Raw genomic sequence first — 72,089 nt, forward strand, 5'->3', positions numbered from 1 at the left:
TTCACAGCCTGTAGACCTTTGTTGTCGTCCACCAACGCCAACATCAATTGTATCAGGCAAGTATCTGTCACAATCATCAACAACATATCAAAACGAGTACCCAGCAATGGCATTCACTACCCCTATTATTTAGAACATCCATTTAAATCTTCAAATAAGTTGGACCCCAATAATGAGTAAATTAAAACTGTCGAGAGTAATTTTATGCAGAGTGCTACTGTTTTGAATGGTTAAGTTCTCTTGCCATTATATGCACTTGCAGATTCTCACTTTAATAATCAAAACATAAGAGCGGGAATTAAAGTGCTTTTGACGACGTGCGACCCAGAGCTTCTAAGATATCGCTTCCACTAAAATAACGAAAGGACAGGAGCGGCTGATGTAGGTCCCACCTCTACCCTTCTAGATCCCACAAAAGTGAAATCCACCCCAATCTTTCTCCCTCCGGAAAATTCTGGTATGATAGTGAGAAAGCTAGAGTTCTACGGAGATAAAAGTCTCCATTAAATCACTCAACAATTAAATGAAAGTTGAACCCTGATGTCTTCAGGCCAAAAAAGATTAGAACCCTGACATCCTTAACTTATTGGCATAAAGAAATGGGCATCACATTTTTGCAATTAAATGCGGAAATGCCAACTCCTTGCCAACACCGTGCCATAGATTGGTACGGCTTTTGACAAAATGGATTTTTGTAGTCATATATTAGGAGCATTTGCATAATTTACAGAGAAGAAACCAAATTGATGATTTCCACTTTATCATAGCCATATTAGTATGGCTATTTGTTCTTCAACTAGCACCCTCAGAAAAGCTGATATTATGCAGCACCTTCAGACCAATTAATGTTCCGGTAAAAATATACTGGTCATACCTTATTACCTAGTTGAAAGTAAGAAAGTATACTTCAAAGAGAACAAATCCCTCACTTAAAAATGTCCTGTTCACTCTTCTCTTTCTCCTACTCTTTACTCTTATTATTCTTCCCATAGTAAAGTTCAATGTTTCTAAACACCAGACTCATTATTGAATTAGGATAAGGACCAGTACACGGATGCAATGGTCCAACGGCAAGGAAACTGGGGACGGACCATTCTTTTAAATATATATCATACTTTGCATATACATTAGCAGATACAAAATATTAAATAATTGGATACCAGATATTAAAACATTTTGCATATAATAATAAATCTACACGAAATGGGTTGGGTAGAGTCCACTAAAAATCATTAAACTCCATTACAGAATGCCAAAACAGTAATCAGATGAAGAAGATCAAAACTGATTTTTTACTCATTTTGTTAGTTGTTTTACTCTCGCTAATCTTTTGACAAGTCAGTTTTTAGCGTGATAAAACCATGACTGATTCACTGGTTCTCTGTCTGATTTTTTAACCATGGTAAAGTTATGCGCATGTCACAAAATAATCACATGCAAAACATAAAGATTCAAATATCAGAAATACTCACACTTCTTCTTCAGGTTCATTCTTGAGTGCATTTTTGGCTATACACTGGAAAGCAGCCTCTACATTAAATCCTTCTTTAGCAGAGGTCTCAAAATATGGTATGTTTCCCTTGGAAGCACACCATGCCTTTGCTTTCTTCTCAGAAACCTGCAACAGATATGGAAGATATTGCAGTCAAGTAAAATCAACAACCACCAAGACTCTCCAAAAACCGAGGAGAAAAAGTGCTACAAATCTTCTAAGAACTCCATCAGGAGGTCTATCCAATCCGGATAACTTAGTTATATGGCTATTTTCATGAATCAAAAGAAGCAAACATGCCATGAAGGAAGGGAGAAGCAACTTACAACTCGGCTATTACCACCATCAACATCTATTTTGTTTCCCAAGACAACAAATGGGAAGTTTTCTGGGTCAGATGGACTAGCCTGCGAAATCAATTGCTCGTCAGAACCATTCATTGTTAATTTAATTATGCTAAATTTCTCACTATCCTGAAGCCCGAAGATTAGCAGCCACCTGAATAAGAAATTCTTCACGCCAGTGGTTGAGATTATCAAAAGATTTCATGACATTTACATCATAAACAAGGACACAGCAGTCTGCACCGCGGGTAGAAAGCAACACCAAGACTCTGAAACCTCTCTTGACCAGCAGTATCCCAAATCTGCACGTACAGAGACATTCTCAATCTTGGAATTTTATATGCAGATGACAAACAGTGAGAAAACTTCATACAATAGTCTCTTTTCTACATACTCCAAAATATGATTAAAAATACATCATAGGTCAGAATACGACAAGTCATTAATACATTACACAGTCCAAGTTACATACATCCAAGAATCCTAGATCAAACAAAATAGTCAATATTTGAAACATTGATTTCATCATACCAGAATTGTGACCATTGACAAGCCAAACGATTTCATCCTCAAGCTTGTATTACAACAAGGATAGAAAAGGTCATGCAAATAAATTCTTATCTGCAGAGCTGCCAATCACTAGTAAATCACTAATGTGGGTGCTCCACAAACAATTGCAAGATAAAAGAACGTGAACAAAGGAGGAAAAAGTCGAAACATTGAGAGCACAAACATATAGTTGTTTAACTTTGAATGAGAAAACAATTTTCCTTGAGAAACACGCAGTGAATCAAAAAGAGTAATTTTAACTTTTAAGAACTAACTCAACATACGACCACAAGCTGAGTCAAATAGATAAACTTAAAGGGCATAGTAACATTTTTTCCAAATGACACATTCACCCTGCAAGACTGTGCAAGCTCCCAGCAAGAAAAATTCTACTGAGTCAAGAAAGTTTCTCATATTGTTATTCAAAAAGGTATTTGCATTTCCATGTTCCTCACCTGCAATGTGAACAGCCTATCTTCAAATTGAACTTCCTTGGTGAGAAAATCAGCACCAATGGTGGCCTTATATTGATTGCTGAACTTACGATTCACATACCTAGATACAAAAACAAATAATGATCGTACCAATACAAGTACAATTCAAATAAAAGGAATACTAATCAAATACTTCCAACAGTTAGGAAAAAGGGTTTCGGGCATACTGGTTCATCAGTGATGTTTTACCAACCCTGCCAAAGTCAAGGAAATCCCAATTAGCAAAGAAAGCGAGGTGATTACCTCAACAAACAATCGAATCCCACTAAGGTCGTCAGTTATAAAACATCGGTATGCAGCACCTTACCGCCAATGATATATAATAAACCGTTTTTCTGATATTATATATCCACTAAATCCTAGAAGATATTTCCTCAAACAAAATTTTATAAGCCAAACACAAACTGGTTTCCAATGAGAAGTTCTTATAATTTCAGGATCTTCAAGTATTTACTCATTGTTTTATCACAATTCAAATGGAATCGCAAACGATAAGAAGGTGCAGTCTAGCAAATTCGATTAAGTTTTGCTCACAAATGAGCAACAAGCACAAACTTGCCAAAACAAACCATATCAGAGGATTCAATAACATTATGCACCCCAGGAAAACAAAATAATTGTAATAATCATTTTTCTTTATCGCTCATGCAACCACCCATTTGTCGACCAAATTCAAAATGACATTTAAATTGAAAGATACAACAGAGGCTTACCCGCTGTCTCCGAGGATTATGACCTTCAATAACATTCGCCGGCGAGACGCCATGGATCAAAACGATGAGTGGAAATTTTACCTGAAGAAGAATAAATTACTCCGAAAAATTGGAAGACAGAAATTGGGATTTGTGCCTCAGAAGAAATCTTTTGATGGACAGGGGGAGCAGATGAATTTAAATGGAAATCATTGTACCAAACAATCTATGCATTGCCAGCCACGCCACGACCTAGCAGGACTGTTCGTTCCCCAAAATGCCCACCGTTTGAGTATAATCACGCTTTTGACGACCTTTTTGTTTCCACCAAGGGGGAAAAAACGTAATTTCCTTTTAGCTAGTTTTTATTTATAATCAAAATGTTCTCGGGTATAATTTTTAATTTTAATTTCTACATATGGTTAAAATGTTTTTCTAATTAAGTTTGAGAGTATGTATGCTTTTTTTAGACAATTATATATACTTTTTTATATTCAATTGTTACATTTTTGTCATTCATTCATTGATTTCCCAATAGCATTCATTTTATAAAAAAATATGCTTTGAAATTAAATAATAAATTAATAGTAAATTAATCTTGTTAAATTATTTTATTGTTATATATTGGATTCTTCTAGTGGATAGGATAGAAAAATATCTTTAAATTAAGAATTTGGTTCGTTTTGCTAACCCAATTATAATTTTATTTTTTTAAGTTTACTACTTTAATTCAAAAAGTGACACTAGCTTAGGCTCTGGCTAATCGGATTAAGCCAGACCAGTTCCCATAAGGGTAAAGTTTTTATAAGCGTAATTTTTTAACATTCACAAGGCCTATACTTCACAGTTCACACCTTATTTATTTGAAATAGGTGTTGAACTATCTAAACAAATTTTAATTAGTAATTAGTATATCTGATTTTTAATATATTACCTCCGGTCCTTAATATAAGATCTTGTTTGATTTTTGTTTTGGTCCTAAATATAAGATCACAATTCACTTTGTCTCTTATATTTATGCATTTTTTTCTTAAAATAATCCTTCTAACAATGGTAGTTCTAGCCAATACACTTGATTAGCAAGGATATTTTAGGAAAGACAACACATATTTATTATAAATAATTAACTTAACTTCTTTCCTTAATTTTCTTAAATTAGTTAACTAGTTCTTATAATGAGGACTGGAGATAGCAAGAGCTAGTTGACTAATTTGAATAGATTAAAGAAATTACTTAAGTTAGTTATTTGTAATAAATAACTGTCGTCTTTTCTAAAATATCTTTATTGATTAAGTGTATTAGCTACAATTATTATTATTATTATAAGGGCTACTATGAAAAAAATAGATGAATATGAGAGGCAAAATAAACTGAATTCTTATATCTAGGATCAAAATTAAAGTCAAACGGCTCTTATAAGTATCAAGTAGTATAATTGAAATTGTAGTTTGACTTAATCATATTTAATCTACTCAAAGTGCTTTTGTCGAGGATAAATTTATTTGAAGTAATAATGTCGGCAAGCATACCTGTATATGCCTAGAATCAGAATCACCGTATCTCATTCAAAATTAACATTTTAAATAGTTGTGAGGTGACAATATATTCCTTGACCGTTCAAGGTCAAAAAAAAAAAAAAATCCTTGATCGTTTTATTCATAATATAATTATTGATTAACAAGACAAAGCATTAATCTATTTCGTATTGGCGGAAAAAAAAGGGACATCAATCTATTTCTCATTTTATATTTGAAAATTATATTACAAAGGGCAAGACTTTTTTTTTTGGGTATATCCAGAGTCTCTCCAATTCATTTTGGATTTGAAACTAATTTTTATTCAGAAAGGATAAGACTATTTTTATGGAGTAATATTTTCTTTGGTGAGTTTTCAGGATTCATAGTTTCATAGAAAACCAAAACAATTAAAAAATCACACTTGTACAATGGACCAGCGAAAATCTTCCAAACAAATTATATATATATATCAGTTATATATTACTAATTATTGTCTTTAATATAAAATTTGCTTAACTAATTTAGATAGATTAAAAAATTAATTAAATCAGTTATTTGTAAAAAAGATATTATTGATATCCCTAGATACAAACTCTCTTAACATGTGCAAACAGTGCAATCAATAGGAATGATAAGTATGAGGCACATGAGGCACAAAATGATATATTATTTCCAATTCTTAATATAAGAGCTAGATAATAAATTTGGGAATATTAAGAAAATTAGTTAAGTTGGTTATTTGTTACAAATATGTGTTGATCTCCCTAAACTATCATCTTCAATCATGTGCATTAGATGGGAGATAAAGTAAATTGAGATCTAATATTTAGAACTAAACTTAACTTTCAATTAGTTTTTATATTAATAATTGAAGGTAGTACTTAAAACCAAATTCAATGATAAATTAACTCTTAAATTACTGGGTGGAGGTAGCACTCAAATATAATGTTTATGTCAGAACCTCATGTTTGAAAAGGAAACCTGTACATTAGATCTATTCATTCAAGTTTCATGCGTATTTGAATATTCTGGTGGCAGAACTAGTGGAGGTGGAGTGAAGTTGCTGATACTCACTGGTCTACACGCACATATAATATTAGAAAAAAATTATAATAAGGTCTCATCTAAAAAAATTAAATATTTTTTTTTTGAAATTATCAAATTATTCTAAAATCTCAAGGGATCTTATTACAAAAGATTTATTTGTTTAATTATCAAATTATCTTTTTTTTTTACGTATGTATTGACAATTGAAAGAGCAATCATTAATAATTTAAGGTATAATAATTAACAATTATTGTGATAAGTATTAACAACATATTTTCTTAGCACATCATAAAAATATAATGCGTGAGTTGTCAATAGCTAGCGATAGTTGTTAATTGTTATGCCTTAAGTTGTAAATGACTACACTTTTAGTTTTCAAGACATACTTTTTTTAAAAAAAAAAAAAAAGATAAAGACAATTTGCTAATTAAATAAATGAAATTCTTACAATGAGGTCCCTTGGACTTCACATTAATTTAATGATTTTAAGAGATTTTTTTATATTTAATTTTCTTAAGTGAGACCTTATTGTAATTTTTTCTCCGGCCATCTTCCTCATGCACCTTCTTCAGGTCTTCGCTGTGTTCTCCGTCAGATCATTGTTATCCAGTCAAATAACTCCTTCTAAAGCTTGAACCATCTGCTTCGTCACATTAATTACATTCAACTTTGTTCTTTTCTTTTCAGAATTAAAAAAAAAAAATTCTCGGATGGTCAGCTTCTATGTTGGAATCACTGAATCCCAAAAGTTATAAGGCATTCTAATTAATTTCTATATGAATTTAACTATACTAGCTTGAAAGCATATATATATGTGTGTGTGTGTGTGTGTGTGTGTGTGTGTGTATCACTAACTTGGCTCATTCGAGGACCACTCGTGGCTTAATGGCGGACGCAATTTGCAGCACAAGAAACCATTCCAAACATTCCTTCAACCTCGTAATCATTATGTAACTTTAAATCAGCAATACTTTCAAAGCTTCTGTTTTCTGGAGCTTTGGAAACTAAGGGCGTTGCCTGTGATTTATAGCGTTTATATCTTTCAGTGTACTACACCACAGTTATATCAGATTTATCTGTTAAATTTTGAGACACAGCTGATAGCTCGGCAAGTAAGGTTTGCCAACTTCGATCTGTCTATGCATAATTGGTATCTTCAACCAGTTATCATTTGAAATCTATCTCAACTTGTTATAATCATTAGTTAGCGGTAAACATCCTCCTCTGGATATGGTTCTGCTTATGAACAAAAAATTCTATTACAGGAAAGCATAGAAGCCGAAGAAAAAAAAAAATTCCAATTTTGAAGAGTGAAAAATTCGGGGAAAACAAGGTTTTTGTTCCCTAAAGTTTTGGTTAATTTGGATCAAGGTCCTGTGGTTTTATATTATTAATGAATTAAAACTCGAAAATTATGGTAACTTTGGCCAAGATTCATAAAAATCTTCGTAGGTGGCATCTTCCTTGGCTTGACGAAGAGAAATGCCTTGTGAAATCACCTTCTCACTCTTTATTAATGATGAGCCATGTTTTTGTATAGTAGAGCCACGAATGACTTGCCATTTGCACTTAAGCGAAGGTGTTGGGACTCATTTGAAAAGTGTATGTGATTGGTCGACATGAATTAGCCCCAACCATACTGTAAGTTGGCCCAACTGTATTCTCAAAGCCTCAAACTTCATGGGTTCGTATTTCATAATGACCTGCTACGTACTATGAAATTTAATCAAAGTTGATAATAATTTAAATGATGTTTTTTCAGTTAATCGCTGAGGCGTCAGATAAAGCTTTTGTAGCGGTGTGAAAAAACTACATACCCTTGATCCAAATTGACCAAAAACTATGCTTGTCCCAAGAGTTTTTAATGAACATTAATGCAGCACAGGTTACTTGGGTATCAATGAGGTCAGTTTCTGTAAGAGGGAAAATTAAAGAAAGATGGAATTATATCAAAGAGAAATACTACCTCCAGTTCTTAATATAAGAGCTAGTTTGATATTTAATTTAGTTTCAAATATAAGACCTCAATTTACTTTGTCTCTTATATTTATATATTTTTTCCCTAAAATAGTCTTTATAGTAGTTGTACATACTAAAAGTTTTATCAAATGATAGTTCTAGCTAATACATATAATTGTTAAGGATATTTCAGAAAAGACAACACATATTTATTACAAATAATTAACTTAACTTATTTCATTAATCTACTTAAATTAGTCAGCTAGTTCTTATATTAAAGTTAAGAAATAGCACCATAAAGTATAAAGTACAGATCCACTCCACCATACCGCCGTTTGGAAAAGTTTCAGTAGTACCAACAGGTTTTCGTCCAGTAATCAACTCCAAGAGCACAACACCAAAGGAGAAGACGTTTACTTTCTCTGTGGGTATACCACTAGCTGCATATGCTGGAGCTAACTATGTGTTCAATGAAATTTCACAAATTCGTTGTAGATTGAAATAAACAGTGAATATGTTAAATGGAAGTATCAATGTACTTAACGGTGAGATTCAAAACAAAATATTATAAAAGACTAAGATTTACCTTATAATAACTTCACGTTATTCGAGTCATGACCTTGACTCTAATGAAAATCTGGCGAGTCCAATATCTGCACCCTGATTAATAGATAGGACCACGTGTTGAGTTGTCATAGTATTACATACTACCCGTTCTTAATATAAAAGTTAAATAATTAATTTGAAGTTTTAAGTTTGAGCAACAGCAGATTTTTCAACTTACTCATTCATTCTAGTTGTGGAAGTGATGTCTAAGGGTATGTTTGGATTGGTGGTGGGTAAAACTGACTTCTTGTATAACTGACTTTTATAACTGAAGTTAGAGTAAAAGTTAGTTAGTGTAATGCTATTTATGTTTGGATAGGTGCTTATAAAAAGTTAGTTGGAAAAATTAAAAGTTGTTTGGATTATTAATGAAAAAGTAAGTTTGGATGTAAAATGACTTAAAAGGATATGAATTATATTAAATAATACATATTTATATTATATGTATATAATGTAATAATTTTAAGAGAAATACTAAAATTAATTGTGAGAATGACTTAAAAGGAGTCCAAGTATTATTGAAAAATTTGTAAAATATAACTTGTCATATTTTAATTAAAAAGCTAATTTTAATAATTTTTTATTTTGATGAGTCAAGCATAAAAATCAAAATGAAAATAAAATTATAACTTTTAATTAGTGAATTGTTTTAAATTTTTTGGGATAGAATATTAATTATAAAAATAATAGTGACTAAAAATGAAATAAAAACAGTAACAGGAACTTTATTATTCGTGAAGAGAGGGGGAGAGAGAAATGATATGTGTGAAGGAGAAGATGGGCATGTGAAAATTCTTAACACCGGATAGTGACGCTAACGTGAGAAAAGTAGCAAAAAGTAGCGTTGGCTTTATCAGGTGATAAGTTGGTTTTGAGCTTTTCTAGTAATGTTAACCCAAACGAGCAAAAAATCACAAATGAGCTTCAAACCTTCGTTTCACAAATTCCTAGACACGTTTGGGTCTTTAAACGGTGATCTAAACATGCTCTAAACAGTTTCATTGAAAAGTTTGAAATCTTTCACAAAATCTCATTCTTTTTACAAAATCGAACTCTGTATTTAGAAAATATTTTTAATGTTTTAAAAAAGAAAAAAAATTCTCAAGATGAAACATGACTTTCAGTGGTTTGTAATTATTTTAAATGACCCTGATAGCATATTTAAGGTATCACGGAATATATAGCCTGCACCACTTATTTACTCCTCTGGTTCTATTTATGGGGCAAAGAGAGAAGACATTTTTTGTTTTTATTTATAGGGCCGGCACTGAGATAAATTTTTTATATGGATGTATAATTTTACTTTTCATTTATTATTGTGTTGACTTTCTTTGCATGAGGTATAATTTATATTAAATAGGGATAAAGTTAAAAATTTATTAAATTTTAAATGAGAGTTAATAAATTTTAAAGTTTTTCATAGTCTATATGAAACATGCTAGAAATGTCTTATAAATAGGACTAGAGGAGTAATTGTTTGTCATTAATCATAAAGCATGAGGTTAAAAGAGTTTGAGTCTCCAACATCTCTTAACGTTGTGGATTTAATTAGGCTTTTTTTGGGTATTAGCTGACCAAATCAAACTATTATCATTTCCATTAGTTGTGAAAAAGAAACACCAAAATAAATAATTATTTTCATACAAAAATGCTGGATGTTAACATTTTATTTATTTATTTATTAGAAGGGCGGACCCATCTTATCTTTATAATTTGTCTAACCTAATCATCCAACTTAATGTATGTTTGGATCAACGTCAGTAAAATTACAATTTTACGCATTGAAATTAGAGTATGAATCAATTACTATAATGTAATACGAGTATATATATATATTTTAAAAAAATTAATTTTGCAACTTGAAATTGGTAAAATTGTACTGGAGTCTCATGAAAAACAAAATACTATAAAAAATTTCCTTGAAACTTGGTGAATGCATAAGAGCCTCAAAGAAACCTAATTGCAGTAATAAAAAAGTGAATAGAACCTCTTACCCCTGCTATTAAGACGCGAAAATCGCCAAGAAGTTTGAAACCCTATTCCATTTGAAACCCATCGACTGCTTCTCTCTCTAACTGGAACCAATAAATTAGTGAGTTTACATTTGAAATCCATTCACAACTTACCTAAAATCTCCTACCATTGCCAGAGTCATCGAAGTCTTCCTCGTCGCGTGGAGTTCAGAGTGGTTGCAGTGAAGAATATAATCGAAGTCGTTGAAAGCATCGTTGAAGTGGTTGTAACGAAGCTCCTCATCTCTGTTCATGGTGTTCAAAGTGAAGTGGGCTTGTAATCTTTGTCACGGTGAGTAGTTGGGCACTCCATTTTCGTGTTAATCTTCTTTTGGTCCTCGTTTCTGTCTCTATCCATGCTTGTCCTGGCTCTGTTCATCCGAATTTCATTGATTTGTTGGTTGTGGTTTTTGGACGTGGGTTTGGTCTCTTTCCTTTTGCAAACCTGGGCAATTTCAGTACTCTCAAGTTCGTAAGTTCCTTTTTTTTTAACGGAAGCAAATATTCCTTTTAAAAAGGCATGCATCTAAGTATCACTGACTTGAACACGCTGTTGTGCTAACCCTTGAAAATTCATGGTTTCCTATATATGAATATTATGATAAAGAGTGTCAAATACTAGCTGCTGCATGAGAACGATTGCGACCAGCTTCAGAGAATATATGTCTCATAAAACCTTAAAATAGAGAAGCACTAGAACTGATTGATTTTATCATAGGCATCAACTAGCGAAGATAAGTTTAAAAAGATTCTTTCATATTTAAGAATGAATGATATAAGTTATCGGTTGGTTTAAATGAATGATGACTAAAATAAAAATTTATGAAATGACAAAATTTAGGTCCGTTTGTTTATATGTCCAATTGTCTAATCAAATCATAGCATATGACTTGTTTTCTAATAACAAAATTCACATGGAGAAATTTTCAAAATTCTGTTGAAAGAGTATTATTAACAGTAAAAATAACACAAAGCAATTGGACCAAGGGGATATAAGTAGATGGACATAAGTTTTGTCCGAAATATATGTGTATATAATTTGATATCTTTAAAAATATTGTTCAAAAATTAAAAAGCACATTATAAAATTGTGTTCATGTTGTAAAGCTCATTAAACAATTCTGGGCAATAAAAAGCAAATAAAAAAATATAATAAAAAGAAAGTAACGAGGAAAAAAAAAAAACGTGGGGCAAGGAGCAACAACGACAAAACAAATCTAAAAATATAGAAATATTAGGTTTTTTTTGGGTTAAAAAGAAAAACAAACTTCGCCAGCCTTTACCCATGCTCATCCTCTCCTTTTCTAATATCGACCCATCTGCCCAAAAGGCAAAAAATAATGGATTCCTCATCCTTTTTTTAATGCGTCGGCCTTACAATCTGTGCATTATATATATATATATATATATATATATATATATTTATATTAGATCTTAAAATTAAATCTCTCCAACATTAATTAGGTCTCTAACCATATATGATTATGTGTGAGCCGAAAAAATTAATCCTTACCCAGAGAACCCATGATTCAATGACTGAGGATGAATTATTCTTGTTACTTGATTATGATTTATGTTCTATATATTGTCCTTGCAGGAGTTGTCCGAGCGTCATGTTCGTTATAGCTTTACCATCCATTAACATTTTGCAATTAGTGTCCAATGATTTCTTTATGACTGTCCAAAAATGATCCAAGAAAGAGACAAACGAGTATGTGTTATATATATTAGATTATATATGAATTTATAAGTAAAGCAAATCAATTAGTTGGGAGAAAAACGATAAAGAGAAACACCTTAAACTAATTTAGCAACTTCCTTAATCTTTTCAAATTAGTCAACTGGATCTTATATTGAAGATCATAGGCAATATAATACTAACTAGCTGATTATAAATATGAGAGAATATTATATAATTGTGTAAGCGGAGCCTGACCATCTTTGGATTGGAAAGCGAAATGCTTAGAAGACAGGAAAGCAGAAAAGGTTTACTCGCTGGTTGGTTTGGTATGGTTTGCCAACCATGTGTGTTTGTGTGCGTGTGTGTATATATAGATGAAAATAACTGTTAAAAGAAGAAAAAACTGCATAAACCTAAAACTAAATTCACAATCGAAGCTCAATCCTTCCCTCACACACCAGCCTCTTCTTCCTGCATCTTCCCCACACATATTGTTTAAAAAATTGACGAAAAAAAAGTTAAATTGAATTTGAACCATTCAAAATCAAGTTTAATGGTCTAGGATAATGTAAGTATTCTATATTTATCTTTTTGATGAGTATTCTAGAATGTGCAATGTTTTTAGAAACCCTTTTGGTTAAAATGCAAACTAATATTAGACTAGTTGTCTTAAAAGCTACAAAAATCCGCTCTAAGCTTTTCTAATCATGACTAAAGGTCTAAAATCATCAAAGTAGTCAAACAAAATTTTCATCTAATTTGCGAAGGATAAGAAAATATTTATATCCCTAGAATCGGTATCACAGAATCTTATACATTTCCTTGATCAAGTTATATTTTAAAAAAATTACATGCATTAAAAGGTATAATTATTTCGAAAAGTAATTTTGGTTTGTAAAAATAATTATATATACACTTGACATTCATTTGATCCTACACGAAATAAGAATTTTTTAAAACAAAAATAATTACAGAAGGGAAAGGAAAAACGAAAAAGTGCTTAGAATCCGCAGTATTATGGGGAAGCTCATACAATACATCAGTACAAAATATTCAGAGGGCCTTTCATCATCAGAAACAGTGGTTCAAGTCATAGTAAACTGATCACGAATTAAATAAAATAATTTAGTTAAAACATATAAAATATTCAAATACGCTCTTAAAAAATAATACTCCTTAATATAGGACCTAATTGTTGAATTGGTCCTAAATATAAGACCCATTTTTTATATTTATCAATTTTCTCTAAATTACCCCTATGAATACTCTCTCAATTATAATCAAGTAAAAGAGGAAAAGGGAGTATTAAGAAAGATGATTATGATATTTTAAGAAAAACATATCACATTTCTTTTAATTAACTAACTTACCTAATTTTTTTAATCTAATCAAATTAGTTAAATGGGTATTATATTAAGGACCGGAGGAGTATTTAAATAAAAAATATTAATTCACAAATAAATAGAATATTCATGTATAAACCAAACATAATTCTACAAACAAAGTTATTAAATCACAAATTGGACTGAATTCTATATCTTTTAAAAATTCAAAATGACATCATTTTAGGTTTAATAAAGGAAATAAAATAAAATAAAATCCAACTAGGTTGACCAGTTCAAAAACTCCTAACTTGACCAATCAATGGGTTCATTATTCCAACTGAGTTGGATTTTAATAAATAATTAAAAGTCCCAGGCTAGAATCCCAAGATTTTGCATTTTCTTAATTCCAGGGTTCACAGCCATACAGCCAACAAAGTTAGGTTTCCCGGACTTAAGCAATTGACAAATATACCCTCTAAGGAAAAAGTTTACGTAGTTTAAATCACCAATCCGTCTTCACATTCCAAGTTCTCTCAAGCATTTGAGGAGCTTGAACAATCATAAACTCCGTTTGGTGCCCTTTTCCAGAACTCCTTCAAGTACTCGGCGTCGTCTTGTGGGCTCACCTCGGGCTCATTATCCAGAGGAATCTTTCCTTCTAAAGCATCAAGCACCTGCAGCTTCATGTCATTAAATTTAACCTTATATGTGCGCGCGCAGCATTTTGTTTTAGAAAACCAATTCGCAAAATGGTCAAGGAATTGCCAAATTCCAAGAAGTCATTAGAAATCCTAGCGCAATATCATCACAACAATGAGCTCGTAAAGATCTCAAATTCAGAGAGATATTCAAAATTTCCAAGCACAGGGAAAGGAAATGAAGATATTTGGACTGATTAGGATGTATTAAGAATGATAAAGTCTTGAATTTAGACGAAGATATCAAAGATAGATGGGATGACTACTTTTACAAGCTTTTCAGCTATGAATGGGAAATGATTGGTAAGATGGAAAAATTAACAATCCAAGAAGGTGCAAAAATTTGTATTTTTATCAGAGGATTCAGGATGGAGAGTTAAAAAAGAAGCTATATTAAGAACATGGATAATGATAAAGCTATTTATCCATATGGTTTTATTTTTGGAGCTTGGAAGTATTTTAGGAGAAAAAGTTTTCCCTCTCTTCTCACCAAGCAATTTAACTAGATTTTAAGGTTCGATATAGTTCTAGTGGGATGCAAGAATAAGTAGCACATGCATATAGAATTGTGCACAACTTACGGCTAAAAAACAGATAAAACTTATGAGCCATCATATGAAACTACCGGAAAAAAGTAGCGCAGATAAGAAAGAAGGCTTGTATTTCAAAAAAAAAAAAAAAAGAACAATTAAAGTTTATGCTAAGACAGCGCAAGAATGATTATTTAACTTTTATGGGAATTGATACAAATATGTTAGTGGAGAAAGAGACTTATATATGAAAATCATTGACTTGAAAATAACTTATAATCAAATCAGATACTAAGAGAATTGTTCTGGAAAGCCCTGGGAAGAAAAAGGGGGTTTGTGTTGATATATTCGAGTGAAGGAAAAAAAAAAAAGGAAACAAGGAGAGACTAGCGTGACACCTCCTAGACGCAAGACAAAATATTTCAATATAAAGATGATTCAACTTTAGAGATTATCTGAGTCCTCACTTGCTTGATGTGATTTTTGACATTATGATCAAGCACGAACAAGAGAAAATCCTGTAGTGTATACTCTTTATAGATAATACTACCTCCGGTCCTAATTATAAGAGCTAGTTGACTAATTTAAGGAGATTAAAGAAACAAGTCAAGTCAGCTATTTGTCATAAATAGGTATTACCTTTCCTAAAATATCCTTGCTAATCAAATTTATTGGTCAGAACTATCATTATTAGAGGGATTACCTTGGGGAAAAAATACATAAATATGAGAGACAAAGTGGATCATGGTCTTATAATTAGGACCAAAATAAAAGTCAAACAAGGTCTTATATTAAGAACCGGAGGTAGTATAGTTTTGACTGACAAGTCAAAAGAGGAGGTCAAATCTAAACTTGAGCTATGGAGTCAGACTTTGAAATCAAATGGTTTTTGTTCAAGTAGAGGCAAGTTAGAAATAATTTAGAAGTTGAGATAGGTATACGTTGCAGAATAACAATGAAATTGATGGAAGCATTGTGCATAAGATCCTAGTTGGATGGTTGAAAAGGAGAAACATATGGAGGTTGTTGTCTTTAGTTTTATCAGCAATTAGGGTGATTGTAATCAGTTACCCCTCAGTTTTTATCATGAAATAGCGTGGTTATAATGAGTTATCGTACCAGACCATATATAGCTCTTGCGTACTTAGTATATGGGCAAGAAAAGTACTACCTCCAGTTCTTAATATAAGAGGTAGGAGACTAATTTTAGTAGATTAAGAAAGTTTGTTAAGTTAGTTACTTATAATGAATAGGTGGTGCTTTTCCTAATACTTTTACTAATCATATGTATTAGTTAGAACTACTATTTGATAAAATCTTTAACATATGCAATTACTATTTCCGGTTATAATTAGGACCAGAGGTAGTACTACAAAACTACTTTAAAAAAAAAAGATAAATATGAGAGACAAAATGGATTAACATATTTTATTTAGAACTATATTGAAAGTCAAATTTGTTCTTATGTTAAGGATTGAAAGTAGTATTATCACTACAAAAAAATTGACTTTCAGCGGCGACAAAAGTCGCCGCTGAAAGTACAAAAGTCGCCGCCGAAAGTTTTTTGCGGCGACAAGTCGCCGCTGAAAAGTCGTTGCCGTAGCAGCCGTGGCTGAAAACTTTTAGTGGCGACTAAAAAGGTCGCCGCTAAAAGATATTTTCAGCGGCGACTTTTAGAAGATTCAGCGGTGACAAATGTCGTCGCAGAAAACACTTTCGGCGGCGACAAATGTCGCCGCCGAAAGTGTTTTCTGCGGCGACATTTGTCGCCGCTGAAAGTAATGCCTAAGAAGAATTGCCTTTACCAATGCCACGTCATCACTGCCGGTGCCACATCATCGTCTCCGGCCGCCACGTCAGCACCGTCGACCTCCACGTCATCGTCGTCGGCGGCCACGTCATCACTGCTGACTGCCACATCATCACTAGCCACCTCCACGTCATTGCCACATCACTCCTCATCGCCACGTCATCGTCTAAATATTTCCACCTTAAATGTGTCTTCTTCCAGGATCGAACTCGTGACCGCCTCCTTTCGTGTCCAACCTTCTTGCCGCTGAGCCAAATTGAATTTGTTTATTAATATTGTAAAATAAATATATATTATTATATTATACTTTCAGCGGCGACAAAAAAGTCGCCGCTAAAGGTCCACTTTCGGCGGCGACACTTTTGTCGCCGCTGAAAGTCTTGGTTTTAATGGCGAACTTTCAGTGGCGACTAAAAAAGTCACCGCTAAAGGTCCACTTTCGACGGCGACAAAAAAGGTCGCCGCTGAAAGTCTTGGTTTCAATAGCGAACTTTCGGCGGTAACTAAAAAAGTCGCCGCTGAAAGTCCACTTTCGGCGGCGACAAAAAAAGTCGCCGCTAAAGGTCCACTTTCAGCGGCGACACTTTTGTCGCCGCTGAAAGTCTTGGTTTTAATGGTGAACTTTCAGCGGCGACAAAAAAAGTCGCCGCTGAAAGTCCACTTTCGGCGGCGACAAAAAAAAGTCGCCGCTGAAGGTCCACTTTCAGCGGCGACATTTTCGTCACCACTGAAGGTCTTAGTTTCAGCGGCGACTTTTTTTGTCGCCGCTGAAAGTCGTCGCCTAAAGTCTGTTTTTTTGTAGTGTATTCAGTAAATGTATTTATCCCCCTTTTCTCTCTAGGATTCAAATCCTGGTTGTAGAGTTCCTCTCCTTGTCTAACACTTTCGCTTCTCTTTATTCCCCTTTCCTCTATTTCTACTACTATTGCCTAGATTCTCTCCTACTTCTAGGATTAGATTCTGATTCTAGAGGATTCCCATGTCCCTTCTATAGCCCTATTCTTTCTTCTACTTATTCTATCCTTTTCCACCTAGTTTCTAACATAGATGTACGCAAACAAAGCTACTAGAGGTGTTAGTGAGGAGAGTTGGGCAGAAAAGTCTTAGCCCTATAGAAGAAGCCAAGGTAATTCAAGAAAGACCGTTAGAAAATTACCAAACAAGATATCCGAGTTAATAATACTTAAGAGTTAACTAGTGATACAGTGTGATGGCATTGTGCACCTGCGACCCATATGGTGGATATCATTCAATAGACTAAGATTTGTTGATGTTGTGTTTAACTATTATTAAATTAAAATGCACTTAAAACTTTTCATCCATGTCGAAATTCCCAACCGTTTTTTCAGTTTTAATACAGCATGACCAATTTCGACAAACAATTTTTTCTTTTGCAGAAATAGGTAAATCTACTGTTATAGAGGCTTGGGGCTTCACACCTATTAGAATTACGAGTGGCCTAAATAATTTGACTTCTTTTCAGGGGGGGAAAAAAGCAAAGAACTCGTTTGGGGAAAAAAAAAAACATACAAAAACACACACACACATACACATTTTAACAAATGGTTAGCTAACCTCTCTCATTGTAGGACGAAGATTGGCTGAATCGCGCACGCAATTTGCAGCACAAGAAACCATTCGGAACATCTCTTCGGAGTTGTAATTATCCTGCAACCTTCGATCAGCAAGAGCCTCAAAGTTCAGATCTTCCGATTTTAAAGCTGCGAAGAGTTTAGGCCTTGCCTGTAATTTGTAACATGTATCAGTGCAGAAATTTCTAGTATTCATTATTAATTATCTAAGATTTTGTTCAGCATTATTTCTGTTAAAATTTGAAATAGCTGATAGACGTAAGGTTTGCCCATTTCGGTGAATGCATGCTTGATATATCTTGAACTAGCTGTCTTTCGTGACTAATATGAAAACCATTAGATCAACAGTCGATTTTTTTCCTTTTCGACCAAAAATCCCCGTTGAAGGAAAAATAGAAATGAAAAAATCCAGAACAATACTGATTTTCTTGCCACCAAAAACACAGACTATATACTACAGAAAACATTGATGAATACTGTACACACCCACTCAACCATGCCCTCAGAGAAAGACCCACAAGCTTTTTGTCCTGTAATCAACTCCAAAAGCACAACACCAAAGGCGAAGACATCCGACTTCTCACCCATTTTCCCGCCACGGAAACACTCTGGAGCTAAATATCTGTATTTCAACGTTGGCAGAACTTCTTAGAGATTGAGATAAGCAGTTAACGGAAACCCCCCACCCCCCCAAAAGGTTCAAAAGAGAAGATTATAAAAGATCATACGACTAAGACTTACCCAAAGGTTCCCATGCAGTTTCCCACAGAGACGTGGGTAGCAGTGTCTGGCAAAAGTTTTGCAAGTCCAAAATCTGCTATCTGATTAACAGATACAAGCACACATAATTAGTTTGTTATGGATAACATATGTTGATATTCAAAGTGCCATGTGGGAAAGCAAGATGAGCGAAGCCCAGCAACTTTGCAATTCGTTATATGGTAATTGAATGGATTCTTTGGCGCAGAAAAACAATTTGGAATTCCTCGCAATGCTATTTTAATTTACCAAATTTGGAAACAGGAATTTGAGTTCAAACCTTTTTCAATAACATTATTTTGATGCAAAGCCATCCATTAGATATTAGGATATTCTATCATTGATATACAGAAAAATTACAATGAGGTCCTAAAAATAAAATTACCAAAGTCCCTATAACAAGTTAGAAGTTATCACTTTCTACTATGAAACTTATCATTAAAAGCTGTTTTGTTGTTATTAAGACTTTTTAGTAATTATGTTCCTTTCTTGGAACTTTGTTGCAATTCTCCCTTGATATGAATACTCCCTCCAATCATATGAGCTTCAAATAACTAATTTGCATATAACAAAATTAGTTAAAAGCAATAAATAGGCAACAAATATACTTTTGTTTTCAAATATTGCTTTATAATTAATGAGAAAAAGGATGAAAAAGAATATATAGAAAAATCTAATGAGAGATTATGACAAAGGAAAGAGAATAAATAATTAAGGATAAAGTTGAAAAAAACATATTAAATGTCGAGACAAATCTAAATTACTCCTCCGGTCCTAATTATAAGACCCAATTGACTTATTTGAGGAGATTAAGGAAGTAAGTTAAGTTGGTTATTTATAATAAATAAGTGTTGTTATTCCTAAAATATCCTTGCTAATTAAGTATATTGGCTAAAACTATCATTATTAAAAGGATTATCTTGGAAAAAAATGCATAAATATAAGAGAGAAAATAGATTGGGTCTTATAATTATGACCAAATAAAAAGTTAAATTGGGTCTTATAATAAAGACCGGAGGAGTACAATTTGTAAAATGAATCACACCCTTTCCCAAATTTGAAACTTACAAATAGTACTCCTCTGGTCTTATTTATAGGGTAAAAAGAGAAGGTATTTTTTAGTCCTATTTATATGGCACTGAGAGAAATTTTGTCTGGATGTACAATTTTATTTCTAATTTATTATTGTGTTGACTTTGTTTATATGGGGTATAATGTATATTAAATAGGGATAAAGTTGAGAAATCATTAAATTTTAAATGACAGTTAATGAAGTTTAAGGTTTTCTTTGGTATGTGTGAAACATGTTGGAACTGTCTTATAAATAGGATTAGATGAGTACTAGTTGGAGTAGTATAGAATCGGATATTATTTCTAGGGATATTACCATGTCATTAAGAGCCATTAATACTGAGGCTCATTCCTCCTGTATATATGCCCATTGTCCAATCATGAATAGATGTAAAAAATTCATATTATTTCCTTCTGTTTCCATATATGATATTAGAGCAATTGCAATTCTATACTTCTATTTCATACAATATCCAGAGGTGTTTGCAAGGAAAGTGAAGTTTGTTTTGATTGACGTCGAACGACACCTGAGGCCCAATCCCATTAGAGCTCACTAATGTGTTCTTCATTAAAGTTATTATTATTATTATTATTAGAATATTCAGGAAAATAAAATCAGATCAAATATAATCTGATTTTATCTAGTTTTTGATTGATTGTACCTAGATTTGATTTTTCTATTAATGCCCTTCCCATCCGTATGAACTAAAAGCCTTTCATTAAAGTTAAGAATCAATTACTCAGCTGATCATAAATTTGAACCTCAGTGAACTATAGGACAAGCAACAGAGATCACACCTAATTTGGCAATGGTTCTGGTAGTGAGAAGAACATAAATAACGGATTTGAGGGGAAAAATCATGTTGTCCAAAGAAGTATATAAGGACAATCAAATCCTATCACTATACCAAAGAATCAGCACAAAGTTGAGGAGACACATACCTCACTCTAATCATCTACCCTACCTCAGATCCATTACATGATGACCTATGTTGGCCTACCGCATTGAGGAAAGATGAAAGATCTTGCAATACTAAGCATTTTATTGTTAATTTTGTGTCTTATGAAAGATTATTCCCTGCTTTGAGAGCTTTTATGCCTAGAGTTTCAAATGATGATATTCCTAAAATTGTGCATGAATCCTCAGAAATTTCGTAACACAGAGAGGCCATTAATGAAGAAATGGTAGCACTGGCTAAGAATGGTGCTCGTGAGTTAATTAAGCTCCCTAAAAGAAAGTCAACAGTGGGATGTACATTGCTATTGACAAAGAAATACAATTCAGATGGTTCAGTCAGTAAGTATAAAGCAAGATTGGTTGCTAAGGGCTTTACCCAACAATGTGGAATCAACTATGAAGAAACCTTTGCTCTAGTAGCAAAGTTTAATACAATTAAGTTACTATTCTCATTAGCGGCCAATCTTAATTGGCCTTTGCATCAACTTGATTTGAAGAACGCATTTTTCCATAGTGATTAAGAAGAGATCTATATGGATGATTCCCGAAAGCCAGTGATGGCGAAAATAAGAATAGAGTTGGCAAATTGCCAAAAAAAAAAAAAACCAATTGTATGGTCTCAAATTATCTCCACGCACTTGGTCAGAAAAGTTTATTAGTCAAAAAGAAGGGTTATAATGTGTGCTGATAATATCATTATTACACAAGATGACGGTGACCAGTTAGAGAACTTGAAAAACTTATTAGCTACAAAATTTGGAATCAAGGATCTTTGATCCTTACAATACTTCTTGGGGATGGAAGCTGCTAGATCTGAACAGGGTATAGTTGTACCAAAGAAGAAGTATACACTTGATCTGTCGAAAGAAACAAGTGTGTTAGGTTGTTGTCTAGTAGTGATGCTCATGGAAATGAATCTTAAACTGGGTGTAAGAAAGACTGCGCACTTGTTAATAATAAGAGATATCAATGATTAGTGGGTAAGCTAATTTACTTAGCTAAGACCGGACATTTCCAATGCAGTGCGAGTAGTGAGTCAATTCTCTAGTAATCCCAACAATGATCATATGAATGCAGTGTATAGGATTCTGCAATATTTAAAAGCTACGCCACGAAGAGGCCTATTCTTTGGGAAAAGAAGTTAGAGAGGAATAGAAATCTATTCAGCTATTGATTGGGCAGGTTCTGTTGAAGATAGACAATCCACCTTTGGTTATTGCTCATTTGTATGGAGTAATTCAGTGATTTGGAGGAGCAAAAAACAATATGATATTTCACGAAGTAGCACTGAAGCAGAATTAGAGCATTGGGTCAAGGAATATGTGAAGGCATATGGCTAGATAAACTCTTCAGGGAGCTAAAAATCACTAGAGAGGGTCCAGTGAAAGTCTTTACCACAATACTGCTAGTATTAAGATTTTGAAAAATCTTGTACATCATATGAGGATACAGCATGTTAAGATAGATCGCCATTTATTAATGAAAATACAGAGGACAAGAAAGTTGAGGTCACGTATACAACATCAAATAAACAAGTTGCTAATGTACTGATCAAAACCTTATCTATAACAAAGTTTTATAGCCTCAAGCAAGTTGGGAATGATGAATATCTGTTCTCCAGCTTAAGGGGAGAGTTGAATGACGCCATAAGCCCATGCCCATTAGGGCTCATCAATCTATTGTTAATTAAAGTTTATTATTATTGTTGTTGTTGTTGTTGTTCTTAGAATATTTAGGATAATAAAATAAAATCAAATATAATCTGATTGTATCTAGTTTTCGATTGATTGTATCTAGATGTGATATTTCTGCTCTTTCCCTACCGGTATGTATGAACTTAAAGCTTCCAATAGAATTTGAAGCCAAGAACCAGAGAATTAATTGCTCAACCGATTTCTTCAATTGAAAATCTAAAGGCATCAGAACTTGCATTTATGGATTTACATATTTAATTAGTAATTGTAAAGTTACAAGAGAGACCTACCTTTGTCTGAAAATCATCAGTTAGAAGAATGTTAGCTGATTTGATGTCACAGTGTATGATTTTGGGTTCACCTAAAATGAAACATCAATACTGGAGTGAAAAAGAAAGATTACAAAAGTAATAAAATCAACTAATTAAGATTTATATAATGTGGAAATTAGTTATATCAGGTAAACTCACAGCCTTCATGAAGATATGTCAATCCTTTTGCAGAGCCAATAGCAATCTTCATTCTTGTTTCCCAGTCTATAGTTTTTGTGCCTGTTCCTGAGTGATATGTATCCATATTATTTTTATGACTTATACGTAAGATCAGGGAAGAAGATATCAAATCCTCTTGAACGGATAAACTTAAAAAAGATTTATCCTACGCAACTACCGTATCTACTCTCTTTTTTAATAGACACTAATGCATTAATTCACGTGGAAGCAAATCATATCAGAAACCAATAAATGTAGTAACTTAAAAGAACAAATTTAAGAGATTAAACAGCTGAAGATTAATACCTCACTGGCCAAAAAAGTGTTTTTCACAACTACTTTGTGAGAATGTATGCATAATAGAATGTCTCGTTTTTAAAAATGGGTCCAAGTCTTACTATGCAGCTGGTAGGCTAGGGAATTATTTGGGATGAACTCGTAAACAAGCATCATGGCCGCCATAGGGCCTTCATCTTGACCGCAATAGTATCCAACCAAGGAAACAATATGCTTGTGATGGGCTTGGCTAATGACATTCACTTCAGTGAGAAACTGCTGTATTCCTTGTCTGGCACAAGCTTCTAGCTTCTTAATCGCAACAATTTTATTATTAGAAGGGAGCACTCCTTTATAGACGGTGCCAAACCCACCTTTGCCAAGATAATTTGAATCATCAAATCCTTTCGTTGCTGAGTGTAATTCATCATAGGTAAATATTCTTGGTATGTGTTTGAGTTCCAAGACTTTGGAAGAAGATGGTAAAGCTGCGATGGGTTAAAGAGAAGCGTAACAAATCAAGATCAAGTTACACTGAATCATATGGCATGAGTATAAAGTTCTCCCAATAATAAATTTTTTGAAAGGATTGCATTTGTATTGCATCATCATCGGTAGCAAAAGATAATTTTGAATTTAACCATACCAACTTGTGCTTTAGAAGGCACAACGGAGGCCAATGGCTAAGCTTGGCTACTTGAGATAACTTTGAACTCAACCTCACCTAGTTGTTATTGAGATGGCTCATTAGGGGCTAATGACTAGGCTAGGCTTTGTGAGCGCGACTTTTTGACAGGCAAATGATATCCATCATTAGCAACTTCATTGGATTTTGCAACACGCAGTGACAACCATATAGGGAGGCTAACAGATTTACCATGCTTCATTAAAAGTTACTTTTCAGGAATTTCATTTTCGATAGCAATAAACAATGAAGTCTTTTGCATAAGGGATACAAAATTAATAAATCGAGATCAAGTTGGGTGAAAAGTTATCCTCGGTATTGCATCTGAATTGCATCATGATCAATAGAAAACTTTGAATTTAATGTTACCTTGTGGTGCTTGAGGAGCCACGGTGCAGGTTGACCGGGTGTTTGGGCTTCTCGAGCATTTATTTTCACCTAACAATTGATTTCTATCAATGACATTTTGGATGGATTTTGCAAGGTACAGTAACAGAAATATTCAAAGAAGCCAGGAGATTTATCATACTTTATTAAAAGTTGCTTTTTCACTGAAAAAAATAAGACACTTATCAAAAATTTTATTTTTGATGGCAATAAACCATGATATCTTTTACATATAGCAAACAAATTCCAACAAATCTAGACTGAATCAGTCCAAAAGTTATTCTGAATTGTAACATGATCAATAGATAATTTTGAATTTAACTTGACCTTGTTATGCTAGCGAATGCACAATGTGGGCTAATGGCTTGCCACGGCCTCTCACAAGGCACAGCGATAGCCCTATAGAGAGAGGCTATCAAATTTATCACAGCTCATTAAAAGTTACTTTTCAAGAATTTTATTTTCAAAACAAATAAACAACAAATTCCTTTGCACATAGCAAACAAATACGGGTGAATGGCAATTAGGTCCCAGGGAAGGGATTCAATTACTCCAAGTCCTTAATGACAAGTGAAAAGTATAAACTAGTTATCATTTCCTATACTGGAACTTGTCATTGCATGCTCCTCAGTTGTTAACAAACTTTAGGATAATTAAATCCCTTCCTTGAGACTTAAATACAATTTCCCCACAAATATTGATAAGTCTAAATCAAGTTTGGGGAAAAGTTGTTCTCAGTAATGCACTAGAATTGCGTCATGATCAACAGATGATTTTGAATTCAGCCTTACCTAGTGGTGCTTGAGGAGGCACGGTGTAGGCTGATGGCTTGCCTTGACCTCTTGAGTGTTCATTTTTGCCAGACAATTGATTTCCATCAATGATATTTTGGATTGATGCTACAAGGCAATGTAACAACCATATTGAAAGAAGCTAAGAGATTTATCGTACATCATTAAGAGTTACTCTTCAAAAATTTCACATTAGGTGGCAATAAACCATGAAATCTTTTGGACCAACAAATCTAGATTCAGTCAGTCCAAAGTTTATCATTGGGAATTCATTTGAATGAGTCAAAACCAAAAATTTTTTGAATTTAACCTGACCTACTTGCACTTCAGAAGGCAAAATGCAAGCCAATGTCTTAACACAGCTTCTCAGAAAGCACAATGACAACCATCCATAGAGGAGCTCATGGATTTATCACACCTTATTAAAAGTTACTTTTCAAGAATTTCATTTTGGATAGCAATAAACAGTGAATTCTTTTGTACATAGAAAGCAAATACTGATAAATCAAGATTGAGAAAAGTAAAACAGTGTCCTCTCTATTGCATATGAATTGTGCCATGATCAATAAACAATTTTGAATTCAATCTTACCTAGTGGTGCCTGAGGAGGCACGATGCGACCTAATGGCTTGTTTCGACATTTTGAGTGTTCATTTTTGCCGGGCAATTGATTTTCATCATTGGCATCTTGGATTGATTCTGCAAGGCAATGCAACAATCATATTGAAAGAAGCTAAGAGATTTATCGTTTATCATTTAAAGTTACTCTTCAGAAATTTCACTTTGGGTGGCAATAAACCACGAGTTCTTTTGTACTAACAAATCTAGATTTGGTCAGTCCAAAGGTTATCATCGGGAATGCATTTGAATGTGCCACAATCAATAGAATTTTGAATTTAACTTGACCTACTTGCGCTTTAAAAGGCAAAATGCAAGTCAATGTCTTAACACAGCTTCTTAGAAGGCACAATGACAACCATCCATAGAGGGGCTCACAGATTTATCACACCTCATTAAAAGTTACTTTTCAAGAATTTCATTTTGGATAGCAAACAGAGAATTCTTTTGCACATAGCAAGCAAATACTGATAAATCTAGATCGAGGAAAGTGAAACGGTGTCCTCCCTATTGCATATGAATTGTGCCATGATCAATAAATAATTTTGAATTCAATCTTACCTAGTGGTGCCTGAGGAGGCACGATGCGGGTTGATGGCTTGTCTCGGTGTCTTGAGTGTTTATTTTTGCCAGGCAATTGATTTTCATCATTGGCATCTTGGATTGATTCTACAAGGCAATGCAACAATCATATTGAAAGAAGCTAAGAGATTTATTGTGTCATTAAAAGTTACTTTTCAGAAATTTCACTTTGGATGGCAATAAACCACGAATTCTTTTGTACTAACAAATCTAGATTTGGTCAGTCCAAGGGTTATCATTGGGAATGCATTTGAATGTGCCACAATCAACAGAATTTTGAATTTAACCTTATCTACTTGTGCTTCAGAAGGCAAAATGCAAGCCAATGTCTTACCACAGCTTCTCAAAAAGCACAATGACAACCATCCATAGAGGGGCTCACGGATTTATCACACATCATTAAAAGTTACTTTTCAAGAATTTCATTTTGGATAGCAATAAACAGTGAATTCTTTTGCACATAGCAAGCAAATACTGATAAATCTAGATCGAGGAAAGTGAAACGGTGTCCTCCCTATTGCATATGAATTGTGCCATGATCAATAAATAATTTTGAATTCAATCTTACCTAGTGGTGCCTGAGGAGGCACGGTGCGGGTTGATGGCTTGTCTCGGTGTCTTGAGTGTTTATTTTTGCCAGGCAATTGATTTTCATCATTGGCATCTTGGATTGATTCTACAAGGCAATGCAACAATCATATTGAAAGAAGCTAAGAGATTTACCATCCATCATTTAAAGTTACTTTTCGGAAATTTCACTTTGGATGGCAATAAACCACGAATTCTTTTGTACTAACAAATCTAGATTTGGTCAGTCCAAGGGTTATCATTGGGAATGCAGTTGAATGTGCCACAATCAACAGAATTTTGAATTTAACCTTATCTACTTGTGCTTCAGAAGGCAAAATGCAAGCCAATGTCTTACCACAGCTTCTCAAAAAGCACAATGACAACCATCCATAGAGGGGCTCACGGATTTATCACACATCATTAAAAGTTACTTTTCAAGAATTTCATTTTGGATAGCAATAAACAGTGAATTCTTTTGCAAATAGCAAGCAAATATAGATAAATCTAGATCAAGGAAAGTGAAACGGTATCCTCTCTATTGCATATGAATTGTGCCATGATCAATAAATAATTTTGAATTCAATCTTACCTAGTGGTGCCTGAGGAGGCACGATGCGACCTGATGGCTTGTCTCGGCATCTTGATTGTTCATTTTTGCAAAGCAATTGATTTCCACTATTGGCATCTTGGATTGATTCTGCAAGGTAATGTGACAATCATATTGAAAGAAGCTAAGAGATTTATTGTATGTCATTAAAAATTACTTTTCAAAAATTTCACTTTGGGTGGCAATAAACCATAAATTCCTTTGGACTAATAAATCTAGACTCAGTCAATTCAAAGGTTATCATTGGGAATGCATTTGAATGTGCTACAAGCAACAAAATTTTGAATTTAACTTGACCTACTTGTGCTAGAGAAGGCACAATGCAAGCTAACGTATTAACACAGCTTCTCAGAAAGAACAATGACAACCATCTATAGAGGCGCTCATGGATTTATCACACCTTATTGAATGTTACTTTTCAAGAATTTCATTTTGGATAGCAATAAACAGTGAATTCTTTTGCAAATAGCAAGCAAATACAGATAAATCTAGATCGAGGAAAGTGAAACGGTATCCTCTCTATTGCATATGAATTGTGCCATGATCAATAAATAATTTTGAATTCAATCTTACCTAGTGGTGCCTGAGGAGGCACGATGCGACCTGATGGCTTGTATGGAAATCCTGGGTGTTCATTTTCGCTAGGCAATTGATTTCCACCATTGGCATTTTGGATTAATTCTAGAAGGCAAGTAACAACCATGTTGAAAGAAGCTAAGAGATTTATCGTGTATTATTAAAAGTTACTTTTCAGAAATTTCATTTTGGGTGGCAGTAAACCATGAATTCTTTTGGACCAACAAATCTAGATTTAGACAGTACAAAAGTTATCATTGGGAATGGATTTGAATGCATCACAATCAACAAAATTTTGAATTGAAACTGACCTACTTGCGCTTGAGAAGGCACAATGCAAGCTAACATCTTAATACAGCTTCTCAGAAGGCACAATGACAACCATCCATAGAGGGGCTTATAGATTTATCACGTCTCATTAAAAGTTACCTTTCAAGAATATCATTTTGGATAGCAATAAACAGTGATATCTTTTGGACATAGCAAGCAAATACTGATAAATCCAAATCAAGGCAGGTGAAATGGTGTCCTTTGTATTGCATTTGAATTTTGTCATGATCAATAAATAATTTTGATTTCAATCTTACCTAGTGGTGCCTGAGGAGGCACAATGGGGGCTGATGGCTCATCTCGGCCTCTTGGGCGTTCATTTTCGCCAAGCAATTGATTTCCATCATTGGCATTTTCGATCGATTCTACAAGGCAATACAACAACCATATTGAAAGAAGCTAAAAGATTTATCATCTATCATTAAAAGTTACTTTTCAGAAATTTCACTTTGGGTGGCAATAAACCATGAATTCTCTTGGATCAACAAATCTAGATTTAGTCAGTCCAAAGGTTATTGTTGGAAATACACTTGAATATGCCACAATCAACAAAATTTTGAATTGAACCTGACCTACTGGTGCTTGAGAATGCACAATGCAAGCTAATGTCTTCACACAGCTTCTCAAAAGGCTCAATGACAACCATCCATAGAGGGGCTAACCAATTTATCACATGCTTCATTGAAAGTTAATTTTCATGTTGTTCATTTTTTACCCGCTTGGTTTTTTATTTCTTGGAAGGTAAAAATCATATTCTTAATGAGTATAGTTTTTTATTTCAAAACGTAAATGCTTTTGTTTTTCTAATTTTTTCAGGAATTTTTTTTGGGTGTTTGGAATTAGTGTTAAAAGAAGCAGCAAATTTGCCTTGACTATTAAAAATTAACGTTGACAGTTAACAACTTTTAACGGCCATGGGTGGCACAGCTTTTTCTTTTTTTCTTTTTTTCAAAACACTGCTAGGGTAATATTGATCTAAAAAAACTTCCAAATAATCCACAATTCCTACACACACAAAATTTCGAGGCAAACCTGGTCATTAACCCAGTTTTTCTTTTTGTTTTTTTTTAATTAAGATTTAGCAATTTCTTTACGTAGATGTATGAAATCTTTAAGAAAGGTCCATCAGTGTTGTTATAGATTAAATAGATCAATTGCGGTGTAGTGTAAACAACAAAAACATGTTTTGCAATGCACAGATATCCAGTTGGAGATAATCATGTACGACGCACTGTTAAACATTGGGTATCTCTGTTCAAAACAGGGTCAGTCATACATATAGATCGGAACAAGGATTTTGCTCAGCCCCTTCCACCGATTTCAATGAGCTAGTGGGCCGAGCCGAACAGACACTACCTGTATGTCCATCAGCCATCGCTCGGACGAACCAGGGACAGAGGAAGGTTATAACCCCCTGCCTTCAATTAAGGGGGAAAAAATACTTACGCATGCAGATATATTATTCCGCACAATCAGTCGAACCCAACCCTATGCAATAATCATGAATTATATGGCATTGTAATTGAAGGAGATACTCATAGCGGTGCTGGCCTGGTTCTTAGAATCAAAGAAGTTATCGAAGAAGGAGACGAACGGGCATGGATAATTTTTATGCAACATACTAATCTCAAAATATAAAATGAGATTAAATTAAATGCGGAACTCCAAAATCTCTCCGAAATGCGCTCCCACATTACAACTCCGCAAGCGCCGGGCCCCAGTTTCATACCCCCCATTTCCACACTATCAGTCCACCCTTTACCTTCCACGCGGTACTTGCCTTTATCAAGGTAGAACTTGCAACCCCCCTCTTCTGAAATAATGATGTACTCCCTGTGTCTTTAATAATATAAAATGTATTTAATTAATTTGATTAGATTAAAAAAGTTAGATAAGTTAGTTAATTAAAAAATATAATTTTTTTAAAAAAAATTATAATTATTTTCCTTAATATTCTCTTCCTTCTCTATTTAATTATGGTTGAGAAAAATTTATAAGAATAATTTAAGAAAAATTAATAAATATAAAAAATAAGTATTATATTTAAGATTAAAATCAACTTAATAATTAGGTCATATATTAAGAATAAAAAGAATATTATATAGAGCATTACACTTGAAGGAGATACTGAGAGTGGTGCTGGCCTTTAAGAGTCTGTTTGGTTTGAGGGGACGGGAGAGGAGGGAGGGTTTTATCCTTATCTTGTTTGGTTTGATTAAAAAGAAGGAAGGAGAAGATACTTAATGATTCCTTGTTTGGTTCAAGGAAGGGAGGGGAAGGATAGTAATAATCAATTTACTATTTTATCATTACATATTAGTTTATATTTTTTATTGATATATTATATAAATTAATTTACATCTTAATTTTGAAATATATAATTTAATAAAAATTCAGTCTTACATGTTAATATGTGCATTAAAAAATTGATACAGTAATTTTGTATTCTAATTAATATAATAATATATTTAAAACAATCAAATTAACAAATTTTATATGCTCTAAGAAAAATAAAATTTTATTCTCTTTAGGCTATCCTTTTTTCAGCTTTAAAATATATTTAATAAATAATATATTTATAAAAAATTAATTTTATAATATTATAATTTTTTATTTTTAAATAATTTTTTATAATATATATTTTAATTATAATAATTTATTTTTTTTTTTTTACTTAAGATAATATATTTTTTATTTGAAATAAATATTATAATAATATATTTTATGAGTAGAAGTGAAATATTAAAAAATCATAAAATCATAATGTCCAAATATTTAACTCCCCTCCAAAAACTCCCAATTTAAAGAGAAGCTAAAATGAGAGGAGGGAAGGAAGGGGATATTTTGACTACTCTCCCCTTTAAAAATTTTAACCAAATGAGGAGAGGGGCTCCCCTCCTCTTCTCTCCCCTCCCCTCCGGTCAAAAACACCTTAAAATGATCCAAGAAGGAAAGGAGAGGGTAAGGGTCATTTTTATGTAAAATACTGATTGTAAAAGTAAAAAATTAAGTAACACAAAGAAGAGGCAAGAGTAGAGATATTTTCTGTTGTCCAAAAAAGAGTAGAGATATTTTCTTGTCTTTCTCTCTCTTGTGAAATAGATCCTGCAACAAAAATCTCATGCTAAATCCTTAAGAAAGAAAAGCAGAAAAGGATTTACCTCTGAGTGATTGTTGTTCTGGAGAGGGGTAAAACCCAGATGATCTGGTCCTTCTCTTCCTACACCAAAAGAAAATCCCACAAAGCCCCACCAGGATCACCAAAAGAAACCCACTTGCTACAATTACTCCGTACTTAGAAGAACTGGACGGAGTCGGCAGCGGCTCCGTCTGGTAAGGAGGCACTTCTTGACTGTGAAGGAGAATGAGGTGATCCGAAGCGGCGAGTGCGAGAATGAGAGTAAGGAGCCCCAGTTCCCAAGAATACATGTTGGAATGGAGACTATCCAGGCACAAGCAATACTCTGAAGCAGGAGGCCGAGAGCGAAGAATTGCTGAACTGGTGCTCTAGCAACCAACAAAGGAGACATCGATCTCCCTACAACCATTTTAAAAGTTGTTACTTTTGGCCTCGCTCCGTTCAACCTCCACTTTTCCGCAGACAGGCTCCACTTAGTCATCACAATCACAAATTTTCTTTGCATGCTCCTTTGGAATGACTTGCCTGGCTATTCATTTCCATATTTTAAAAGTTAAAGTATAAATTTCATCCTTTAATTTTATATAAAATTTTACTTTAATCTCTTAATTCAAAAAATATATTTCTAGTTTTTTAATATTAAAATTGTTAATTTTAAATGACTTTTTTTTTTGTAACAATATGATTATTTTGAATGGTCATGTTTTATCAACGTCGAAAAACTCAACACCATCATTTGATATTCAAAATTATAACATTATAGGACTAAAAATTTATTTTTTTTAAATTAAAGAATCAAATAAAAAATCGTATAAAGATAAATGACTAAAAGTGCATTTTAGCATATTTTAAAATAAAACTCTTTGCGCATTTATTTCATATAAGGTAAATTATAATTAAAATGTTATTTATAAACTATTATAAAAATTAGAGCTGTGCAAAAAACCTGGTAGTCTAAAAAACCTAGTCTAGTTTGATAAAAGCCCGGTCTAGTCCAACCCAAAAAATGGAATCCAAATAAAAATTCAGATCAAACTAGACTGGACTAGTCATCAGGTCAGACTGGGTTTCAAGCTGACTCTGCAGATCCAATAGTCTGGTCTAGCCCCTGATATAATTATATTAAAAAAATATTTTTATTTTATTCAAATCTAATGTGTTTTTCCGTTTTCCCATGCGTCCTCTTCTTTCCTTTGTCATCTACTTTTTCTCTTTTCCCGCCCGTCCCTCTTCTATCCCCTGTCATTTTCATTTCCCCCACTTTTTTTTTATTCCCGTGCCTCCCTCTTCTTATTAAAAACTAATTTAAAAAATAGATAAATATAAAAAATTTAAAAAAACAAAATTAAATGTTAAATTAGATCAAGAGGAGGTAATAATTGTATAGCTTGTTATATTTCCAGCTATATATACCAGTTTTTCTTTAATGAGAAATTAGTCAAATTTTATCATTCGAGTGGCTGGAAGTGGTTTGGACAGATTCCGGCATTAACTCGTAAGTCAAGACCATCCTGAAAAAACCAAACGGTAAAACAGTCTCACTCACTAATGCCAGGGAAAAAGTTAGTCTCTGTCCCTCAGGTGCAAAGACAAAAAGAAAAGGAAGAATATTGAAGAGAAAAAGAAGTCAGGCCAAAAGGGGGGGAAAAAAACAAGAAGAGAAAAGAAGAGGGAGAAGTTATCATAAAAGAAAATAAAATCTAACAATAGGATCGAAACTATATTATTAGAGAAAATAAGAGGAAAAAATCCAATATTTTTCAACAGCTTTCCTTGGGACAATTTCTTGGACATGGCTTGTGGAACTTAATGTATACTATCTCGAGGAAATCACCAGCGTATATTGGAAATCCTAGTTCAAATGTAAATGAGATAGTGCTACGCTCTTTTTCTATGTTAGCTTTTGCTAATTCAAGATCTCTTGTCAAGCATTCTTCTCAGCATCTTAGATAGGTGGAGCGTCATCAAGCATAAATTCAAAAAGGCCCAAGAAACATGTTTTTGTCTTTATCTTATTTGCTGGCAAGGCTCTCCACTAATGGAATTTCATTGGAATGCGTTTCAAAGCCTGGACATCCTTTCTTATCTAGCCATCTGAGAGTTTTTTTGCTTTGGGTATCAACTTCAGCCATTTGCAGTTCAAGATCACATCCTACCCTGACCATTATTTGTGACCACACTATTCATCAACATTGCGGCTGCAAAATCATCTTATTTCCTCACTGACTTGCCAGGAAATTCTTGCATTACTTCATGATTTTTATGTTAATCGTATTTTTCTTCTTTCTTTTGAAGACTTCTCTGGGTTCTTAGATTCTCACTTTTTTTCCTAGCTGCTTTTGTAGTCAGTACAACCTCCTTTATTTTTATTTTTATTTCATTTTGCCTTCTTTTAAAAAAGGGAGAAATGCATTAAAATTAGAACATGACCATGACAAGACATATTCTCGTTGGGTAAAGAAAAAGAAGAAGAAAGGGAGGAGCCTGGTCTTCGCTTTTTGGTTTTGCAAGAGTTGTCGTCCAAAACACCGCCCTCTGGAAGCCATCTCCCTGTTGGATTTTTGAGCAACACCCAATGCAGCACCATCAAAAATTTTAAACAAATGACTGCACTTCTTGTCTATTTTAAACCAAAAGGACAATTAATATATTTTACGTATTTAATTATTGTCTTATTAGTTTGACCACTATCTAATTATTTCAACCATAATCTATTGGTCTCTTTAGTTCGAGGTTCGGCCAACTTTTGAAACATTACTCATTACTGTGAGCCCTCCATCTCAGGCTTCTTTACTAATTGCTCCAGCCCTTTTAATAAGCTTCAAAATAATTAAATTACGCAAAGAAAAAGGTAGGTTAAAAATGATTAAAAATAATAAATATGTGAGAAAAAATGCAACTTATTTTCTCAAAACATCCTTATTTATAGAGGGTGTGAGTAAGAGAAAATGAGTAAAATAATATGAGAAAAAATACAGATGAAAGAAATATATAATTAATTAGAGATAAAACAAACACCCCCCCCAATGCTTAATGGAGAAACCAAACTTAGTATAGCAAGAAATCCCGCCTAGCAATAATTCATCTCAGTTTCTATTCAGAGTCTAGACATAATAACACCAAATGATAACGTCAGTGAGTAATTTCCAATAATAAATACGATGAATGTTGGCAATTCCTCGTTTTATTAACAATAATAAATACGATGAAAAGTAGCAGGCAGACTAGTGGTATCATGAACACGTGCAGCCAACATTCCTCATAATATTAACATTAATAAATACAAGAACAATCAATGCCCCTAATCTAATTGTATAATGCATCATTACAAAATAAACCAACCAAATTCGGACCCATCCGTTCGCCTCAAGACTGCCAATCTCAACGCTTTCTTTTGTTCAGCAGATTTCTGCTTCCAGGGTGAAACCAGCTTACACTCATTTGAATTACATTGCTCAAGAGAATCTTACTTCTGGAAGAAAAAAAAAAAGATTGTTGAAATCAACGAACAAACCAATTTGCACGCTGAACCTACAAAATCTACCTACAAATTATATTTTGAGGCAAACTTGGTCATTAACCCATTTTTTCTTTTTATTAAGATTTAGTAATTTCCTTACGTAGATATATGAAATCTTTAAGAAGTGTCCATCAGTGTTGTTATATATTACATAGGTCAATTGTAGCGTGGTGTAAACAACAAAAACATTTTTTTGCAATACATAGGTATCCAGTTGGACTGTTAGACACCAAATGTAGACATATGTTATAAGTCCCACACTAGGGAATCTCTCAATAAAAGCATCAATGTGGCGAGTACAAACCTAAAGGAAAAGTTCAATCCTAAAAAATTAGTCTATTAGAAGGGAGAGTCCATTAAAATTATAAACCTTATAACATTTATCAGATCTCCTAACGTAGGACTCATAACTGTTCAAAACAGGGTCAGCTATATTACATGGATCGGAACAAGGATTTTGCTCAGCCCATTCCACCAATTTCGATGAGGTAGTGGGCCGACCCGAACAGACCCAACCTAAATGTCCATTCTTAGTTACTGTACATCAGCCATCGATCTGATGACCCAGGAACAAAGGAAGGTTATAACCCCCTTCCTTCAATTAAGGGGGAAATAAATATTTACCCATGCAGATATATTGTTCCGCACAATCAGTCCAACCCAACCCTATGCAATAATCATGAATTATATGGCATTATAATTGAAGGAGATACTCATAGCGGTGCTGGCCTGGTTCTTAGAACCTGAGCAGTCATCGAAGAAGGAGACAAAGAGGTATGGATAATTTTTGTGCAAAGTACTAATCTCAAAGCATAAAATAAGATTAAATTAAATGCGGAACCCCAAAATCTTTCCGAAATGTGCTCCCACATTACAACCCCGCGAGAGCCAGACCCCAGCTGCACAGCCACCCATTTCCACACTATCAGTGCGACCTTCACCTTCCACGAGGTGCTTACCTTTATCAAGGTAGCACTTGCAGCCCCCTTCTTCTGAAATAATCATGGATTACTACCTTTTATCCTTAATACTCCTCCGGTCCTTATTATAAGACCCAATTTGACTTTTTATTTGGTCCTAATTATAAGACCCCAATCCATTTTATCTCTTATATTTATACATTTTTTTCAAGATAATCCTTCTAATAATGATAGTTTTAGCCAATATACTTAATTAGCAAGGATATTTTAGGAATGACAACACTTATTTATTATAACTAACCAACTTAATTAACTTACTTCCTTAATCTCCTCAAATAAGTCAATTGGGTCTTATAATTAGGATCGGAGGAGTATAAGATCTATTTGACTAATTTAAAGAGATTTAAAAAATTAGTTAAATTAGTTATTTGTAGTAAATTGATGTTGTCTTCCCCTGAAATACTGTTATTAATTATGTATGTTTAAATCATCTATTCATGCTAACTATTTGACATATGCAACTATTATAGGAATTATTTTAGGACAAAATAGATAAATACTGGAAACAAACTAGATTGGAGTTTTATATTTAGAAACAAATTAAAAGTTAAACTAACTCTTATAATAACATTTGGAGATAGTATATAGCACTATACTTGAAGGAGATACCAAGAGTGGTGCTGGTCTTTAAAATGATCCAAAAGAAGGAAAGGGAAGGTTATGGTCATTTTTATGTAAAATACCGATTGTAAAAGTGAAATTAAGTAACACAAATAAGAGGGAAAAGTAGAGATATTTTCTGGTCTTTCTCTCTCTTGTGAAATAGATCCTGCAACAAAAACCTCATGCTAAGTCCTTAAAAGAAAGAAAAGCAAAAAAGGGTTTACCTCTGAGTGATTGTTGTTTTGGAGAGGGGTACAACCCAGATGATCTGGTCCTTCTCTTTCTACATATAAAGAAAATCGCACATAACACCACCATGATCACCAAAATAAACACCAACTGGACGGAGTCGGCGGCGACTCCGTCTGTTTCGGAGGCACTTCTTGCCTGTGAAGGAGAATGAGGTGATCCGAAGCGGCGAGTGCGAAAAATGAGAGTAAGGGGCCCCAGTTCCCAAGAATACATGTTGGCAAGGAGACTATCCAGGCACAAGCAATACTCTGAAGCAGGAGGCCGAGAGCGAAGAATTGCTGAACTGGTGCTCTAGCAACCAACAAAGGAGACATCGATCTCCCTAGAACCATTTTACAGCCTTTTTTTTTTTTTGTCCTCACTCGGTTCGAGCTTGATTTTTCCACGTAAATGCCCCACTTTTCCACACTCGTCACAAATTATTTGTAAATGCTCCTGTGGAATCACTTGCCTAACTATTTATAAGCATGTTTTAAACAAAACTCTTCTTCTCATGCATTTATTTCATATAGGGTAAATTATAATTGGAATTTTGTCTATAAACTATTAGAAGGATTAATTTGCAAAAAAAAAAGATAAATATTAGAGATACAGTAAAAGAATAAATTAAATATCAAATTAGCTTTTATATTAAAGACAATAGTTGTACTCTTATGTTTGAAAATTATATTAAAAAGAGTAGGACTATTCTTAGGAAGTAATACTTTCCTCCGGATTCATACAGCTTATAAAAGTTCGAGAAAACCAAAATGAAAAAAAAGTCACACTTGTACAATGGACCAGCAGAAATCTTGCAACAAATATTATATATACATATCAGTTATATATTACTCATTCTTATCTTTAATATAAGATTTACTTAACTAATTTAGATAGATTGAAAACATTAGTTAAATTATTTATTTGACAAAAATATAGGTTGGTTTTTATAAAATACTCGCTTAAATAATTTGCATTAAAACTACTCTGGATACAAACTCTTAACGTGCGCAATCGATATAGATGGTTTAAAGAAAATCATAACTATAATGGACATAATGGACTGAGATTTTATATTTAATTTCAAAAGATCAGTAGCTTTATAGTATGAAGCGGAGATAATATTAAAATGTTACCTCTAATCCTTAATATAAAAACTGGTTGGAGATTTGATTTCGTCTAAAATTTAAGACTCGAATACACGTTATTTCTTATATTTATTTATTTTTTCTCAAAATAATCCTTATGGTAATTGTGTATTTAAAGGTGGGTTCCAAATACATATTATTTACAAAGGTATTTTAGAAAAAACAATACTTATTTATTATAAGTAACTAATTTAACTATTTTTCTTAATATTCATAAATTAATTATTCAACAATACTTATTTATCAACAATACTCGAATATTCAAGTTTCATAAATTAGCTATACAAGTAAGGTTTGCCCAGTTCTGTGTATGCATAATTGGTATCTTCAACCAGTCATCATTCGAAATCAATCTGAACTTGTTATAGTCATTAGTTAGCAGTAAACACCCTCTGGAGTCCGCATATGGTCCTGTAGTTTTATATTGTTAATGAATTAAACTTTAAAATTATCGTTAACTTTGATCAAGATTTATAAATTTTTTTGTAGGTGACATATATGTGATAGGTTGAAATAAATGTGTCCTAACCATGATGTAAATTGACCCAATTGCATTCTCAAAGATCCCGAATTTCATATGGGTGCTAAAAAATTTCATAAAAGTTAACCATAATTTATATGACACTTTTTCATTTAATAGGTGAGGCGTCAAGTAAAGCTTTTGTAGCAGTGTGAAAAAACTATATAACCTTCATCCAAGTATATTAATAGATAGGATTACCTATTAATTTGTCATACATACTAGGTAGTTTGATATTTACCCCTGGGGATATTCCAATGTATATATTTTTCAGTGCAGGGAAAAAATTGCTAAATTGAGATTGAAAAAAAAAATCGAAATCATGATTGTGATTTTGTGAAAATTGTCTTCTACATACTCCTCTGGTCCTATTATAGGACAGAGAGAGGATTTTTTTTAGTCCTATTTATAAATCATTTCATTAAATTTTCAGTGTGAATATATTATTTCGTCTTTTATTTATTATAATATAGATAATTATCTTTTTTTAAAGATGTATATATTAAATATGGGTGAACTTAGAAAGATATTATATTTTAATGAAGAGTTAATGTATTTTAAAGTTTTTCTTGGTATATGTGAATAGAAGTGCCTTATAAATAGGACCGAGGAGTAACTAAGTTTTTCACACACTAATTGGGCATTGCCGACAAAAATAAATATCAATTTTAGCATTTCAAGATAGATGTGTTTTTTGTCCCGTTTTCTAGAATATGGAGAACACTTGAAGAGAGAAAGACAAACCAATGAAAATCTTAATGGAGAAAGACAATTTGCGAGCACTATAACGTTAAGAAGCTAATATTATTATTATTATTATTTTGTTGTAACCCACATGTACACACACATTATACTTTTTGTAAAATGTTGGTACTTACAACTTCGCATTTAAGAAAAATTTAAGAGAGAATTTTAGTATCATTGGGTTATTGTTTGCCGTTCACCTTAATAGCAGGTGCACGGGTCGCAAGTACTATAAAAAGTATCGTTTCCTTAAAAACTAAGATGAGATGAGCTAAAAATTGCAACTGTGTTCATGATTAGGTTAAGTGGAATTAATGTGTAAATGAAGTTGTTTAAGGTATTTTGAAAACAAAGGTAACAATCGAAGCAAAATAAACTTGACTTTGAGACAAATAAGGATCTAGGATTATTTCTCACTATTATACTTCATAAAACTTGGTTAGAAACTTCTCATTTAATGTTTTAATGATAAATTAAGTCAGCCCAAGGTTCACAAATATTGATTAAGCTTTCTTAAGTCAAAACCAAAGTTTGTAATCTTCATAAAGCTTCACAATCTCTTGCTTTCGTTGGAAAGATTATGCTTTGAAAACCAAAACCCTTTTGAATAATGCTAGATCAATAGATATATCTCTATTCTACCAATAAACTATCCATTTAATGACATAAACTTCTAGTCTAGCATGTTTTTACCAAAGTTTAAAGATTGATTTAACTTTTTCAAGCTTCAATTAATCAAATAAATCACTCAAGTGGCGGCCAATCACAAGGAAGCACTGTGCTCAAGATAAAAACAATATAACATTATCATTAATAGTAAAGAGAGAGTTAAAACAAGTCTTAATCCATGCAATAGATTAAAATAATCTTAGAATGACTACTCTAACTACACGTGTTCAGTAATAACCACAAATACAAGGATATTTTATGATCATTACAAAAATAAAGGAGAAGAGAAGAAGAAAACGAAGAAAATGAGGAAAGAAGTTCCAAATCTCTTGCAAACTTCAAGCCCAAAGCTCCCAAGCCTCAAAATCTCCAAACTCTAGTGGAGAACTCCTCCAAATAGGTACCTAAATCGAAATCTGGTCGACAATCATGAGTTTTCCCTTTTATATACCCTAAATTTTAAATTACAATGCAAAACGCATAGTTACACAGGGACAGGTGCCACGACAGATTGTATCATCCGCTGCAGTAGATTACACAGAGAGAGAACTCTTTGGAAGGGATTAGGCATTGTGGGGGATTTATCCAGATGCTATGGCACCTAGTACAGAATGCCTCTCATTCTTTTTGCTTCAGGTGCCATAGTGGATTGCTTCAAGCACCGCAGTGGATAGAGTGTTCTTGGCGTTCTTCGCCTGGTTCTTTGATTCTTACTCGCTCTATGTCGATGATCTTCCTTTGGTCAATCAATGTAGTTAAATATTTCTCCTTGTCATTCATCTCCCAGCTCTCTCTATTTACTACACCAAGAATTTTAAAAGCATTGCACAAATAATCTCTAAATATTAGCACAAATCAAGTTTCACATTTTTAAATCATATTTTTCAGCTTTAAAAGAATAACCCCACACAATTAGCTTTCAAGAGGTTATAAGTTATAAGTCCCAAATATTGAATCGGTGCGCATAGACCCCTATTTCACTTGATTGGTCCAACCTTAATAAACCATCCAACTTAGCAGTTTTCCTTGAAGGAGTTTCCCATGACCAAGAGTATAATTACGTCCAATATGAAATATATATTACCTGAGGCTGAGCCATGCAAAAGTAAATTTAAATAAAACAAACAGGACCAACATATATAAGTTGGAGCTCTTATCTTCTAAGTAAATAGTTACAGGTTCAACGTGTATGGACTTAAATCAAATGGAGGTCCATCGAACCGATCTAAGACCATGCCTCTAAAGAGCCTTTTTTTTCAAAGATGTATCCAGTATTCCGAAGTATTTTTTAGATGCGCTCAGCATTTTTAAGTATTTTTTTTGCATTGATACTAGATGTATCAACAAATATTTTTGGGTACTAGACGCATTTAAAAAAAATACTTTGATGTGCTGAATGTACTAGAAATACTTCATGGTGCTGGATGCACTTAAAAAATACTTTAGGATGTTAGATATACCATAAAATATTTTAGAGTGCTGGATGCATTTGAAAAAAAAAATACTAAATGCACCTTCACCCTTTAAAAAAAACACAATTTCTATCTAATTAAGGCCAACCCTCCAATGGAAAGTCCCTGAAAGAAAGAAAAGCAGAAGAATATGATTTACCATGTGGAGACTGCTGGTTGCATAAGCTATTAATTAAATCTATTCATTTGCATAAATCTATAATTTACCCAATAATTATTTTACTGCAAACCCACATATTAATTCATTTATTACATATATAATTATTCCAACACATAGAAGTTCAAAATATATGTATATATATAAATATATAATGAAACCATCAAATCAAAGCAAGTGGAAATCACACTGCTGAAAATAAATAATTTGGCGTAAATGGGTTTCTGGTTTTGAATCAAATTATGTAACCGCGGCGGCTGTGCATTTAAGTTCCCAGCGCTATCCTTCTCATCGTCCCCGCGTCTTCCTCGCGTTGACGTCGTGCGATGGCTTCCTTAGCGAAATCATTATCCAGGCCAGTCGTTTCGTCTGATAAAGTTTGAACCACCTGCGTGCTCCGTCACATTAATTAAACTCAACCTTGTTCCCTTGAGAAAATCATTTCTCAACATAGTTACAAGGCATCCTAATTTTAAAATGCAAAAACATGGAACCTGGCTCATTTGAGGACGACATTTGTCTGATTCCCGAATGCAACTATCAGCACATGAAACCATTCGAAACATCTGTTCACGGTCGTAATTATTCTGCAACCTTGGATCAGCAAGAGCCTTTAATTTTCGACCTCTCGAATTCAAGGCTTCGGGGAGTCTAGGTCTTGCCTGCAATTTCAAATATTCATTATCAGTAATCTAAGATTTTTTTGTTCAGCGCCATTATTTCTATTGAAATTTGAAATAGCTGATGGCACACTAGTAAGGTTTGCCCAGTTCGGTCAATGCATGCTTGATATATAACTTGAACTAGTTATGTCATCGCAGCTAATCTGAAAACCACTTGAAGAGAAAAATAAAGAAACAAAAAACCCGGAGTTAAGAGTGAAAGAACGTTTTATGAACATTAATGCGGCCCAATTCTGTTATCTAATGTCAGATCGTTCGTCTCCAAACAAATCTGAACAAGACATACTATAAACAGGAGAAAATATATATTGACGAAGAACTGTACAAACCCATTCAACCAAGCTTCCTGTTAACTTATCATGAGCTTTTCGTCCTGTGATCAACTCCAGAAGCACAACACCAAAGGCGTAGACATCTGACTTCTCACTGCTTCTCCCGCTTGAAGCACACTCTGGAGCTAAATATCTGTGTTCCAGTGATACATATAGCAGAGCTTCTTAGAGATTGAAATAAACAGTTCATGGAAAATGGGGGCAATTAAAAAGAAAAAAGTACTGTCCAATGGGAATCCTTTATGGCATATGCATTGTGGGATGAGATTCAAAAGAGAAGATTATAAAAGATCATCAGACTAAGACTTACCCAATGGATCCCGTGAGTTCTGACAGAAGGACGTGGCTGTCAGTCTCAGGTAAAAGTCGTGCAAGTCCAAAGCCTGCTATCTGATTAATAGATACAAGCACACATAATTATTTTGTTGTAGATGTAACATATATCGATATTCAAAGTGCCGCGTCGGAACTCAAGACGAGCGAAGTCCAGTGACTTTGTAATACGTTAATATGGTAATTGAATGGACTCTTTGGCGCGTGAAAACAATTTGAAATTCCTCGTAATACTATTTGTCAACTATGGAAACGAGATTGTGAATTCAAACTTTTTTGAATTGCATGATTTTGATGAAAAAGCCATCTTCCCATCTATTTAATTTGCAATTGTATATATATTTCCATTTCATACCAAATCCAAGGGTGTTTGCAAGGAAAGTCAGATTTGTTTTGATTGAAAATCTAAGGGCCTAGGAACTTGCGTTTGTGTGGACCTACATATTCAATGGTTATAAAGTCACCGGAGAGACCTACCTTTGGCTCAAAATCATCAAGAAGAAGAATGTTGTGTGGTTTGATGTCACGGTGTATGATTGTGAGTTGACCTAAAACGAAACCAATATTATTGGACTGAAAAAAGGACGATTGCAGGAGTAATAAAGTCAATCAACTAAGATTTCTACAGTTGGGAAATTTCAGGTAAACTCACAGCCTTCATGAAGATATGCCAATCCTTTTGCAGAGCCAATAGCAATCTTCATCCTTGTTTCCCAGTCCATAGTTTCTGGGCCTCTTTCTGAACGATTTTATGCATCCTTAGTATTTTTATGACTCGTACATAAGATCAGGCCAGATATCAATTCCGCTAGAACAGATATACTTACGGACGATTTATAATATGCAAGTACCATATATCTACTCTCTTTTCATAACAGACGCTGATTCACTAATTCATGTAGTAACCCAAAAGAACAAATTTACTAGAGGAAACAAGTGAGGGTTAATATCGCATTGCCCAGATTATAATAATTATTCCTTTATGAAAATGGGTCCAAGTCTTACCATGCAGGTGGGATTGTAATGAACCATTTGGGATGAACTCATAAACAAGCAGCATGTCCATCCCACGGGCTTCATCTTCATCAATGTAGTAACCAACGAGGGAAATAATATGTCTGTGGCGGACTTGGCTTATGACCATGATTTCATTCTCGAGCTGCTCCCTTGCCCGTACGTTAGAATTTGCCGTCTTAACCGCAACAATTTTGTTATCAGGAAGGACTCCTTTATAGACGGTGCCCTCTTTGCCGAGTTTTTTTGACTTTGAGAATCCATCTGTTGCCAATTCTAATTCCTCATATGTAAATAGTCTTGGTGCGCCTGTGCTGTCCAAGGCTCTGGGAGTAGATCGTGATCGACCTGCAACAAACGTGTAACAAATCAAGTCTAGATCCACTGTAAGTGGATCCACATAGGACAGGGTTTAAAGTTGTTGCAATAATAATTGGGACTGCAAAGGAACATATAGGGCCTGTTTGGGTGCTCCAAAACCGTGGTTTCAGAAGCACTTTTCCACAAAACGAGGTAACCTCCTCCACATATTTACTTCGTAATCTGTAAAAGCACTTCTAAAACCATGGTTTGGTTTCTATCCAAACACTCCTATAATTTTGAATTTAACCGTACCTAGCTGTGCTCCACGGCTTTGTGACTCTGGATTTCCAGCATTGGCGGTTTGGTTGGATCCTGCAAGGCACAACAGTAACTGTCGGATTTATCATACTTCATTAAAAGTCGTTACTTGTCATGATTTCCATTTTCGTTTGGATATAGCAAACAAATTCCAACGGTTTGGTTGGATTCTGCAATAATGCACAGTAACAATAGTATTGAAAGAGGTTTATCATACTTCATTAAAAGTTGCGAGCACTTTTCAAGAATTTCATAAACAATGAATTCTTTTGGATATAGCAAACAAATGCCAAGAAATTTAGATCGAGTTGGCTGAAAAGTCCTCAGGATTGCATTTCAATTGCGCCATTATCAACAGATAATTTTAAATTTAGCCGTACGTACCTTGTGCTCGAGAAGGCTCAGGCTGGGCTAATGGCTGGACTTCTCTTCTTGCACATGGCTCGTTGACCAGCAAAGGATTTTCCTCATTTAAGATTTGGCTGGGTTCTGCAGTGCGCAGTAAGAATCATATTGAAAGAGCCCAACGAGTTTATCATAATTCGTTAAAAGCTAACTTTCAAGAATTTTATTCCACTTTTTTACTCGTTTAGTTTTTAATTTCTCGAAAGATATAAACTAATTTCTCAATAATTATATAATTTTATTTTAAAAACATTGAAACATAAATTCCTCCTAATTGTTCAAAGAGGCTCACACATTTAATTAAAAGTTACATTTTCAGAATTTCATTTTAAACAGCAATAAACGATGAATTCTTTCTTCTTGTTCTTTTTCTTTTTCTTTTTGGAATAAGCATATGTATCCTTCTTCTTTTTTCTTGATACACTTAATTTTTAGGAAAGGGGTCGGGCTCACCCACGATCCAAGGGCAGGGCTCCTAACGCTTGATCCACTGGGGCCTGTCCCTATGGGCACGGGAGCATGACAAGCAAGCCTTTTTTTTCTGGCCCAAAGGTAGGAATCACCCAGCTTCACTACGCTTGTGGAGATGCCTCCCCCAGCGCCGCGACTGGAGCCACAACAAAGTGGCATTCCCCAGGATCGAACCCCCTCCCTTTGGTGAGAGAGTCCGACCCCTTCGCCAGCTGAACCCATGGACGAGGGGTAGCATATGTATCCTTCTATGAGAGACAATCCTATTCGAGATACTGTTGGGTACTAAATGTGGCAACTTCTCCCAATTGTGAGGGACTAACCCATTGGGCTAAACCCAATCCCCATTAGTGAACGATGAATTCTTTTGGATATAATGACAAAGGAAATTCAGCAACTCCAGATCAAGTGGCCGGGGTACTACCAATAGCAGCTAAACTGAAGGGGAAGCAGCTGATAACTTTGAATTTAACCTTACCATGCTCTGCTTGAAAAGACACGATCGGGGCTGACTGCTGGGCTGGGCTTCTTGAGCTTGGCCTGTTGACTGGCAAAGGATTTCCATCATTAGCAATTTGGTTGGATTTTGCAGGACATGATAATTAACAACCACATTGAAATTTGAATTTAACTCAAGAGATAGTGCAAGGTAATGGCTTGCCACCACTTCCCGCAACGCAAAGTAACAATCGTAATGAAAGAATTTCATTGTGGATGGCAACAAACAATGAATTATTTTCCATATGGCATACAATACCCATAAATTTAATTAGATCGAGTTGGGTGGAATGTTGTCCTAAGGACTTCATTTCTATTGTGTAATTTTAGATAAGGGTTAGTGGAATCTAATGGCTTGTCTTGGCTTCGTGAGGATTACTTATTGACCAGCGAAACGTTTCCACCGTTCTTGATTTGCTTGGGTTGTGCAAAGCATTGTAACAACCATATTGAAGGAGGCTAACAAATTTATTTTTCAAAAGAAACAAATTGTGTTCTTGATAAGTATGCTATTTTAATTTCAAAACATAGAACTTTTTTTTTTGTGATAGTCAAATTTTGTCTCGAAAGTTTTCACATAAAACTCATGGGTGTTGAAAAAAACAATGAATTCTTTTGAATATAGCAAACAAATACCAATAGATCTAGAACAAGTTAGGTAAAAAGTCGTCCTCATCATTGCATTTGGATTGCGTCATCATCAATAGAAAATTTTGAAATTTTGAATTCAACCCTATCTTGTGGTGCTTGAGGAGCCACAGTGCAGGTTAAATGGCATTTTAGATGGATTTTGCAAGGTACAATAATAACAATATTCAAAGAAGCTAAGAGATTTATCACACTTTATTAAAAGTTGCTTTTTCACTAAAAAAATAAGACACTTTTCAAAAATTTCATTTTTGATGGCAATAAACCATGATATCTTTTACATATAGCAAACAAATTCCAACAAATCTAGATCGAATTAGTCCAAAAGTTATTATGAATTGTAACATAATCAGCAGATAATTTTGAATTTAACTTGGCCTAGTTATGCTAGCAAACGCACAATGTGGGCTAATGGCCTGCCACGGCCTCTCACAAGGCACAGCGATAGCCCTATAGAGAGAGGTTATCAAATTTATCACTCCTCATTTAAAGTTACTTTTCCAAAATTTTATTTTTGATAGCAAAAAATACGGGGGAATTGCAATTAGGTCTCAAGGAAGGGATTTAATTACTCTAAAATCTTCATGGCAAGTGAGAAGTATAAACTAGTTATCATTTCCTACACTGGAACTCGTCATTGCACGCTCTTCAGTTGTTAAGGGATTTTAGGATAATTAAATCCCTTCCTTGGGACTTGAATGCAATTTCCCCAATAAATACTAATTAGTTCAAATCAAGTTTGGGGAAGAGTTGTCCTTGTTAATGCATTTGAATTGCGTCATGATCAACAGGTGATTTAGAATTCAACCTTACCTAGTGGTGCCTAAGGAGGCACGATGCTGGCTGATCGCTTGTCTCGATTGATTCAACAAGGCAATGTAACAACCATATTGAAAGAAGCTAAGAGATTCATTGAACATCATAAAAAGTTACTTTTCAAAAATTTCACTTTGGGTGGCAATAAACCATGAATACTTTAGGACCAACAAATCTAGATTTAGTCAATCCAAAGGTTATCATTTGGAATGCATTTGAATGTATCATAATCAACAAAATTTTGAATTTAACCTGACCTACTTGTGCTGGAGAAGGCACAATGCAAACTTATGTCTTAACACAGCTTCTCAAAAGGCACAATGACTACCATGCATAGAGCGGCTAATAGATTTATCATGCCTTATTAAAATCTGCTTTTCAAGAATTTCATTTTGGACAGCAATAAATAGTGAATTCTCTTGCACGTAGCAAGCAAATACTAATAAATTTAGATCAAGGTAGGTGAAGTGGTGTCCTTTCTATTGCATTTGAAATGTGTCACAGTTAATAAATAATTTCAAATTCAATCTTACCCAGTGGTGTTGGAGGACGCTCAGTGTCAACTGATCTCTCATCTCGGCCTCTTGAGTGTTCGTTTTTTCCTACCAATTGATTTCCACCATTGGCATTTTTTATTGATTTTGAAAGGCAATGAAACAACCATATTGAAAGAAGCTAAGAGATTTATTGTACATCATTAAGAGTTACTTTTAAGAAATTAGACTTTGGGTGGCAATAAACCATGAATTCTTTTTTATCAACATATCTAGATTTAGTCAGTCCAAAGGTTGTCATTGGAAATGCATTTGAATGTGTTACAATTAACAAAATTTTGAATTTAACCTAACCTACTTGCACTTGAGAAGACACAATGCAAGTTAACGTCTTAACACAGCTTCGTAAAAGTCACAACAACTACCGTGCATAGAAGGGCTCACAGATTTATCACACCTCATTAAAAAGCTACTTTTCAAGAATTTCATTTTGGATAGTAATAAACAGTGAATTCTTCTGCATAATACAAGAAATAGTGGTAAATCCAAATCAAGGTAGGTGAAATGGTGTCATCTCTATTGCATTTGAATTTTGTGATGATCGATAAATAATTTGGAATTCAATCTTACCTAGTGGTGTTGGAGTAGGCTTGGTGTCAACTGATTGCTTGTCTCGGCCTTTTGAGTCTTCATTTTTTCCTGGGAATTGATTTTTACTATTGGCATTTTGGATTGATTTTAAAAGGCAATGTAACAACAATATTGAAAGAAGCTAAAAGATTTATCGCACATCAGTAAAAGTTACTTTTTAGAAATTTCACTTTGGGTGGCAATAAACCATGAATACTTTTAGACCAACAAATCTAAATTTAGTCAGTCCAAAGGTTACCATATAAAATGCATTAGAATGTGTCACAATCAACAGAATTTAAAATTTAACCTGACCTACTTGCACTTGAGCAGGCACAATGCGGGCTAATGTCTTAACATAGCTTCTCAAAAGGCACAATGTCAACCATGCATAGAGGGGCTAATAGATTTATTGTAAAGAGCTACTTTTCAAGAATTTCATTTTGGATAGCAAGAAACAATGAATTCTTTTGCACATAGCAAGCAAATATTGATAAATCTAGATCAAGGTAGGTGAAATGGTGTCCTATCCATTGCATTTCAATTGTGTCACGATTGATAAATAATTTTTAATTCAATCTTACCCAGTGGTGCTGGGGGACGCTCAACGTCAGCTGATCGCTTATCACGGCCTCTTGAGTCTTCATTTTTGCCTGGCAATTTATTTCTACCATTGGTATTTTGGATTGATTGTGAAAGGCAATATAACAACAATATTAAAAGAAGCTAAGAGATTTATCGTACATCATTAAAAGTTACTTTTCAAAAATTTATCTTTAAGTGGCAATAAACCATGAATTCTTTTACACTAACAAATCTAGATTTAGTCAGTTCAAAGGCTATCATTGGGAATGCATAAGAATGTGTCACAATTAATAGAATTTTGAATTTAACCTGACCAACTTGTGCTTGAGGAGGCACAATATAGGCTAATGTCTTAACACAGCTTCTAAAAAGGCACAATGGCAACCATGCATAGAGGGGCTAACAGATTTATGACACCTCATAAAAAGCTACTTTTCAATAATTTCATTTTGGATAGCAATAAAGAGTGAATTCTTCAACACAATGCAAGTAGATACTGATAAATCTAGATCAAGTTAGGTGTAGGGTGTCTTCTCTATTGCATTTCATTTGTGTCACGATTGGTAAATAATTTTGAATTCAATCTTGCCCAATGGTGTAAAGGGATGCTCGGTGTCAGTTGATCACTTGTCTTGGCCCCTTCAATCTTCATTTTTGCATGGCAAAAGATCTCCACCATTGGCTTTTTGGATTGATTTGGAAAGGCAACGTAATAACCATATTGAAAGAAGCTAAGAGATTTATTGTACATCATTAAAAGTTTCTTTTTCAGAAATTACATTTTGGGCAGCAATAAACCATGAATTCTTTTGGACCAACAAATCTAGATTTAGTTAGTCTAAAGGTTATCATTGGGAATGCATAAGAATGTGTCACAATCAACAGAATTTTGAATTTAACCGGACCTACTTACGCTTGAGAAGGCATAATGCAAGATAATGTCTTAACACGCTTCTAAAAAGGCATAATGACAACCATCCATAGAGGGGCTAACAGATTCATGACACCTCATTAAAAGCTACTTTTCAAGAATTTTGTTTTGGATAATAATAAACAGTGAATTCTTCAGCATAATGCAAGTAGATGCTGATAAATCTAGATTAAGGCAGGTGAAATGGTGTCATCTCTATTGCATTTGAATTGTGTCATGATCGATAAATAATTTTGAATTCAATCTTACCCAGTGGTGTTGGAGTAGGCTTAGCGACAGCTGATCGCTTGTCTCGGCTTCCTGAGCCTTCATTTTTGCCTGGCAATTGATTTCCACCATTGGTAGTTTGGATTGATTTTGAAAGGCAATGGGACAACAATATTGAAAGAAGCTAAGAGATTTATTGTGTATCAGTAAAAGTTACTTTTCAGAAATTTCACTATGGGTGGCAGTAAACCATGAATTCTTTTGGACCAACAAATCTAGATTAAGTCAGTCTAAAGGTTATTGTTATGAATGCATTAGAATGTGTCGCAATCAACAGAATTTTGAATTTAACCTGACCTACTTGCGCTTGAGTAGGCACAATACAGGCTAATGTCTTAACAGAGCTTCTCAAAAGGCAGGATGACAACCATGCATATAGAGGGGCTAAAAGATTTATCACACCTCGTTAAAATCAAATTTTCAAGAATTTCATTTTGGATCACAATAAACAATGAATACTTTTACACATAGCAAGCAAATACTAATAAATCTAGATCAAGGTTGACGAAATGGTGTCATATCTATTGCCTATGTATTGTCTCATGATCGATAAGTAATTTTGAATTCAATCTTACCCAGTGGTGTTGGAGTAGACTTGGTGCCAGCTGATCGCTTGTCTCGGCCTCTTGAGTCTTCATTTTTGCCTGGCAGTTGATTTCCACCATTGGCATTTTGGATTGACTTTGAAAGGCAATGTAACAACGATATTGAAAGAAGCTAAGAGATTTATGGTACATCATTAAAAGTTACTTTTCAAAAATTTCTCTTTAAGTGGCAATAAACCATGAATTCTTTTGGACCAATAAATCTAGATTTAGTCAGTGCAAAGGTTATCATTGGGAATGAATTAGAATTTGTCACAATCAAGAGAATTTTGCATTTAACCTGACCTACTTGCGCTTGAGAAGGTACAATGCAAGCTAATGTCTTAACACATCATCTAAAAAGCCATAATGGCAACCATAGAGGGAGGGGCTAACAGATTTATCACACCTCATTAAAAGCTACTTTTCAAGAATTTCATTTTGGATCACAATAAACTTGAATTCTTCTGCACAATGTAAGCAGATACTGATAAATCTAGATCAAGGTAGGTGAAATGTTGTCATCTCTATTGCATTTGAATTGTGTCGTGATCGATAAATAATATTGAATTCAATCTTACCTGGTGGTGTTGGAGTAGGCTCGGTGTCGGTTGATTGCTTGTTTAGGCCTCTTGAGTCCTCATTTTTGCCTAGCAATTGATTTGCATCATTGGCATTTTGGATTATTTTGAAAGGCAATGAAATAACAATATTGAAAGGAGCTAAGAGATTTATCATACATCACTAAAAGTTACTTTTCAGAATTTTCACTTTGGGTGGCAATAAACCATGAATTCTTTTGGACCAACAAATATAGATTTTGTCAGTCCAAAGGTTATCACTAGGAATGCGTCAGAATGTGTCATAATCAATAAAATTTTGAATTTAACCTAGCTTACTTGTGCTTGAGGATGCACAACGCAACCTAACGTCATAACAGAGCTTCTCAAAAGGCACAATAACAATCAAGCATAGAGGGGTAACAGATTTATCATACCTTGTTAAAAGCTACTTTTCAAGAATTTCATTTTGGATAAAAATAAATAGAGAAGTCTTTTGTACATAGTAAGCAAATACTGATAAATCTAGATCAAGGTTGGTGAAATGGTGTCATTACTATTGCATTTGAATTGTTCCATGATCGATAAGTAATTTTGAATTCAATCTTACCTAGTTGTATTGGAGTAGGCATGGTGTCGGTTGATCGCTTGTCTCGGCCTCTCGAGTCTTCATTTTTGCCTGGTAATTGATTTCCACCATTGGCACTTTGGATCGATTTTGAAAGGTAATGTAACAACGATAGGGGAAGAAGCTAAGAGATTTATCGTACATCATAAAAAGTTCCTTTTCAAAAATTTCTCTTTAAGTGGCAAAAAACCATGAATTCTTTTGGACCAATAAATCTAGATTTAGTTAGTCCAAAGGTTATCATTGGGAATGCATTAGAATGTGTCACAATCAACAAAATTTTGAATTTAACCGGAGTTACTTGCGCTTGAGAAGGCACAATCCAAGCTAATGTCTTAACACACTTCTAAAAAGGCATAATGACAACCATGCATAGACAGGCTAATAGATTTATGACACCTCATTAAAAGCTACTTTTCAAGAATTTTGTTTTGGATAGTAATAAACAGTGAATTCTTCAGCACAATGCAAGTAGATACTGATAAATCTACATTAAGGTAGGTGAAATGGTGTCATCTCTATTGCATTTGAATTGTGTTGTGATCGATAAATAATTTTGAATTCAATCTTACCTGGTGGTGTTGGAGTACACTCGGTATCAGCTGATCGCTTGTCTCGACCTCTTGAGTCCTCATTTTTGCCTGGCAATTGATTTCCACCATTAACATTTTGGATTTATTTTGAAAGGCAATGAAACAACAATATTGAAAGAAGCTGAGAGATTTATTGTACATTAGTGAAAGCTACTTTTCAGAGTTTTCACTTTGGGTGGTAATAAACCATGAATTCTTTTGGACCAACAAATCTAGATTTTGTCAGTCCAGAGGTTATCGTTGGGAATGCATCAGAATGTGTCACAATCAATAGAATTTTGGATTTAACCTGACCTACTTGCACTTGAGGAGGCACAATGCAACCTAATGTCTTAACAAAGTTTCTCAAAAAGCACAATGCCAACCAAGCATAAATGGGCAACAGATTTATCACACCTCGTTGAAAGCTACTTTTCAAGAATTTCATTTTGGATAGTAATAAATAGTGAATTCTTTTGCACAAAGGAAGCAAATATTGATAAATATAGATCAACGTAGGTGAAACGGTATCATCTCAATTGCATTTGAATTGTGTCATGATCGATAAATAATTTTGAATTCAATCTTACCCGGTCGTGTTAGAGTTGGCTCGGTGTTGGCTGATCGCTTGTCTCGGCCCCTTAAGTCTTCATTTTTTTCTGCAAATTGATTTTCACGATTGGCAATTTGGATAGATTTTGAAAGGCAATGTAACAACAATATTGAAAGAAGCTAAGAGACTTATCATGTATAAGTGAAAATTACTTTTCAAGAATTTCACTTTGGGTGGCAATAAACCATGAATTCTTTTGGATCAACAAATCTCGATTTAGTAAGTCTAAAGGTTATCATTAGGAACGCATAAGAATGTGTCACAATCAACAGAATTTTGAGTTTAACCTAACCTACTTGCACTTGAGGGGGCACAATACAGGCTAATGTCTTAACGTAGCTTCTCAGATGGCACAATGACAGCCATGCATGGAGGGGCTACAAGATTTTTCCAACCTCGCTAAAAGCTACTTTTCAAGCATTTCATTTTGGATAGCAATAAACAGTGAATTCTTTTGCACATAGGAAGCAAATACTGATAAATCTAGATCAAGGTAGGTGAAACGGTGTCATCTCAATTGCATTTGAATTATGTCATGATCAATAAATAATTTTGATTTCAATCTTACCAGGTGGTGTTGGAGTGGGCTCAGTGTTGGCTGATCGCTTCTCTCGGCCCCTTAAGTCTTCATTTTTGCCTGCAAATTGATTTTCACGATTGGCAATATGGATAGATTTTGAAAGCCAATGTCATAACAATATTGAAAGAAGCTAAGAGATTTATCATGTATCAGTCAAAATTACTTTTCAGAAATTTCACTTTGGGTGGCAATAAACCATGAATTCTTTTGGACCAACAAACCTAGATTTAGTCCGTCTAAAGGTTATCGTTAGGAGTGCATAAGAATGTGTCACAATCAACAGAATTTTTAATTGACCCCGGCCTACTTGCTCTTGAGAGGGCACAATGCACGCTAATGTCTTAACAGAGCTTTTGAAAAGGCAAAATAACAACAAAGCATAGAGGGGTAACAGATTTATCACACCTTATTAAAAGCTACTTTTCAAGAATTTCATTTTGGATAGCAATAAACAGTGAATTCTTTTGCACACATGAAGCAAATCCTGATAAATCTAGATCAAGGTAGGTGAAACGGTGTCATCTCAATTGCATTTGAATTGTGTCATGATCAATAAATAATTTTGATTTCAATCTTACTAGGTGGTGTTGGAGTGGGCTCGGTGTTGGCTGATCGCTTCTCTCGGCCCCTTAAGTCTTCATTTTTGCTTCCAAATTGATTTTCACGATTGGCAATTTGGATAGATTTTGAAAGGCAATGTAACAACAATATTGAAAGATGCTAAGAGATTTATCATGTATCAGTCAAAATTACTTTTCAAGAATTTCACTTTAGGTGGCAATAAACCATGAATTCTTTTGGATCAACAAATCTCGATTTAGTCAGTCTAAAGGTTATCATTAGGAACGCATAAGAATGTGTCACAATCAACAGAATTTTGAGTTTAACCTGACCTACTTGCACTTGAGGGGGCACAATGCAGGCTAACCGCTTAACATAGCTTCTCAAAGGGCACAATGATAACCATGCATAGAGGGGCTAAAAGATTTTTCTCACCTCGCCAAAAGCTACTTTTCAAGCATTTCATTTTGGATAGTAATAAACAGTGAATTGTTTTGCACACAGGAAGCAAATACTGATAAATCTAGATCAAGGTAGGTGAAACGATGTCATCTCAATTGCATTTGAATTGTGTCATGATCAATAAATAATTTTGATTTCAATCTTACCAGGTGGTGTTAGAGTGGGCTCAGTGTTGGCTGATCGCTTGTCTTGGCCCCTTAACTCTTCATTTTTGCCTGCAAATTGATTTTCACGATTGGCAATATGGATAGATTTTGAAAGCCAATGTCATAACAATATTGAAAGAAGCTAAGAGATTTATCATGTATCAGTAAAAATTACTTTTCAGAAATTTCACTTTGGGTGGCAATAAGCCATGAATTCTTTTGGATCAACAAATCTCGATCTAGTCAGTCTAAAGGTTATCATTAGGAACGCATAAGAATGTGTCACAATCAACAGAATTTTGAGTTTAACCTGACCTACTTGCACTTGAGGGGGCACAATGCAGGCTAATGTCTTAACATAGCTTCTCAAATGACACAATGACAACCATGCATGGAGGGGCTTAAAGATTTTTCTCACCTCGCTAAATGCTACTTTTCAAGCATTTCATTTTTGATAGCAATAAACAGTGAATTGTTTTGCACATAGGAAGCAAATGCTGATAAATCTAGATCAAGGTAGGTGAAACGGTGTCATCGCAATTGCATTTGAATTGTGTCATGATCAATAAATAATTTTGATTTCAATCTTACCAGGTGGTGTTGGAGTGGGCTCAGTGTTGGCTGATCGCTTCTCTCGGCCCCTTAAGTCTTCATGTTTGCCTGCAAATTGATTTTCACGATTGGCAATATGGATAGATTTTGAAAGCCAATGTCATAACAATATTGAAAGAAGCTAAGAGATTTATCATGTATCAGTAAAAATTACTTTTCCGAAATTTCACTTTGGGTGGCAATAAGCCATGAATTCTTTTGGATCAACAAATCTCGATCTAGTCAGTCTAAAGGTTATCATTAGGAACGCATAAGAATGTGTCACAATCAACAGAATTTTGAGTTTAACCTGACCTACTTGCACTTGAGGGGGCACAATGCAGGCTAATGTCTTAACATAGCTTCTCAAATGACACAATGACAACCATGCATGGAGGGGCTAAAAGATTTTTCTCACCTCGCTAAATGCTACTTTTCAAGCATTTCATTTTTGATAGCAATAAACAGTGAATTGTTTTGCACATAGGAAGCAAATGCTGATAAATCTAGATCAAGGTAGGTGAAACGGTGTCATCGCAATTGCATTTGAATTGTGTCATGATCAATAAATAATTTTGATTTCAATCTTACCAGGTGGTGTTGGAGTGGGCTCAGTGTTGGCTGATCGCTTCTCTCGGCCCCTTAAGTCTTCATTTTTGCCTGCAAATTGATTTTCACGATTGGCAATATGGATAGATTTTGAAAGCCAATGTCATAACAATATTGAAAGAAGCTAAGAGATTTATCATGTATCAGTCAAAATTACTTTTCAAAAATTTCACTTTGGGTGGCAATAAACCATGAATTCTTTTGGACCAACAAACCTAGATTTAGTCAGTCTAAATGTTATCGTTAGGAGTGCATAAGAATGTGTCACAATCAACAGAATTTTTAATTGACCCCGGCCTACTTGCTCTTGAGAGGGCACAATGCACACTAATGTCTTAACAGAGCTTCTGAAAAGGCAAAATAACAACAAAGCATAGAGGGGTAACAGATTTATCACACCTTATTAAAAGCTACTTTTCAAGAATTTCATTTTGGATAGCAATAAACAGTGAATTCTTTTGCACACAAGAAGCAAATCCTGATAAATCTAGATCAAGGTAGGTGAAACGGTGTCATCTCAATTGCGTTTGAATTGTGTCATGATCAATTAATAATTTTGATTTCAATCTTACCAGGTGGGGTTGGAGTGGGCTCAGTGCTGGCTGATCGCTTCTCTCGGCCCCTTAACTCTTCATTTTTGCCTGCAAATTGATTTTCACGATTGGCAATATGGATAGATTTTGAAAGCCAATGTCATAACAATATTGAAAGAAGCTAAGAGATTTATCATGTATCAGTAAAAATTACTTTTCCGAAATTTCACTTTGGGTGGCAATAAGCCATGAATTCTTTTGGATCAACAAATCTCGATCTAGTCAGTCTAAAGGTTATCATTAGGAACGCATAAGAATGTGTCACAATCAACAGAATTTTGAGTTTAACCTGACCTACTTGCACTTGAGGGGGCACAATGCAGGCTAACCGCTTAACATAGCTTCTCAAAGGGCACAATGATAACCATGCATAGAGGGGCTAAAAGATTTTTCTCACCTCGCCAAAAGCTACTTTTCAAGCATTTCATTTTGGATAGTAATAAACAGTGAATTGTTTTGCACACAGGAAGCAAATACTGATAAATCTAGATCAAGGTAGGTGAAACGATGTCATCTCAATTGCATTTGAATTGTGTCATGATCAATAAATAATTTTGATTTCAATCTTACCAGGTGGTGTTAGAGTGGGCTCAGTGTTGGCTGATCGCTTCTCTCGGCCCCTTAAGTCTTCATTTTTGCCTGCAAATTGATTTTCACGATTGGCAATATGGATAGATTTTGAAAGCCAATGTCATAACAATATTGAAAGAAGCTAAGAGATTTATCATGTATCAGTAAAAATTACTTTTCAGAAATTTCACTTTGGGTGGCAATAAACCATGAATTCTTTTGGATCAACAAATCTCGATTTAGTCAGTCTAAAGGTTATCATTAGGAACGCATAAGAATGTGTCACAATCAACAGAATTTTGAGTTTAACCTGACCTACTTGCACTTGAGGGGGCACAATGCAGGCTAATGTCTTAACATAGCTTCTCAAATGGCACAATGACAACCATGCATGGAGGGGCTAAAAGATTTTTCTCACCTCGCTAAAAGCTACTTTTCAAGCACGTCATTTTTTATAGCAATAAACAGTGAATTGTTTTGCACATAGGAAGCAAATGCTGATAAATCTAGATCAAGGTAGGTGAAAGGGTGTCATCTCAATTGCATTTGAACTGTGTCATGATCAATAAATAATTTCAATTTCAGTCTTACCCGGTGGTGTTTGAGTGGGCTCAGTGTTGGCTGATCGCTTGTCTCGACCCCTTAAGTCTTCATTTTTTCCTGCAAATTGATTTTCACAATTGGCAATTTGGATAGATTTTGAAAGGTAATGTAACAATAATATTGATGTATCAAGAAATATTAGTTTTCAGAAATTTCACTTTGGATGGCAATAAAGCATGAATTCTTTTGGACCAACAAATCTAGATTCAGTTAGTATAAAGGTTATCGTTAGGAATGCATAAGAATGTGTCACAAGCAACAGAATTTTGAATTTAACCTGACTTACTTGCGCTTGAGGGGGCACAATGCAAGGTAATGTCTTAACATAGGTTCTTAAAAGGCACAATGACAACCATGCATAGAGGGGCTAAAAGATTTTTCTCACCTTGCTAAAAGCTACTTTTCAAGAATTTTATTTTGGATCGCAATAAATAGAAAATTCTTTTGCACATAGCAAGCAATTACTGATAAATCTAGATCAAGGTAGGTGAAATGGTGTCCTCTCTATTGCATTTCAATTGTGTTATGATTGATGAATAATTTCAATTCCATCTTGCCTAGTGGTGCTAAGGGATGCTCGATGTCAGCTGATTGCTTCTCTTGGCCTCTTGAGTTTTCATTTTTGCCTGGCAATGGAATTTCACCATTGGCGTTTTGGATTGATTCGGAAACGTAGTGTAACAACCATATTGAAAGGAGCTTAGGGATTTATCGTACTTCATTAAAAGTTACTTTTCAGATATTGCACTCTGGGCAGCAATAAACCATGAATTCTTTTGGACCAACAAATCTAGATTTAGTCAATCCAAAGGTTATCGTTGGGAATGCATTAGAATGTGTTACAATCAAGAGAATTTTGAATTTAACCTGACCTACTTACGCTGAAGGAGGCACAATGCAAGCTAATGTCTTAATAGGGCTTCTCAAAAGTCGCAATAACAACCATGCATGGAGGGGTAATAGATTTATCACATCTCGTTAAAAGCTACTTTTCAAGAATTTCATTTTGGATAGCAATAAACAGCGAATTCTTTTGCACATAGCAAGCAAATCCTGATAAATCTAGATCAAGGTAGGTGAAATAGTGTCATCTCAATTGCAGTTGAATTGTGTCATGATCGATAAACAATTTTGAATTTAATCTTACCCGATGGTGTTGGAGTGGGCTCAGTGTTGGCTGATCGCTTGTCGCAGCCCCTTAAGTCTTCATTTTTGCCTACATATTGATTTTCGCGATTGGCAATTTGGATAGGTTTTGAAAGGCAATGTAACAACAATATTGAAAGAAGCTAAGAGGTTTATCATGTATTTGTAAAAATTGCTTTTTAGAGATTTCACTTTGGGTGGCAATAAACCATGAATTCTTTTGGACCAACAAATCTCGATTTAGTTAGTCTAATGGCTATCGTTAGGAATGCATAAGAATGTGTCACAATCAATAGAATTTTTAGTTTAACCCGACCTACTTGCGCTTGAGGGGGCACAATGCAGGTTAATTTCTTAACATAGCTTCTCAAAAGGCATAATGACAACCATGCATGGAGGGGCTAAAAGATTTTTCTCACCTCGCTAAAAGCTACTTTTGAATAATTTCATTTTAGATAGCAATAAACAGTGAATTCTTTTGCACATAGCAAGCAAATACTAATAAATCTAGATCAAGATAGGTGAAATGGTGTCCTCTCTATTGCATTTCAATTGTGTCATGATTGATGAATAATTTTCAATTCCATCTTGCCTAGTGGTGTTGGGGGACTCTCAGCGTCGGCTGATCGCTTCTCTCGGCCCCTTGAGTCTTCATTTTTTCCTGACAATTGATTTCCACCATTGGCATTTTGGATTGATTCGAAAAGCCAGTGTAACAACCATATTGAAAGGAGCTAAGGGATTTATCGTATTTCATTAAAAGTTACTTTTCAGAAATTACACTCTGGGCAGTAATAAACCATGAATTCTTTTGGACCAATAAATCTAGATTTAGTCAATCCAAAGGTTATCGTTGGGAATGCATTAGAATGTGTCACAATTGTAACGTCTTGAGTTTTATCGGGTTTTAATAACCTCTTTTGGTTGATTTTGAGGATAGATTAGTGATATAACCTTGATCTTGGTGTTTAGGTTGGAATTGAGGTATGTTGGAGGAATAGGTGAACAGACCCCTCTTAGGGTTTGTTCACCATGGCGAACCGAGAGTTCCAGGGGGTGTCTTTTCGGGAAGGTTTGGCCACGGCGAAATCAGAGGGATGCCGCGACGAAGTTGTTCAGGTGAGCAAGGTTTCCCTCTCGAGAAGGTCTCGCCGTGGTGAAATTAGGGCATGTCGTGGCGAAGGTTTTCTGGGCAAGCGAGAGTTTTCTCTCGGGAAGCTTTCGCCGCGGTGAATATTGGAGTTCGTCACGACAAAGTCAAGTTTTCAGGTGAGTAATCCCTCTTGGCATTAGTTCACCGCGGCGAAGGGGGTCGAATCTATATAGTCGCGGGGAGAGGTCAGATGTGCGGAAATTAGAAAATCTGAAGGGAGAGAGAGAGGCTCTGCTAGGGTTTCAAATTTCTGGCTTGGAGGGGGCATTTCTAAGGATCCATTACCTCAAGTAAGTGATTTTAACCTCTAATCTACTTTCTTTCTTGGAATTTCTGAGGATTTATAGTGAAACTCTAGAGTTTTCTAGGTTGTTATGGAATTGAGGTTTTTGACCGATTGTTTTGAGTTTAATTGATTGTTTTGGGTTAGTCTAAGTATTTAATCGGTGTAGTTTTCTTGGATTTAAAGAACTTGAGTTTTTGAAATTAGGGTTTATGGAAATGGGAGGTTTGTGATTGAGGATGATAATGTGGAGGTTGATTTTGAGTTTTGTTATTTGGGTTATGTTAAGGAGGGTTAAATTAGATGTTTAATCGGTTTAGAATGTTGTTAAGACTTCAATTGTTCAAATGAGATGTTTGGATGTTGAATTCCTATAGTGAGTCCTTGAGGTTATGAATTTTAATTGATGTTTGGAAAGGAATTAAGGTTTTAATGGATTTTTATGACTTTGGGGTGTTGCCTTGATAGTTATACCCTTTTTAGTTGGGTAGAGTTTTGGTTGGAGCTAGGAATTTTGTGTCCCCAAGTGTTGTTTTAGCCACATTATTAGTTGAAAGTTAATACATGTTGGTTGTGTGCTTTTATAGACTAATTGTGAGCCTTGTTGGTGCACAGGGTCGTGTTATTGGTTTGTTATTCCTTGCTCAGGCGAGAGGTAACCACTTTCCAATCCTTTTTACATGCTTTTGTGGTATTGTGAGTGGATTTATGTTTTATGCTCTGTGTAACAAATTGTGTTCAGATTGTATGTTGTATATTGAAAAGGAAAACCATCTTGTAGGGTTTCGATTGATATGGAATGAATTTTTGAACTTGCAAAAGATAGGCCACTGAAAGAAGTTAATTGTGAAATGATTATTTACTCTTTGATTACGGTTTGAGCATGATGCATGAATTGGGAATTGATGAGAGTTTTGATAGTTACTACCACGTGGTAAGGCCTCCATTAATGCATGATGGCTGGCTCTTTACGTCCCCCGTAGTGAGGGATAGGCCTTTTGGCTCCTTACGTCCCCTAGAGTGAGGGATAGGCCTTTTATGGCTCCTTACGTCCCCCATAGTGAGGGATAGGCCGGGTTCGGCTCTTAAAAATCCCCCAAATTGAGGGATATGGTTAATGAGATTGCATAATGGCACTTGCATGACTTGTCGTGGCTAGCATTTATAATATTACTTGTGAACTGCCCCACTTGACACCTCACGAGCACCTATTTAGTTGTATCTTGAATTGGAAAGGCTGGTTACTGGGACGTTGTCTCACCCCGTGGTTTACAATGTTTTCAGGTGAAGGTTTTGGGCATGTGTCATCGAGAAGAGACGCAGAGGCTTGAGCTTGGTTAGCTTTAGGCCTCTAGCCCTTGTATATGTATAGCTAGTTGTATATTGCCACATTTAGGGCCCTTTTTGAAACATTTTGATTGCCCGGCCTTATTGTAAACTGGAGGGAATGTTATCTCCTTATTTTGGTTGGCTGGAGGCCATTTCTAGCGTCTTATGAAACTTTGACTTATTTTGTTGGAAACCATTTGGATGGGCTGATGTTGATGTCTTTTGTTACCCGGACCGGAGGCTCGGAGGCCCAATGGATGTTAATGAATGATTTTAGTTGCATGCAACAGAGTTTGAGTTTGAACCGAGTTTAAATGTTAATTTCTAAAATTATGCAATTTCTTTCTACTATGGTAAGTTTGTTGTAACAGCTTTCCTTTTCTACCATAGTAGTGATTTGATGACGAGTTTATAATGTTTTGAGGTTAAGGGTTTTACAACAATCAAGAGAATTTTGAATTTTATTCTGACCTACTTATGCTTGAGAAGGCACAATGCAAGCTAATGTCTTAACACAACATCTAAAATGGCACAATGGCAACCATGCATAAAGGGGCTAACAGATTTATCACACCTCATTAAAAGCTACTTTTCAAGAATTTCATTTTGAATAGTAATAAACAGTGAATTCTTCTGCACAATGCAAGCAGATACTGATAAATGTAGGTCAAGGTAGGTGAAATGGTATCACCTCTATTGCATTTGAATTATGTCATGATCGATAAATAATTTTGAATTCAATCTTACCTAGTGGTGTTGGAGTAGGCTCGATGTCGACTGATCGCTTGTCACGGCCTCTTGAGTCTTCATTTTTGCCTGGCAATTGATTTCCACCATTGGCATTTTGGATTGATTTTGAATGGCAATGTAACAACAATATTGAAAGAAGCTGAGGGATTTATCGTACATCAATAAAAGTTACTTTTCAGAAATTTCACTTTGGGTGGCAATACGAAGTCCATGAATTCTTTTGGATATAGCATACAAAGTCGAAATCTAGATTTTGTCCAAAAGTTATCCTTCATAATGCATTTGAATTGTACCATGATCAACAAATAATTTTGAATTTAACCTGACCTAATTGTGCTTGAAAAGGCACAATGCTTGCTAATGGCTTGCCACGGCGTCTCACAATTCGTAGTAACAAATAACTTTAAATTTAACCTTACCTAGTTGTACTTGAGCGTGAGAAGGCACAGTAGAGGCTAATTGCTTGGCTTGGCTTCTTGAGGGTGGCTTGTTGACCGGCAAAAGATTCCCACCATTAGCGATTTGCCTAGAGTCTGCAAGGCATAGTAACAACCATATTGAAGGAGGCTAACAAATTTATCATGTTTTATTGAAAGTTAATTTTCATGTATTTCATTTGTTACCTGTTTAGTTCTTTATTTCTTGAAACGTACAAATTATATTCTTAATAAGCATAGTTTTTCATTTCAAAACGTAAATGCTTTTGTTTTTGGGTTAAGGTCTAATTTTTTCCGGAAATTTTTCACATAAAATTTGTGAGTGTTTGGAATAAGTGCTAAAAGAAGGAGCAGATTTGCCTTGACTATTAAAAACTAACGTTAACGGTTAAGGATGGCACGGCTTTTTTTTTTTTTTTAAGCATTTCTAGGGTAATATTGATCTGAAAAAAGTTCCAAATAATCCACAATTCCTACACAAAAAAATTTCGAGGCAAACTTGGTCATTAACCCATTTTGCTTTTTATTAAGATTTAGTAATTTCTTTACGTAGATATATGAAATCTTTAAGCGTCCATCAGATCAATTGATCAATTGCAGTGTGGTGTAAACAACAAAAACATTTTTTGGAATGCACACATGGGTATATCTGTTCAAAACAGGGTCAGTTATATATACAGATCGGGACAAGGATTTTGCTCAGCCCATTCCACCTATTTCGATGACCTAGTGGGCCGACCCGAGCAGATCCAACCTATATATCCATTTTATTTACTGTACATCAGCCATCGATCTGATGAAACAGGGACAGAGGACGGTTATAACCCCCTGCCTTCAATTAAGGGGGAAAAAATATTTACGCATGCAGATATATTATTCCACACAATCAGTCCAACCCAACCTATGCAATAATCATGAATTATATGGCATTATAATTGAAGGAGATACTCATAGTGGTGCTGGCCTCGTTCTTACAACCTGAGAACTTATCGAAGAAGGAGACAAAGGGGTATGGATAATTTTTATGCAAAATACTAATCTCCGAACATAAAGTAAGATTAAATTAAATGCGGAATTCCAAAATCTTTCCGAAACGTGCTCCCACATTACAACTCCGCAAGAGCCAGGCCCCAGTTTCGTACTCACCCATTTCCACACTATCAGTGCGACCTTCACTTTGCACGAGGTGCTTACCTTCTAAAATAATCATGTACTACTTCTATCCTTAATATAAGATTTAATTATTAATTTGATTTGATCTTAAATATAAGACTTATTTATCATATTTATCAATTTTTTTTAAATTACTTTTATGGATACTCTCTCAACCATAACCAAGCAGAAGAGGGAGATGAGATATTAAGAAAGATAATTATGATATTTTAGGAAAAACATGTTATATTTTTTATAATTAACTAACTTACATAACTTTCTTAGTCTAATCAAATTAGTTAAATAGATCTTATATTAAGGATTGGAGGATTATTATATGGAATTATACCTGAAGGAGATACCGAGAGTTGTGCTGGTCTTTAAAATGATCCAAGAAGGAAAGGAAAGGGTATGGGTCATTTTTATGTAAAATACTGATTGTAAAAGTAAAATTAAGTAACACGAAGAAGAGGCAAGAGTAGAGATATTTGCTTGTCTTTCTCTCTCTTGTGAAATAGATCCTGCAACAAAAACCTCAAGCTAATCCTTAACAGTACACTGTGCTTGATTCAACGGAAAGAAGTAAAGGGGAGGGATTTTAGTCAAGGGAAGAGGAGGGGAGGGGAGCCACAAAGAGGAGCGGAGGGAGGCGGAAGGGAGGGGAGGGATTTAATGATCTCCTATTTGGATTAATTAGAGGGGAGGGGAGAGAGCAATTTTAATAATACTTTATTTTGTTCTAATGAAAAATTAACTATTTTAACCTCACTTTTTTATTTTGTTAAAATATAACTATACATATAATGCAATTCATCAATTTTAATTTATAAAACATAGTCACACACTTATAGGAAATCAAGATAAAAAGTCATAAATGATAGATTTCAATCAAAGAAAAGACTTTAAACGTGAAAGAAAATACCAATGGCCTCTTAGAATTAGAAGAAAAGGAAAAAAAAAGAGTTTACGAGTGCTCACTAATTTTGGAGACAATTATCTAAGCAACCTCTTGTTAGATATTCAAAAGAACTCTTTTATGTAAAAATATATACGACTGATTAGGGGTTAACAAATCAAAAGAATATATGAGGAATTAAAATATTATCTCTCATTTCTCCTCCAAAAAACCTTACTTTTGGAAAGGAGGTTACAAGGGAAGAGGAGGAGAGAAGAGCCTCTCCCCTTTTTTAAAAATATTTTAACCAAACAAGGGGAGGAGAGTTACTCCCCTTCCCTCCTAAAAAATTACACTTCCTAAAAAATTACACCAGCCAAACAAAGAAGGGCTCCCCTCCGAAAAGCTTGTACCAAACGTAGTGTAAAAGAAAGAATAGCAAAAAAGGCTTTACCTCTGAGTGATCTGCTCCTTCTCTTTCTACATTTGAAGTAAATCGCACAAAGCCCCACCACGATCACCGAAAGAAACACACTTCCTCCAATTATTCCGTACTTAGAAGAACTGGACGGAGTCGGCGGCGGCTCCGTCTGGTACCGAGGCACTTCTTGACCGTGAAGGACAATGAGGTGATCCGAAGCAGCGAGTACGAGAACGAGAGTAAGGGGCCGCAGCTCCCAAGAATACATGCTGGAATGGAGACTATGCAGGCGCAAGCAATAATCTGAAGCAGGAGGCCGAGAGCGAAGAATTGCCGAACTAGTGCTCCAGTAAGGCAGCAACCAACAAAGGAGACATCGATCTCCCTACAACCATTTTACAGCCTTTTTCTCTTCTGTCCTCACTCGGTTCAAGCTTGCTTTTCCAGGAAAATGCCCCACTTTTCCACCACTCGCCACAAATTATTTGTTAATGCTCCTTTGGAATCATTCACCTAACTATTTATGAGCATATTTTAAACAAAACTCTTCTTCTTTGGTATTTATTTCATAAACGGTAAATTATAATTGAAATGTTGTTTATAAACTATTATAAGAATTAATTTAAGAAAAATAGATAAATACGAGAGATAAAATAAAAAACCACATTAAATTAGTTTTTATATTAAAATAATAGTTGTATAGTTTGTTATATTTTCAGTTATATATACCAGTTTTTCATCAATGAGAAGTCAGTCAAATTTTATCATTCGAGTGGCTCCGACCTACTCCCAGCCACCCTTTTGGACTGGATCCCGGCATTGACTCGCGAGTCAAGGCCGTTATTAAAAAAACCAAAAGGGCAAACAGTCTCACTCACTAAAGCTAGGGAAAAAAACTAATCCATGTGTCTCGCAAGCCCCCTCAAGATCTGTCCCTCAGATGCAAAGATGAAAGTAAAAGGAATAATATTGAAGAAGAGAAAAGAAGTCAGGCCAAGAAAAACAAGAAGAGAAAAGAAGAGGAAGAAGTTATCATAAAAGAAAATTAAATCTAACAACAGGATCGAAACTACATTATTAGAGAAAATGAGAGGAAAAAATCCAATATTTTTCTACAGCTTTCATTAGGACATTCTTGGACATGGCTTGTGGAACTTAATTAATATATAATATCTGGAGGAAATCATCAGGGTAAATTGGAAGATTCTAGTTCAACTGTAAATGAAATAGTGCTACTCTCTTTTTCTATGTTAGCTTTTGCTAATTCAAGATCTCTTGTCAAGCAATCTTTTCAGCCAATCTTCTCAGAATCTTAGATAGGTAGAGCATCATCATGCATAAATTCAAAAAGGTCCAAGAAACATGTTTTTGTCTCTGTCTTATTTGCTGGCAGGGCTCTCCACTAATGGAATTTCATTGGAAATGCGTTTCCAAGCCTGGACATCCTTTCTTATCAAGCCATCTGAGAGTTTTTTTGCTTTGGGTATCAACTTCAGCCATTTGCAGTTCAAGGTCACATCCTACCCTGACCATTATTTGTGGGCACACTATTCATCAACATTGCGGCTGCAAAATCATCTTATTTCCTCACTGACTTGGCAGGAAATTCTTGCATTACTTCGTAATTTTTATGTTAATCCTATTTTTCTTCTTTCTTTTGAAGACTTCTCTGGGTTCTTAGATTCTCACTTTTTTTTCCTAGCTGCTTTTGCAGTCAGTAAAACCTCCTTTATTTTAATTTTAATTTCATTTTGCCTTCTTATTAAAAAAGGGGGAAAATCCATTAAAATTAGAACGTGACCATGGCTAGGGATATGCTCGTTAGCTAAACAAAGAGGAAGAAGAGAGACAGGAGCCTGGTCCTCGCTTTTGGTTTTGCAAGAGGAGTCGTCCAAACCGCCGCCCTGTAGAAGCCATCTCCCTTTTGGATTTTTGAGCAACACCCAATGCGGCACCATCAAAAATTTTAAACAAAAGACTATACTTTTTATGCGCCCTTGGGAAGTGAAAATTGAAAAGAAAACCAAAACATGTAGTTGTTGCGGTGAAATGGTATTAAAGAAACTTATTTCAATGAAATGTGTTGGGAGTTGGAATGCAACTTATTATATATGAGCGTGTTCATTTTTATTCTCAAGTTCTGTATTTAAAAATTTTAAATACTATAAAATTTTATGAGATAATCAAAATCAATAAATTTCATAACATATGAAAATTTTGAAAATATATGTATTAGAGTTAGTTTTATATTGTATACAAATTTATTTTTTAGGTAATATAAATGTTTCAATAACTCCTGCACTAAAGAGGAGTATTTTTGGTTAAGATAGAAGTTAAAAAGTCAAATTTAACAATTAACTAACCATTTAAATGAATAAAAATGGAATCCGAAATCTATATGTATATATATAGGAGAGATTTGTATAATTTACGTTTCAAATTTTGAGAAGATTTATATATGTTTTCAAAATAAAAAGGATATTTTTGTGATTTAGGTAAACCGAAAGGACAATTAATGTCTTTTACTTATTTAATTATTGTCTTATTGGTTTGACTGCTCTCTAACTATTTGAATCATGATCTATTAGTCTTTTTGGTTCGAGGTTTGGTCCAACTTTAAAACATTACTTATTATTGTGAGCCCTCCACCTCAGGCTTCTTTACTGATTGCTCCAGCCCTTTTAAAAAGCTTCAAAATAATTAAATTACACAAAGTAAAAAGTAGGTTAAAAATGATTAAAAACAATATATATGTAAGAAAAAATGCAACTTATTTTCTCAAAATATCCTTATTTATAGAAGGTGTGAGTGAGAGAGAATGAGTAAAAAAAATATAAGAAAAAATGAGGTGAAAAAATGGAGAAAGAAATATATAATTAATTAGAGATAAAACAAATAGCCCCCCATGCTTAATAGAGAAACCAAGCTTAGTATAGCTAGAAATCAAATCCGGCGTAGCAATAATTCGGTTTCTATTCAGAGTCCAGACACAATAACACCGAATGATAACGTCAGGAGTAATTTCCAATAAGAAACACAAGAATGTTGGCAATTCCATAAATGTATAAATACGATGAAAAGTGGCAGGCGGCCTCGTAGCATCATAAACACGTGCAGTCAACATTCCTCGTAATATTAACATTAATAAATACAAGAACAATCAATGCCCCTAATCTAATTGTATAATACATCATTACAAAATAAACCAACCAAATTCGGATCCACCCGTTCGCCTCAAGACTCCCAATGTCAATGCTTTCTTTTGTTCAGCAGATGTCTGCTTCCAGGGTGAAACCAGCTTACACTCATTTGAATTACGTTGCTCAAGAGAATCTTACTTCTGAAAAAATTTGGATTGTTGAAATCAACGAACAAACCAATTTGTACGCTGAATCTGCAAAATCTACCAATAAATTATATTTACCAACGACTCAGGTGTTCGTTTTTTGTGAAGGAAGCAACAAACGAAGTGCCATTGTAAAACACCCAATTTTATTCGGGCCCCACAAGAAATATTAAATGTAAATGAAACAAATTAAAAAAAAAAAGAAATGAAACAAATAAAAAAAAAACGATTAATATCCTCCTTGATTCTTTCTTGGAAGGTTTGAGAAATCCTCCATATGACAAATTAAAAAAGAAAAATTAAATAAGAATATTCCTCTTACAATAAATGGCAATAAAATGAGGGAAAAAGACAGAAAAATGCACCTCCAACTCCAAAAGCCCAGAAACGTCCGCCTAATTCCACAAATCCCATTTTGGTACCATGAGACCAAATTGGGATTATTATGTGAAAGGAAAAGACCACATTACCCTTCATTTTAAATATTATTTTTAAAATATCACAGCTCCTACTGGCCGGCCGGTCACCGGACCTTCGGCAGCGGCGGTCACTGGAGCTCCGGCGACCAGCCGACAATTGGTCACCGGAGCTCCGGCGGTGAATTTTTTTTTTTGAAAATTTTTACAACTTCAATATAACGGTTAAAAACTTTTGTAATGCTATTAACAACTTCAGTATAGCAATTAACAACAGCTTTTCTAGAAAATTCAACAAACTCCGGCGACCGGAAACAATTATTTTGAAAATTTTTACAACTTCAATATAACCGTTAACAACTTTTGTAATGCCATTCACAACTTCAATATAGCAATTAACAACAGTTTTTCTGGGAAATTCAACAAACTCCGGCGACCGGAAACAATTTTTTTGAAAATTTTTACAACTTCAGTATAGCGGTTAACAACTTTTGTAACCCTATTAACAACTTCAGTATAGCGGTTAACAACAACAAACTTAGGCGACCGGAAACAATTTTTTGAAAATTTTTACAACTTCAATATAACGGTTAACAACTTTTGTAAGCCTATTAACAACTTCAGTATAGTGGTTAACAACAGGTTTTTGAGTTTGTTAAAGGCATTACTGAAGTTATAAAAAAGCCACTTTTTGAATTTTTCAAAAAACTTGTTGTTAACTGCTATATCAAAATTGTTAACCATTATATTGGAGTTGTAAAATTTTCAAAAAAAACGTAATTGTTAACGTTATACTGAAGTTGAAAATTTTTACAACTCCAATATAACGGTTAACAACTTTTATAATGCCATTCACAACTTCAATATAGCAATTAACAACAGCTTTTCTGGGAAATTCAACAAACTCCGGCGACCGGAAACAATTTTTTTGAAAATTTTTACAACTTCAGTATAGCGGTTAACAACTTTTGTAACCCTATTAACAACTTCAGTATAACGGTTAACAACAGGTTTTTGAGTTTGTTAAAGGCATTACTGAAGTTATAAAAATGTCACTTTTTGAATTTAAAAACTTGTTGTTAACTGCTATATCAAAGTTGTTAACCGTTATATTGGAGTTGTAAAAATTTTCAAAAAAACGTAATTGTGAACATTATACTGAAGTTGAAAATTTTTACAACTCCAATATAACCGTTAACAACTTTTGTAATGCCATTCACAACTTCAATATAGTAATTAACAACAGCTTTTCTAGGAAATTCAACAAACTCCGGCGACCGGAAACAATTTTTTTGAAAATTTTTACAACTTCAGTATAGCGGTTAACAACTTTTGTAACCCTATTAACAACTTCAGTATAGCAATTAACAACAGGTTTTTGAGTTTGTTAAAGGCATTACTGAAGTTATAAAAATGTCACTTTTTGAATTTAAAAACTTGTTGTTAACTGTTATATCAAAGTTGTTAACCGTTATATTGGAGTTGTAAAAATTTTCAAAAAAACGTAATTGTGAACGTTATACTGAAGTTGAAAATTTTTACAACTCCAATATAACCATTAACAACTTTTGTAATGTCATTCACAACTTCAATATAGCAATTAACAACAGCTTTTCTGGGAAATTCAACAAACTCTGGCGACCGGAAACAATTTTTTTGAAAATTTTTACAACTTCAGTATAGCGGTTAACAACAGGTTTTTTCAACCGCTATACTGAAGTTGTTAATAGGGTTACAAAAGTTGTTAACCGCTATACTGAAGTTGTAAAAATTTTCAAAAAAATTGTTTCCGGTCGCCGGAGTTTGTTGAATTTCCCAGAAAAGCTGTTGTTAATTGCTATATTGAAGTTGTGAATGGCATTACAAAAGTTGTTACCGGTTATATTGAAGTTGTAAAATTTTCAAAATAATTGTTTCCGGTCGCCGGAGTTTGTTGAATTTTCTAGAAAAGCTGTTGTTAATTGCTATACTGAAGTTGTTAATAGTATTACAAAAGTTGTTAACCGTTATATTGAAGTTGTAAAAATTTTCAAAAAAAAAAAATTCCGACCGCCGGAGCTCTGGTGACCAATTGTCGGCTGGTCGCCGGAGCTCCAGTGACCGCTGCTGCCGGAGGTCCGATGACCGGCCGGCCAATAGGGGCTGTGATATTTTAAAAATAATATTTAAAATGAAGGGCAATGTGGTCTTTTCCTTTCACATAATAATCATAATTTGGTCTCATGGTACCAAAATGGGATTTGTGGAATTGGGCGGACGTTTCTGGGCTTTTGGAGTTGGAGGTGCATTTTTCTGTCTTTTTCCCATAAAATAAAGATAAGAATAAAAGTGAATTGACTTCCAATTAGAAAATACAGGATGGAGTCTTCAAAAAAGAAAAATAAGAAAATTCAAAAATCAAAATCAAAATTTCCTATTTAAGATGATTGACTTCT

At 34.3% G+C, this 72,089-nt stretch overlaps 2 protein-coding genes and 1 pseudogene across 2 annotated transcripts; all 3 read right to left on the bottom strand.

Annotated features, from left to right (window-relative positions):
* Window positions 1-3: 3 nt before the first annotated feature.
* Window positions 4-3,790, bottom strand: LOC114747731 (ras-related protein Rab7-like; annotated as a pseudogene).
* Window positions 3,791-18,795: 15,005 nt separating this feature from the next.
* Window positions 18,796-32,172, bottom strand: LOC114747733 (putative proline-rich receptor-like protein kinase PERK6). Its single transcript, XM_028936081.1, has 13 exons — window positions 31,905-32,172; window positions 29,001-29,108; window positions 28,411-28,518; window positions 27,820-27,927; window positions 27,229-27,336; window positions 26,640-26,747; window positions 26,052-26,159; window positions 25,461-25,568; window positions 23,720-24,085; window positions 23,301-23,387; window positions 23,117-23,191; window positions 19,090-19,165; window positions 18,796-18,970 (listed from the first exon to the last, which is right to left on the bottom strand). The coding sequence occupies exons 1-13, from the start codon at window positions 32,170-32,172 to the stop codon at window positions 18,796-18,798; spliced, it is 1,803 nt and encodes a 600-aa protein (XP_028791914.1).
* Window positions 32,173-42,191: 10,019 nt separating this feature from the next.
* Window positions 42,192-66,160, bottom strand: LOC114747734 (proline-rich receptor-like protein kinase PERK3). Its single transcript, XM_028936082.1, has 19 exons — window positions 65,926-66,160; window positions 63,407-63,520; window positions 58,315-58,383; window positions 57,724-57,792; window positions 57,133-57,201; window positions 56,543-56,611; window positions 55,952-56,020; window positions 55,361-55,429; window positions 54,180-54,248; window positions 52,999-53,067; window positions 45,294-45,398; window positions 44,904-44,963; window positions 44,280-44,636; window positions 43,927-44,013; window positions 43,752-43,822; window positions 43,252-43,331; window positions 42,939-43,074; window positions 42,421-42,588; window positions 42,192-42,314 (listed from the first exon to the last, which is right to left on the bottom strand). Exons 1-19 carry the CDS (start codon window positions 66,158-66,160, stop codon window positions 42,192-42,194), a joined length of 2,088 nt encoding a protein of 695 aa, XP_028791915.1.
* Window positions 66,161-72,089: the final 5,929 nt, after the last annotated feature.

This window comes from Neltuma alba, unplaced genomic scaffold (assembly GCF_004799145.2).
Source record: "Neltuma alba isolate B1F8T4 unplaced genomic scaffold, ASM479914v2 tig00005425_pilon, whole genome shotgun sequence".
NCBI lineage: Eukaryota > Viridiplantae > Streptophyta > Magnoliopsida > Fabales > Fabaceae > Neltuma > Neltuma alba.

Excerpts from the sequence above, each read along its gene's own strand:
- LOC114747733 (XM_028936081.1), bottom strand. The coding sequence starts at position 32,172 with ATGTATTCTTGGGAACTGGGGCTCCTTACTCTCATTCTCGCACTCGCC. Across the intron at positions 29,109-31,904 it reads AGAACAACAATCACTCAGAG|AATCGATCGAAAATGCCAAT; the intron begins GTAAATCCTTTT and ends ATTGCCTTGTAG. Across the intron at positions 19,166-23,116 it reads TGATTTTCAGACAAAGGTAG|CAGATTTTGGACTTGCAAAA; the intron begins GTCTCTCTTGTA and ends TTAATCAGATAG.
- LOC114747734 (XM_028936082.1), bottom strand. The coding sequence starts at position 66,160 with ATGTATTCTTGGGAGCTGCGGCCCCTTACTCTCGTTCTCGTACTCGCT. Across the intron at positions 43,075-43,251 it reads GAACTCACGGGATCCATTGG|ATATTTAGCTCCAGAGTGTG; the intron begins GTAAGTCTTAGT and ends ACTGGAACACAG. Across the intron at positions 42,589-42,938 it reads CAGGAAGCTTGGTTGAATGG|GCAAGACCTAGACTCCCCGA; the intron begins GTTTGTACAGTT and ends TTGAAATTGCAG.